General features: G+C 39.2%; 6 protein-coding genes across 8 annotated transcripts; 4 read left to right on the top strand and 2 right to left on the bottom strand.

The window, feature by feature from the left end:
- The first annotated feature begins 9,542 nt into the window (after positions 1-9,542).
- LOC145095145 (L10-interacting MYB domain-containing protein-like) lies at positions 9,543-10,109 on the top strand. Its single transcript, XM_079033074.1, has 2 exons — positions 9,543-9,848; positions 9,990-10,109. Exons 1-2 carry the CDS (start codon positions 9,543-9,545, stop codon positions 10,107-10,109), a joined length of 426 nt encoding a protein of 141 aa, XP_078889200.1.
- Positions 10,110-23,293: 13,184 nt separating this feature from the next.
- Positions 23,294-26,849, top strand: LOC145091938 (putative E3 ubiquitin-protein ligase RF298). Its single transcript, XM_079029776.1, has 3 exons — positions 23,294-23,446; positions 23,971-25,996; positions 26,065-26,849. The coding sequence occupies exons 2-3, from the start codon at positions 23,978-23,980 to the stop codon at positions 26,629-26,631; spliced, it is 2,586 nt and encodes an 861-aa protein (XP_078885902.1). The 5' UTR covers positions 23,294-23,446; positions 23,971-23,977; the 3' UTR covers positions 26,632-26,849.
- A 10,048-nt stretch (positions 26,850-36,897) lies between these two features.
- Positions 36,898-40,449, bottom strand: LOC145091937 (putative E3 ubiquitin-protein ligase RF298). The gene is made up of 3 exons (XM_079029775.1): positions 40,303-40,449; positions 37,753-39,778; positions 36,898-37,684 (listed from the first exon to the last, which is right to left on the bottom strand). The coding sequence occupies exons 2-3, from the start codon at positions 39,769-39,771 to the stop codon at positions 37,118-37,120; spliced, it is 2,586 nt and encodes an 861-aa protein (XP_078885901.1). The 5' UTR covers positions 39,772-39,778; positions 40,303-40,449; the 3' UTR covers positions 36,898-37,117.
- A 1,701-nt stretch (positions 40,450-42,150) lies between these two features.
- LOC145091935 (putative serine/threonine-protein phosphatase 2A regulatory subunit B'' subunit TON2) lies at positions 42,151-45,265 on the bottom strand. 3 transcript variants are annotated; one of them, XM_079029773.1, is made up of 13 exons: positions 45,230-45,265; positions 44,799-45,032; positions 44,546-44,637; positions 44,346-44,408; positions 44,138-44,236; positions 43,893-44,051; positions 43,720-43,791; positions 43,476-43,608; positions 43,266-43,330; positions 43,100-43,169; positions 42,911-43,012; positions 42,621-42,813; positions 42,151-42,547 (listed from the first exon to the last, which is right to left on the bottom strand). In XM_079029773.1, exons 2-13 carry the CDS (start codon positions 44,923-44,925, stop codon positions 42,292-42,294), a joined length of 1,431 nt encoding a protein of 476 aa, XP_078885899.1. In that variant the 5' UTR covers positions 44,926-45,032; positions 45,230-45,265; the 3' UTR covers positions 42,151-42,291. The 3 variants fall into 3 exon arrangements, with proteins under 3 accessions (XP_078885899.1, XP_078885898.1, XP_078885900.1); XM_079029772.1 differs by lacking the exon at positions 45,230-45,265 and having other exon boundaries at positions 44,799-45,214; XM_079029774.1 differs by lacking the exons at positions 44,546-44,637; positions 45,230-45,265 and having other exon boundaries at positions 44,799-45,214.
- Positions 45,266-57,726: 12,461 nt separating this feature from the next.
- LOC145094346 (flowering-promoting factor 1-like protein 3) lies at positions 57,727-58,509 on the top strand. Its single transcript, XM_079032584.1, has one exon. It carries the CDS (start codon positions 57,842-57,844, stop codon positions 58,181-58,183), a length of 342 nt encoding a protein of 113 aa, XP_078888710.1. The 5' UTR covers positions 57,727-57,841; the 3' UTR covers positions 58,184-58,509.
- A 1,995-nt stretch (positions 58,510-60,504) lies between these two features.
- On the top strand, positions 60,505-61,230 carry LOC145091934 (flowering-promoting factor 1-like protein 3). Its single transcript, XM_079029771.1, has one exon. The coding sequence runs from the start codon at positions 60,575-60,577 to the stop codon at positions 60,893-60,895; it is 321 nt and encodes a 106-aa protein (XP_078885897.1). The 5' UTR covers positions 60,505-60,574; the 3' UTR covers positions 60,896-61,230.
- Positions 61,231-72,089: the final 10,859 nt, after the last annotated feature.

Here is a 72,089-nt window from a genome sequence, read left to right as displayed (position 1 = left end):
ATCAAAAGATTTTTTTTTCTTTCTCTAAATTAAAATGAGGGCATTATTGTCAATATTTGAATTTTCCATGGATGGATAAAAAGGCATGGGTAGTAAAATCAGCTCCCTGTTAGAATAAGCAATAACCCCACATTCGAGTAGCAGAAGTCCGAAGATTACGTGAAGTTTAATAAAGGTACATGAAGCATTAAGTGAGCGCAACTTAAAGCACAACTTGTGGGTAAACATGGTTTCGAAGTATAAGTTTACAAACAACAGTTTACATGGATGCTTCTCATTCGATCGATACTTTTCTCAATCTATAAACAAAATATTATATTTCAAGTAAGACTTGGGTAGCAAGGTTTACAAACGCATGAAAGCTTCTCGGGACTCGATTACATACGGAGTATGAGGAGAAAAACTTACCGGGTCAATGATTTTTTTATAGTATCAGAACATGAGATGTGATATGTTTGAAAGAGTGAGCTGCCGAGAAATAGGATCACCTCGCCGGAGATTAGACACTATTAGACCAAAGTGTTGTATGATACATTTAATTGTTTATATTTATTATTTGTGGTGTACCCTTGTAATTATTTATCTATAAATACAGCATAACCCCATGATCGTGGTCATGGAGAGTCATCTTTAATCTCATTACTTTCATGGTATCAAGAGCCTCTCTCCCTTCACCTCCCACCCCCTAAAATTCCGATTCTCCTTCTTCTTCCTCCTGTTTCAGTTTCCTGCCACCCTTCTCCTCTTTCCATTGGAAATCTGCCACCACCCCACTGCCCCTCCCATGGCGTCTTCTTCCACTGAAACCACCCTACCCATGAACACAATTCTTCACCTCATTACCATTCGCCTCTCTCCCTCAAACTATCTGCTGTGGGTCAACCAAATGACCCCTCTCCTTACCTATCAGAATCTTTTTGCTCATATAGACGGCTCCTCTCAAGCCCCGCCATCCCACCTTGTGGTTGATGGCAAGCCTACTCTCAATCCGGCTCATGCGGAATGGCTAGCTGCGGATCAACGGGCTGTTATTTTGCTTCAAGCCTCTCTCACCGAGGAGGCCTTCTCAGAAATTGTTGGCCTCACCACCGCTCGTTCCATTTGGTTGGCACTTGAGGCTTCCTTTGGGAATTCCTCCATGGAACGTGTGCATAACCTTCGTGACACTCTTCGCCTCCTTACCAAGGGTTCCGCCTCGGTTTCAGATTTTGGTAGGCCTTTCAAGACCATTTGTGATCAACTAGCCGCTATAGGCCACCCCGTTGACGACGAGGACAAAAATCATCATTTTTTGCGAGGACTTGGGGGATCATTTGAGGCCTTCTCCACTGCCATACGTGCCTCCGGGATGCCTCACTCCTTTCGTGACCTCCTTGCAAAGGCCGAGGGCCATGACATGTTCATTTCTTCGCTCCACGGTGGCTCCACCCCACCCATCGCATTTTCTGCTGCTGCTGCCCCCGGCGCCTCCGCGGCTGCCACTGCCTCTCGTGGTCGTGGTCGTGGTGGTCGGGGTAGTGGTCGTGGCGGGCATGGTCGTGGCCGTCGTCCCCCTCATTGCCAACTTTGTCGGAATAATGGTCACTATGCCAGTCAATGTCCTCAACTCCCGTCTTTTGCATCTTCTCCTCCCGCAAATGATTCGGATTTGGTGAAGGCATTTTTAGCCAAATGTAATGTTTCCACTTCTGGCCCGGATTGGTATGTGGACTCTGGTGCTTCCGATCACATGGTTTCGTCCTCCGCCTCGGTTAATCAACCCGTGCCTTTTGGTGGTGATGGCTCGGTCCATTTTGGGAATGGTAATACCCTTCCTATCTCTTCTATTGGATCCTCTTATCTTAATAATGGGATTCGTTTGCAGGATGTTTTGGTGGTTCCGCAACTCACCAAAAATTTATTATCGATTAGCAAATTGACATATGATAATAATGTGGATGTTCTTTTTTCAAAATTTTACTGTGATATTCAGGACCGGGAAACGAAACGGGTGCTAGCCCGAGGAAGGCGTGACCATGGATTATACGTTCTCTCCACCAAACCTCCTGCACGTGCTTATTTTGCTAGTCGGGGGTCCAAGGCGTCGTTTGAGTTATGGCACTCTCGTTTGGGCCATGTGTCGTTTGACACCATTTTGTTATTAAATAAACTCGGACGTATTTTTGTTACATCTATTTTACCAAAGCCGGTTTTATGCTCTCCGTGCCAATTAGCGAAATCGCATCGTTTGCCATTTAATAATAATAACACACGTGCTATTGGAGTTTTGAATTTGGTCCATTGCGATCTTTGGGGCCCATCTCCAGTTACCTCGGTTGATGGTTATCGCTATTATGTTACCTTTGTGGACGATTTTTCTCGTTTTACGTGGTTTTACCCACTTAAAACAAAGGCCGAATTTTGCATGGTGCTTGAGACTTTTATTGTATTTGTGGAGACACAATTTTCGTCCAAAATAAAAATATTTCAAAGTGATGGTGGTATGGAATTTTTAAATAATCGGGTTAAGGACATTTTTCGCGCCCGTGGTATTTTTCACCAAGTCTCATGTCCCTACACCCCTCAACAAAACGGGCGGGTTGAGCGCAAACATCGTCACATAGTCGAAACCGGCCTTGCCATGATGTTCCATGGTCACATTCCGGCCTCTTATTGGGTGCATTCTTTTAGCTCGGCGGTATATATTATTAATCGTTTGCCCACCAAAGTGTTGGCCACCAAATCACCATTTGAAGTCTTGTTCAATCGAGTTCCGACTTATGACACTTTTCACCCGTTGGGGTGTCGGGTTTATCCATATTTGCGCGACTATTCGCCCCACAAACTTTCACCCCGGAGCATCCCGTGCATATTTCTTGGTTATCACTCGCAATATAAAGGGTTTCAATGCCTTGATCCGGTGTCCTCTCGCATATTTATCACGCGCCATGCTCGGTTTGATGAGGTTAATTTCCCGCTTGGTGGCCTCACCGTTGCGACACCGCTTGCTTCTCTTCGCTTGCAAGAGTTTTTGTCGGATGTTCCGGTTGTTTCCGCACCTGCTCCGGCTCCGATCACTCCCCCCGCATCTGCTGGGGTTGCTCCCTCCGGCCCGTGTCCGGCGTGTCCTGAGCCTGGTCCGCCTAGCATCGACCCAGCTGACCCGGTTGGCCCGGCCGCTGATCCGGCAGCTCCATCTCCTACCCCCGCGCCCCATTCTTCTGATTCGGACTCCTCGAGTAGCTCTTCGTCTTCGTCTTCTGATGACGAAGGGGCTGCTGACCCGAACACTCCGCCCCCTCCACCTACGTCACCCACGGCTCCATCGCACCTTATGATAACACGGGCCAAAGCGGGTATCTTTAAGCCTCGATACCGGGTTGATCTTGCACATTTTGGGTCCCATGGCTTACTCTCTGCGGTTCTCTCTACACCCAAGCCGGCAAATTATTCTATTGCTATTAAGGATCCCAAATGGCATTCGGCTATGAAGTCCGAAATGCTTGCTTTACAACAAAATCATACATGGTCCTTGGTTCCCCGTCCTAAGTCTTCCAATATCGTTGGTTGTCGTTGGCTATTTCGCACCAAATATCGGGCGGATGGATCCATTGAGCGCTACAAAGCACGCCTTGTGGCACAGGGGTTTAGTCAAGTTCCGGGTCTTGACTACTCTCATACCTTTAGTCCGGTGGTTAAAGCTGCAACTGTTCGAATTGTACTCACTCTTGCTATTATTAACGGTTGGTCTTTGCGGCAACTTGATGTCAATAACGCCTTTTTACATGGCACGCTTGGTGACACTGTCTTTATGCAATAACCGCCTGGGTTTGTTGATACTCGGTATCCGGATCATGTTTGCAAGCTTAATAAGGCTATTTATGGCTTGAAACAGGCCCCTCGTGCCTGGTTTCATCGTCTTAGCGCGTTTTTGGTCGCCCATGGTTTCTCTTGTAGTCGGGCTGATCCTTCCCTTTTTATATTTCGCAAGGGTAGTTGCCTCCTTTATTTGTTGGTATATGTGGATGATTTGATTCTCACCGGCTCTGACACCTCTGTTATCTCCTCTTTTGTCGCTCAGCTTCATGCCGAATTTCGCATCAAAGATCTTGGTCGTTTGAGCTACTTCCTTGGTCTTGAGGCGTCCCATCTTCCCTCCGGCCTGTTTTTGAGTCAGGCTAAGTATGCTCATGACATTGTTTCACGTGCTGGTCTGCTCGATGCCAAACCTATGCCCACCCCGTTGGCTTCGTCTGTTTCCATGGTTCGGGATGGTGTTTTATTTGATGATCCCACTCACTATCGTTCTCTGGTTGGGGCACTTCAGTACCTCACTATTACCAGGCCATATATTTCTTATGTTGTTAACCAAGTCAACCAATACCTTGCTGCCCCTACCGTTGATCATTTTCAGGTAGTGAAGCGGCTCATTCGTTATGTCAAAGGCACCATTACTTATGGTCTCACCTTCTCCCGGCCTTCTCGCACAACCATTGTTGGCTACTCTGATGCTGACTGGGCTCGTTGCCTCGATACTCGCCGCTCCACGTATGGGTACTCGATATTCCTGGGGGGTAATCTCGTGTCTTGGAGTGCTAAGAAGCAACCTACGGTTTCCCGCTCCAGTTGCGAGTCTGAATATCGAGCCATGGCCAACACTGCTGCTGAACTTATGTGGGTCACTCATCTGCTTCGGGAGCTTCGTGCTCTGCCGCCCGGTTCACCAACTCTCTTGTGTGATAATCAGAGTGCATTATTTCTTACTCAAAACCCGGTGGCTCATAAACGCGCTAAACATATTGATCTTGATTATCATTTTGTTCGTGAGCTTGTGGCTTCCGGCAAGCTTGTCACCATGTTTGTTCCTACCAAGCTTCAGGTGGCAGACATATTCACAAAGAGTCTCTCTCGACACCAGTTTGAACAGTTTCGTCATATGCTTCGTCTCGGTCCACCACCTTAAGCTTGAGGGGAAGTATTAGACCAAAGTGTTGTATGATACATTTAATTGTTTATATTTATTATTTGTGGTGTACCCTTGTAATTATTTATCTATAAATACAGCATAACCCCATGATCGTGGTCATGGAGAGTCATCTTTAATCTCATTATTTTCAGACACTCGCCGGAAATCACTCAGCCTCACTTCACTCACGTTGTTTCACTCTTGATCTCTGCCCAGCACCCTCTCGTTGCAAGAACAAACAACAAATAAAAGCGTCAACAACCTTAAGTAGGGGTAAAGAGTGGGAAGTAACCGTAGGGTAAGGAGGACGGAAACAATGGGAAGAAACGGATGAAGGGGCACGAGAACGACACATTGTAGGTTACTAACGTATTCCTTCCACATTTACCATCTTGGTCCCTGACATTTTATGCCTTATAACTTTTTACCCCTGTTCATTCTTTCATTTGAACTTTAGTTTCCAAAACTACCTTGCACCCTTGACTTGTTAATACTTCAATTTGTTAAATCAATTCTCATATTACTTAAATACATTTTTTTTACATTTTAATTATTAATTATATCACATTATTAACTAAATATTTTTAATCATTTAATTACTTCATAAACTGCGATAATCATTTAAATATTGATTAAATCGTTATAATAATTTAAACATCAATTAAATCTTTTAAATCTTTATTAATTTCCGTTTTTGTTCATATTATTATATATAAAATATATAATCTCAACGCGAAACACACATTCAACTTAATCCAATAACGAGAGACTAAGAGGGTGTTTGTTTTATCTCTGCAGGTTTGCGTGGCCTCTTCTGTCTGCGAGGCACAGACCACGCGCAAACATAATGGTTTGCAGTCTGTTTGTTTTTCTGAAGTGCGCAGACATAAAACGTCTGCGCGAGGTCTTCACCACACAAATATGGGATAGCCTCTTCTAACGTCTGCAAGCCTTTGACCTAAAAAAAACGCGTTTTTTTTGTTTCCGCCTCCAGTCGTCGTCCAAACTCCCAGAAAAAAACCCTCGATCGATCGAATCCATCTTGCAGCGACCAGCACCGTCGCAACCCTCCTCTCCGATCAAAACCATCGATCGCTGCCTTCCTCTCCGATCCGGCGTCCTCCGATTTTGCAACCATCACGGTCGATTGCAGCAGCGAGCGAACAACAAGGTCACAACGACAACTTCAACTAGCGACCAATCTGGTTTGCCGTCACCTCTTTCTTTGATTGATTCACATCTTTGTTCAATTTCAATTTCAATTCATCTTGATTGATTCACATCTTGTTTGACCGATCAAAACCATCGATCGCTGCCATCCTCTCTCTCTCTGTTGATTTCAATTTCAATTCATCTTGTTTGATTCACATCTTTGTTCAATTTCTTGTTTGATTCACATCCTTGTTCAATTTCTTGTTTGATTCACATCCTTGTTTCACAGAAAATTGAAAGCCAAATTCCCAGCAAATAGAAAATCTTACCTGTAAACAAATTGTATTTATATTTTTCTTTGATTGGAAGCCAATATACATAACTATGAATCAAAAGATAACATTTTCTCTTGTTGATTGTGATTGTTTATGTGTATATGATTTTTGATTGTGTATATGTATATGATAGTGTATATGTATATGATTGTTGATTGTGATTGTTTATGTGTATATGATTTTTGATTGTGTATATGTATATGATAGTGTATATGTATATGATTGTTGATTGTGATTGTTTATGTGTATATGAGTTTTGATTGTGTATATGTATATATATATATATATATGATTATTGAATGTGTATATTTATATGATAGTGTATATGTATTGTAACACCCAAGTTTTTAAGGCCAAGAAAGGAAAGAAAACCTTAATGTTAAGGGACGACTCGGCGAGTCCAAGGAGGAACTCGGCGAGTCCAAGGAGGAACTCGGCGAGTCCGAGCGGGATCCGGGCCGAGGAGTAAGTTACCGACTCGGCGAGTCGGCCAAGGTGACTCGGTGAGTCTGGTCTGTGCAAGGAAAACCCTAATTCCGGGAGTTGTATCCTATATAAAGGGTGTTATGTCCCTCCCTCAGCCCCCATATCATTCCAGAGGACCTGTAAACTCTATAATTCGTGTGAGCTTCCATTATTGAGAGAAATAGCTTTGGAGGAAGGAAACTTTGGAGAGAAGCTTGAAAATCAAGAAGGTTGCTTCAAGGGAGAGGTGTGTGCTCGAGATCTACTTCAGTTTGTGTTCATCTTGGAGGTATTAAGCTGCCATTTTCCCTTTTTTGCATCTAGATCTATTTTGTCATGAGATTTGGGGGTTTTATGGTTGTTGAGACCCAAACCGGGTTAGGGGCTTAGATATGTTGTTGCCACTTCAGATCTATTGTTAGGTTGGTCCATTATGTCATAAAGCATCAGGAGATGAGTAGTTGGTGAAGCCCTTGTGTCCTTAAACCAAACCCTAATGTGTTTTGAGCCTAGATCTCTTTAGTTATACGTAAAGTTTGCAACTTTACGTAGGGATTGAGTTTTGGAGGTATGGATCTATGGATTGGGGTCCCTGCATGACTCAAAAGCCCTCTGCATGTTTGGAGATCTGAATGGACTCGGCGAGTCCTTTGAGTGGACTCGGCGAGTACCATGAAGATGAGGAGGAACTCGACGAGTGGGATGAACAGCTCGTCGAGTCGGATGAAGATGGGCATGAACTCGACGAGTTGGATGAAGATTTTCTTGTGCTCGGCGAGTCTGTTCTTAGACTCGGCGAGTCAGGCCGCGGAGTCCCAAACCCTTCGAGTTAAGACTCGAGTCAACGAGTCAAGCAAGGACTCAGTGAGTTGGACAGGACAGGAACCGGGAATCAGTAGACTCGGCGAGTAGAGTCGCGAGTTGAAGGACTCTGGACTTATGAACTCGGCGAGTCAGTAGGTTGACTCGACAAGTAGGGTTGACTTGGAAGGTTGACTTTGACCAGGACTTTGACTTTAACCTGAGTTGACTTGGTTGTCTTTTGGGGGATCAGTTAGACTCAGTGTTACTTTGATATTGGTAGCCCGGGGAGCTAGTGGAGCAGGAGTTCAGAGAGTTGTCGGTCAGCGACCAGAGGATTATCAGCAGAGTTCAACAGTGCGAGGTGAGTCTCCTCACTGTTTGTATGGGTCTAAGGCACCAATTCCGGCCCATTTAGAATATGCATGAAAGACCAGGGGGTGGCTCCTAGCACACAGTATGTTATTATGTATGATAGGAAGACCCGGGGGTTAGCCCTAGGCAATATGCATGCAAGACCAGGGGGTGACTCCTGGCGCACAGAATGTTATTATGTATGACAGGAAGACACGGGGGTTAGCCCTAGGCAATATGTAAGAAAGAATAGGAGGTGGCTCCTGGCGCATTGTATGCTATTATATATGAAAGACCAGGAGATGGCTTCTGGCACACTGTATGTTGTTTAGCTGAGTAGAGTAGTATGTACGGTTGTCTTTGTGATACTTGCATAAAAGACCAGGGGTGGCTCTTGGCACATGTCTGTAAGACCAGGGGATGGCCCTTGGCACATGTTTGTAAGACCCAGGGAGCGGCCCAGGCTTGACCAGGAAGACCACGCGCGGCCCGTGGCATAATGGCAAGACTATGTTTGGCACATAGCACCTTACTTGATTATGGATAAGTCGGTTATGTATGGTTCTTGGTTGTGAATGGTTTGTATGGTATGTGGTATCTGGGGAACTCACTAAGCTTCGTGCTTACGGCTTTCAGTTTTGGTTTCAGGTACTTCCGGTGGAGGATGATGGAGCTCGGGATGATCGCATGGCACACACCATAGATTAGTCACCCTGGGAATGTTTTACTCTGATAATGAATATGTGTTTTGAAAACTAATACTCTGTTTATGTTTTGAAATGATGATTTTACTTTAAGTCATACTTTATTAAAAGAAATTTTTAGTCTTGAATTTTGGGACGTTACATGTATATGATTGTTGATTGTGTATATGTATATGATTGTTGATTGTGATTGTTTATGTGTATATGTGTTTTGGTTGTGTGTGTGTGTATATATATATATATATATGATTATTGATTGTGTATATTTATATGATAGTGTATTTGTATATGATTGTTGATTGTGTATATGTATATGATAGTGTATATGTATATGATTGTTGATTGTGATTGTTTATGTGTATATGAGTTTTGGTTGTGTATATATATATATATATATATATATATATATATATATATATATGATTATTGATTGTGTATATTTATATGATAGTGTATATGTATATGATTGTTGATTGTGTATGTATATGATAGAAAGCATCAAAAAGAGTCATAAGTTTTGTTTATTTGATAGAAGTAAAGTTTTTGTCGTTAAAGTGAAGTTTATTTGATTTATAAAGTTTTTTAGAAAACTTTGAATTAAAACACTCTAATTGAGGTTATTTATAACTGAATAAAAAGTTTCACATTATTGTGATTGAAAATAAAACAAAATTACAAATTTGTCGTAAAACAAATTTGTCGTGAAAATAAAAACTTTTTCTTGAAATAATGCTGTGAAATAATGATGTTACTTGTTGACTGTTTATTGTTATTTGGTTATTAGAGATGGGAGAAAAACAACAATGGACCAATGAGCATTTAAAATGCTTATTGGATACTTGTATTGAAGAAGTAGAGTGTGTTGGTAGAAAAGGATTGAGTTTGCAGAAAGGTTCATGGATAAGGCTTGGAAGAGTTCTTAAGGAGAAAGTTGGGGTTGAGTTGACTCAAAAACAAATGAAAAACGCATATGACAATCTGAAAGCCAAATACACTAGATGTGTATATTTAAAAAACAAAACCGGTAATATATACAATTCTCAAACAAACACTTTTAATTTAACAGCCGAGGAGTGGGATGATTTTAAGAAGGTACATATACATTAATATACAATAATATATATATATATATATATATATATATATATATATATATATGTATGTATATATATAACATTTACGTTTGAAGTTGCCAAATATTCTTATACTATTTCTTGTTACATTTGGGTTTAGGGGCATCCGAATGCTGCTTGTTTGAGAACAATTCCACTGCCTTTTCCAGATCTTTGTGCACGTCTTTTTGATGGAAATAGTGCTACTGGTAATTTTAGGAGTTACTCAACCCAATCATGATCAGTAGCTGGCGCATCCTCCTGTCGTGTTCCACCACTTCAGATCACCGCCACCCCTTTTGATGCAATGGATGATGATGGTGTTGACACTTCTCATCATGAGCCACCACCTTCTGCTGCTTCACCTTCTGCAGCTTCACCTTCTGCTGCTTCACCTTCTGCTGGTTCACCATATACTGCTACACCATCCGGTAACCCCAACAAAAGGGCTAAACCCTCAACTCCTGTAGCTCCTAGTGCCTCACCGTCTGCTTCTTCACCTGATGGAACTTCTATTACTGCTGACGATTTAGCATTTGAAATGAAGAAAGCTCTACAAAGTTTGACTAAAGGGTATAAAATTCCTCAGTGTTTAGAGAAGTTAGAGGTCCTTCAGTTAGGCCCTACAGATCCTTTACGCTTTGTCGCATATCATTTGGAGGAACCATGAACATGAGAGAGATGTGGATGCATTTGCCCGATGTTCCCGAGATATTACGAGGGTGGCTTGAGATGACGGGTACCAGTTTAGGAGTTTTGAAGGATGGGAAGATTGTTCGATGATTTTCTAGTGTTGAAAGTATTTGTTATGTCTTTTTGCCCTTGTTGGAACTACTTTGTTAAATGTTTTTGCCTTTGTTGGAACTATTTTGTTAGGTCTTTTTGCCCTTGTTGGAACTACTTTGTTAAATGTTTTTTCCTTTGTTGGAACTATTTTGTTAGGTCTTTTTGCCCTTGTTGGAACTATTTTTTGTTATTTTGTTACTTGGAGTATGGTTTATGTAATGTTATTTTGGTGCTTGAAATATGATTAATGGAATGTTTATTTGATACTTGAAATATGGTTTATGTAATGTTATTTTGGCTTGAAATATGATAAATGGAATGTTTATTTGATACTTGAAATATGGTTTATGTAATGTTTTTTAAAGTTCTACTTTGTTGATTTTAGGTTCATATGGATCACGATCAAAAGTTACTTCTCGTAATTCTAATGTACCTATACATCCGTTATTTTTGGAAGAGGGGTGTGAAACGATTGTGGGATAATGATTCAGAAATGACGGGACACGAATACACATTGGAGTTATTACACCGTAATCGTTTACAATGTGTTGAAGTATTACGCATGTCCCGTGAATCTTTTGTACGACTATGTGCTCATTTTAGAGCAAATTACTCATTAAAGGACAGCAAACATGTATCAGTTGAGGAAAAGATGGCTATGTTTTTGATGATGATCGGACATAATCAACGTTACATGATTATCAAGCGGAGATTTCAACAATCGAAGCAAACAATTCATAAATTTTTTTATGAAGTGTTGGAAAAAATGATGCTTTTCGCACAAGATGTTATAGTACCAACATCTTTTAATCCGAATCCAAACATTCCAGGACATAATAGGAGGCTACGAAGGGTTTTCAAAGGAGCAGTTGGTGCACTTGATGGCACTTTGATACATGTTGTTGTCCCTGCTAAGAAACAAGACTTATATAGAAGTATGGGAAAGGGAGATTGCTACCAAAACGTATCGGCAATTTGTGACTTGAATATGATTTTTACATTTGTTGTGACCGGGTGGGAAGGGGTAGCGCATGACTCTAGAATATTATCAGAAGCAGTAGCCGATCCACAAGCATCATTCCCGTTTCCACCACCAGGTAAATTTTTTTTTTTTAAATATTTTTATCTTAATTTGAAAATTGATTAGTGTTTTGCATTTTTTTCAGACAAATATTATCTTTGTGATGTCGCGTATGCACACACTCGAGGATTTATGGCCCCTTATCGTAATGTGAGGTATTGGCTTGAAGATTTTCGTCAAAGACGTGCATTGACCAATAAAGAAAAATTTAACCATGGACATGCAAAACTTCAGAATGTCATTGAGCGTGCTTTTGGTGTTTTGAAAGCACGCTTCCCTATATTGAAGAGGATGACACCATTCCCGTTTGTGACACAAAGAAACATTGCCATGGCATGCTTCGCGCTTCATAATTATATAAGGAAAGAAGGATTGAGTGATGAGTATTTCGCACGATACGATGAACCCAATGTCCCGTTTCGAAATAGCAATGTGGCCATTGATGATGATGAAGACGGGATTCCAACACATGGTACTGCAGCAGACCGTGAATATATGACTCAGTTACGGGATGAAATTGCTGATCAGTTGATGCACAATATAGATTGAATTGTTTTAAATGAAATTGTTATTGTAAAACAATTTTTTTATTGTATGACTAATTTAGTTGCATGAATTTTATTTTCAATGTTATAAGACTATTATTATTAAAATTTTGGTGTTGAAAAATCATTTTAAGTTTGTAAAATAATTTTATTTAAAATTCAGTTTATTTCAGCAGCCTGCAGACGTTAAAAAACAAACAATCTTCTTATTGCAGACTGCAGACGTTTGGTCCACCTCTTCTGCTGCAAAGGCTTGCAGATGTGGTCCGCAGACTGCAGACATTTTGGCTTCAGAAAAACAAACAACACCTAATTTCACTAATGGAAAGAATTTTTGGTCGTTACAGATATGACTTCTAGAGCTTGTGAACAAGATATGGAATTGGAGCACATTGGTAAGAGGGAACCAGATCAGTTGCTTATATTGAAGGGTCTCGGGAGGAGACCCAAGATTTAGGATTAGCTTTTGAGAGGCCAGCAGGACCATATTCGGTGCAGCACGTGCGGGAAACTACACGATGGAGTTTTCCATTCCAAGGGTGTGAGTAAGTGTAACTATGAGTTATTCTATGTTGGAGTCTGAATTATATTTTCAAGTGATGTCATATGCAATTGCATACCGAGAAGCATTAGTGAATAGTGATAGAGCAATTCCCCAGATTACGGGATTGGGAAAGTACAACGTCATCTTGGTTTATTCCAAGACTAAGGAACATCACAAGAAGCACCGGGGGTGGGAGGTGCTAGAGACTTTGAGGAGGGAGAGAATTTTCGCAAGGTTCTCCAACTGTGAGTTCTGGTTGCACGGGGTGCAATTTCTTGGGCACCCTGTCAACCAGAAGGGTGTACTAGTCGATCCGGCCAAGATAGAGGCTGTGATGCAGTGGGAGATTCTGAGGTCTCCAATTGATATTCGGAACTTCTTGGGTCTAGCGGGTTATTACCAGAGATTTATTCGGGTTCTTGGAGGTGGTGTGATCTTTTGGGCTGGCTAGTATTGAAACACTAGAAATGGTAAACGTGGTTTTTAGCAGATTGGGCATAGAATGGTAAGAAGGATTGAGAATCCTTCCAGTATTGTGTGTTGTAGGACGTTAGTTGAATCAAAGTGGGGGAGAATCATCCAAGGATTCAGAAGTAGGAGTAGTTTTGAAACTGGGATAAGTTTCGCATCCTTGTTAGGAAGACAGCCCAAGCGGTTGTATGGTTTGAGAATAGTGTGAGTTGGAAGTTCGGAAAAACTTGCCAATAAGGAGATCGTGTTCCCGTAATGTTTGCCAGCAAGCCTTAGAGAATCAGGTTAGGGATTCCAGTCAGGACATGAGTTCAGTTGAGAGAAGGTCAAGCATGTGTTCGATCAAGTATAGATAGAGTGTTGTAAGTCTGCGGGTGTAGCCGTAGCATTCACTAACAGCCAGATAGTGTCAGAGTGTTGTAAGTCTGCAGGTGTAGCCGTAGCATTCACTAGCAGCCAGATAGTGATAGAGTGTTGTAAGTCTACAGGTGTAGCCGTAGCATTCACTAGCAGCTGGATAGTGTTAGAGTGTTGTAAGTCTGCGGGTGTAGCCGTAGCATTCACTAGCAGACAGACAGTGATAGAGTGTTGTAAGTCTGCGGGTGTAGCCGTAGCATTCACTAGGTTGGTAGATAGCGTGGGTGCGTTGTTAAGACGCGGAAAGAACAATAGTACCCACCAGTTCGGGTGTAGCAGTGAGGAAATGGAAATCCACAGATTGGATTTCGGAATTTCCCAGACGGATTAGACCTGGTTAAGCCAGTGATAAGATTGTAGAAGCGCCACTACAGAGATGAGAGCAAGGAAGCAGTGGACTGCTTAAGGTCATTTATGATATGAGGCTACCAATGGTCTTGTAGCAATCATTTTTAGCCTTGGGTTTGGTGACGTCAGGATTCGACGTATGGACTCGATCTGTTAGATCAGAAATTTATTAGAGCCTCATTGGCATGGTAACTAGTGGCAACTAGTTCTAGAGAAGGAATTTGTTCAGAAGTTGTGTGAGGCGACTAAGTGGTAGTCCTATGGCTCCGTAACCGGGCTGGAACCCGGTACTTCATATGATTGGCGAATCGGTCGAGACCAGGAAGACCTAGATAGATTTTGGGAAGCATCCATGTGGCAGCATACTTCTTCAGGCAGTTCAGTGTTCGGGCAGTTACAGCTTTTGCGCAATGTTAGTAATTATGCCCTAAGTTGCAAGTACAGACAGGATAGCTGGTTTATTGGGAAGTGACAAGTCACTCACAGCGGAAATAGCCAAGCATTGGCCAAGTATAAGTGATCTACAAGGATAATTAGGTTTGTGAACCTGTCTTGTAGTGGGAATTTTCGAGCTAGCAAAATTTGAGTAGTCAGTTGAGAGATAAGCAGGCTGGTTTCATCGATAATAATTTGGTATGAGTGGTCTGTCAGGGAATTAGACCATCTCAATGCAACAAATATCAGACGGAATAGATGTGATCTTGTCACGAGGAATTCATTTATCTGTGGATTTTAGAACCCTACGAGGGTTGGTTACAGTTACCCTAAAAAGGCTAGGGTGTGCCTAGGATGGTGACCATGTTACTAGAGTGGTCTGAAGTGAAAGGAATGGTAAGGAATGATTTCGAGGACGAAATCTAATTTAAGTGGGAGAGAGTTGTAACGCCCCTTTTATTTAAATAAATTAATAAATATAGTTCCCAGAATAAATTGTGAAGAATTTTAGAAGTCGGGGGTAAAAGTGCAAGTTCCAGATTAGTTTTGTAATTGTTTAAGAAGGTAGGGACTAAATGGTAAATTATGGGTCTTCTTTTGAAAACAACTTAGAGGTTAAGGGGGCTAATTGGTAATTTCAGAGTTTATTTGTAAAGAAATTCAGAAGATGGGTTTAAAAATGTAAAATTGGGACTTAGATTGAAAGGAATAAGTTAAGGAGGGGCTGGAATGGTATATTATGAGAAGATTTGAAGTAACCGGGTATATAACCCGTCATCACTCCCCGAAACCCTAAAACCCTATGAGATTTCATCAGCCGCCACTTCCTTTCTCTACCCCTCTCAACCGCCGCTATCAGCTCCGACCATTAGCGTCACCGAGGAACGGAAGCCACCCAGCCGCAGTTGCGTGTCGAGGATGCTACCGCCGTCCTTCGCCATCGAAGAGCCATAATGTCGATACCGGAGATGCCGAAGATTGAAGGTACGAAGATCCAGTTATTGGGTGTCGGGACAGAAGAGGATGAAGAAAGAACCACGATGTTGCCGCCGTCGTTTCCCGGTCGAAGAATCGCGCGCATCCCTCGCCTCTATCCTTGCCGCCTAGCGACCGTCGCTGCTGAAGACAAGGACGGAGCACCTCCTGCCGTTGCTTCTGTTCCTCACGGATCCACCACCCCCCTTTCGTCCATTCGCCGGTGACTCGTTCCAAACTGTGGTCGCTGTCTGTCGCTGCTCAGATTGGTGGCTAAGGGTGATGCCAACCACTGGACCGCCGCTGTCGTTTCTGCCTTTTTCAGCCGCCACCAGCCACAGTGGGAGATGGTTGTGGGTGTAGTTTTGGGTGTGTATTCATGTGTTATCACTATCCCGACAGTTATGAGATTGTATGTGTTGTATGTAGTTTTGTTTAGTCGGAAAGCCGGGAATACCCACCGCCACCACGAGCCACCGTCGGCCACCACTAGGGTGGTTGTGTGTGTGTGTTAGAATAGTTAGTGTATGTGTTTATTTGTGGATTAAAAGCTTGTAATTGTAATTAGCAAAAGATGTAATGAAAAGAACCATAACCACCACCGTGAGCCGCCATTGACCACCACTACCCGAGGCGGTAGTGGGTGGTGCCCTACAAGCAAACCCTAATGGGCTTAAATATTAATTTTGGGCCTATTGGGCCATGTTTGAGTGGAAATCCTAATTAGGGTTTAGAAAACCCTAATTGTGAGTAATTGGGCCTTAGACTTATTGGACCCATCTTTGGGCCATTGGGATTGGAGCGTGTATTAAGCCCAAATCACTCCATATCACTTATCTAGTAGAGTAAAGGACTTAATGGATTAAGTCCTTAACAGGTTAAGTAAGAAACACTTAACCCTAATCACCATTTTATGTGAAACCCTAATTTCACTTGGGCTTTGTGTTGGGCCATCCAAGAATGATCAAATGGACTAGAGTAATTAGTTGGGCTTTAGGGTAAGGCCCATATGAAGTATTGGGCCCAATTTGGAAAATTGGGCCATAGTTTGGGCCTAGATGGTTGTATGATATTGGGCCCCTAGAATGAGACATGTTGGACTGGACTGAACAATTGGGCCTTAAGGGAAGTCCATGTAGAGGTTTGGGCCCAATTTGGAAAATTTGGGCCAAAGGTTGGGCTTTGAGCCATAGTTGACCTTAGGCCTATGGATTGGGCCTTGGGCTTGGGTAAGCCAAGTTAGGGGTAATGTAGTAATTATCCAAAGTATGTATTTATAGTTATGTGTTAGAACCCAATTATTAATTGGGTGTTATTTTGGTGTTGACAGTTCGGGAATCTGTCATCTAGCAGCTGGGGTTGAGTCTGCGGGACTTCAGCAGTGTGGGATTGTGTCTACAGGACTTCAGCAATGTGAGGTGAGTTTCCTTCCAGTAGGAATGGGTCTACGGCCACAATGTCGGCCCATTTAGTTAGCAGTTCTGGACTACAGTCCGATGCAGTAGTTCAGTATGCTTGGTGTCTTTGTGATACAGGCATGGTATGAGTTATGTGTTCTAGACTATGGTTCGATGCAGTATGCAGTATATGTGTTCATATTATATGTTATGATTATGTTATGCTATGTTCGGTTAGCTCTGGACCTTGGTTTGATGCAGTAGTTAGAGTGCTTGATGTCTTTGTGACTCAAGCATGTTTTGTGTTATGTGTTCCGGACTCTGTTCCGATGTAGTATGCAGTATATGTATTCATGCTAGTTTATATGTTTACGATATGTTATGTTCAGTCAGTTCCGGACTTCGGTCCGATGCAGGGGACGGGGTCCAAGTCAGTTCCAGACTTCGGTCCGATGCAGTTAGTTCCGGACTTCGATCCGATGCAGGGGACGGGGTCCCAGTCAGTTCCGGACTTCGATCCGATGCAGTTAGTTCCGGACTTCGGTCCGATGCAGGGGACGAGGTCCCAGTCAGTGCCGGACTTCGGTCCGATACAGTTTCCGAACTTCGGTCCGATGCAGTGGGCAAGGCCTAATATGTGTGTATATGTTATTGTATGGTATTGGGTAGTTTGGGGGAGCTCACTAAGCTTTGTGATTACAGTTTCAGTTTTGGTTTCAGGTAATCGGTTTTCAAAAGAGGAGCTCGGGAAGATTGCAGTGCACACAGCATTTGTACAGCCTGGGATGTTTATACTCTGATATACTTGACAGTTGGTATAATATTTTGAGATACATTGCTTATGATTTTTATATGAGGTTTATTGACTATGGGTTTTATTATTAAATTAAACGAAATTTTCAGACTGTGTTTTTGGGATGTTTCAACTCTTCTCACATTGAGTAAGAGTTGACTGCTTGGTTACTTTCGTATAGCAGAGGTACATTTCTCTTTGGAACCATCTCCAATATTTCTCCATCACATTTGTTTCCACACTTGTAACTCTTGAGACTCATAAATTACCACTGAGGTTTACGGTTGCACAATTTATGTGTTTATGATCTTAAATTCGTTATCACCACGAATTGAGTGAAACCCAAAATCCAACATATATTTACGAATTGACGGTGAACAATTTCAATGTTCTAGATTAATCACCATGGAATTGACGAAACTCCACTTTTGTGGTTCATACCTTGAAATCTCTTTTTATTTTTGTGAGATCTTAATGAAATGTTCTAGACATAGGACGTTTCTTCCCATACGATCCAATGTTTTTATTTTTCTTGAGATTTCTAAATTATCCAACCACTCAATATTTTTATAACGCCTGATTCCTGGTATGCATTTATAATTTTAAATTATTCATTTTCACAGAGCAACTCGACTAGTTGGAATCCCCAAACTCGTCGAGTAGAGATTGTTAGAACCACGTGATTTATGTGACCTACTCGACAAGTTGAGAGGCCTCAACTCAAAGAGTAGATCGGCCGGGATGAAACCCTAATTTCCAGGGTTTTGTACCCTATTTAAGGACTTGATCCTTTCCCTCGGCCTCTCAACAACCTCCCTGAAACCCTAAATCTTATTGTGAGCTCTTTGGTGAGAAACTTGAAGTTTTGAGTGGATCTGTGTGTGTTTTTGTGCTTGGTAAAGGAGTTGGAAGAACTAGAAGTCATCAAGCTTGAGGAGAAGCATTAGATCTAGGATTTCGTCCATCTTTGGCAGCTTTCTGAGGTAAAAATTCCTTAACTTGGTGATTTCTAGCTTACATCTCTTTTAGTTTTTCTTTATGGGTATTTTGACCCCCTTGTGGGAAACATGATACCCTTCTTAGATCATATTCTAAGGATTCCCATCTTCCAATGATGGCCCTTAGAATCATAAAGAGGGTCTTAAAACCGTTCTTGTCCAAGAAAAGACCATGTTTATGGAAGTAGGTTGCTATATCTCGAGTTTGGGTCCATTTGAGGCATGCAAAGCCATCAAGTTGTCAACTTTACAGAAATAGGTTATGGAAACAATATGGATTTGTATTCTGGAACCTTAGATATGAGGAAAGGGCTGAATAGACTAGAAATGAAAGGGACTCGGCGAGTTCATAGAGGAACTCGACGAGTTTGGTCGAACATTCCCGATTATGTTCATGTAACTCAGGGAGTTGATGGTAAACTCGACGATTTGTACTAGGAAGTCTCGTTTCGGTTGAGAAGGAGGAACTTGGCAAGTTAGAGGAAAATTCGACGAGTTAGATCACGAGTTCACGATTCTGTGATTCATGAGAACTCGACGAGGTGAAGGGTAAACTCGACGAGTTGAGTCAACTCGGAGTGTTAACTTTGACTTTGGCTGGACATTGACTTTGACCTGGACCTTGACCAAGGTTGACCCGTGAAGGGGTTTTGGGTATGGAATGATATCTAAAGGATTATTGGATTATGACTAAGTATTATATTGGTAATGACAGGTCGGAGAATCATTGGGGCAATCGTTAGAGATTTGTTACCGTGAGTTTCGACATTCAGCTTTGTGAGGAGAGTTTCCTCCTGTAGGAACGGGTTGAAGGCACCAATGCCGACCCGTTTATGTATGCTAGTTTATTCTGGGCTAAGGTCCGATGTCGGGCAGTGCCCGATGTAGGTTTATATGTTTCTGGACTTCGGTCCAATGCCGGGGAAAGCCCGAGGAATGTTTGTATGCTTGATGTCTTTGTGATTCTTCCATGTGCTTGTTTTATATGTTCCGGACTTCGGTCCAATGCCAGGGTAAGCCCGAGGAATGCTTATATGTTTCCGGATTTCGGTCCGATGTCGGGCGGGGCCCGAGGAATGTTTATATGTATTTGTTGATATGTTTATATGTATACCGAGTTTTGGTCCGATGCCAAGCGGGGGCTCGATGCCGGACTTCGGTCCGATGCCGGTCGGGGCCCGATGTAGCAGGTGAGGCCCATGTTATGTTATTATGTGATTATGTGATTATGTGTATGGTATGTGGTAGTTTGTGGAGACTCACTACACTTCGTGCTTACAGTTTTCAGTTTTGGTTTCAGGTACTTCCGGTAGTAAGGGGAAGAGCTCGGGATAACTGCAGTACACACACCATGATTTTAGCCTAAGATGTTTTTACTCTGATATGTTTGACAAATGTTTATGATGTTCTGAGAAAAAATGACTTATGATTTTTATGTGATGTTTGATAACTATGGTTTTATTAATAATTAAAAACGAAATTTTGGACCGTGTTTCTCGAATGTTTCAATTTTTCCAAAGCATAATTGTTCCTATGGCTACACTGGTTAGCAAGTACTTCATACGAACGTTCAGACTTATATTGAGTTTCGGGCTTAGTTGAAGAGGAAGCTACCCCTTTTTCCTTATTAAAAAGAAGCCTTTCACTATTTATCCACAAACGGATAATCATAATTCAATGAGACACCACACAAGCACGTCAAAGTCTCTCTTGACCGTGAAGGAAGAGATCGTTGCCCGGGATCCATTTGCCTTGTGTCTTTAATGACATCACTAAAATCCCTTAGAAAACTTGTTTTATTTCTTTATCTTTGGAACACTCTTGCACGAAGATCCTTGTGATTTTCAAAAATCTGGTTCGTTGTCCTAATGGTTACTTTCAGGCTCGGAGCACAGTAATTGGTGATCAATTGCGAAAGTAAGCAAGTGTGAAATTTAGCAACTGAAACGATGTTATTAAAAGGATAAGATTTGAATTTAGGCACGTGAAGTTTGAAATTGACACCTGATGTCACGCCACCTGATGTCACAACTGTCACTCACGTCTTTTTAGGCGACTTTTTAGTGATTTGTTATAACCTACTGCCAGATTTCTCTCACTTATCAAATGGTATAAAAAGATTTCGACGCTTCATTATTCTTTACCACTTTCTAAAGCACTCGAAATTCTCCCAGCGATTTCTCTCTCTCTTGTTCATCTTCGTCTTCACCAAGCAACAATGTCAGCCTCATCTGAAACCCCTTCAATCACTAAACAAATGGCACAATCAACATTGCTTAACATCAAGGCTAACCAGAATCTCATCCTGGACCTTGAGCCATCCAAGTACGACGCCTTTCTTCAACCACTCATTGAATGCCTGCGCTATTCTTCATTGGTTATCGCTCTGAAAAAGACTGAGAACGTACCCTTGGTTCATCTGTCCATGGCATATTCGACAGCAAGCTACCATTCAGGGGAAGAGAAGATTACCTTTGAAATCGATAACCAGAAAACCCACACTACTAAGTCCAGGTTCTGTAGCCTGCTAGGGTTTCCTCAAGGTCGTAACTTAGTTGATCCAGAATCCATCTCCAACTCTACAATTCTGGAGATGTTCTACAATATGGGATATCGTGAATACCTTGCCGCTATCTCCAAATTCAAGAAGCCTAACCTACCGCCAGTGTGGAATGGGTTGTTTACACTTATTTTCAAAAGCCTTTTTGAAAGGGTAACTGGATCTGACTGTGCCAGTAAGATGTTCATGAAAATCATGTATGGTGTTTACTCCGGAGTTAATCTTGACAACAGGACAGTGCTTTGGGCTCAACTTGTCCAGAGTACACTTTCTTTAACACTGCATAATGAGATCTCTTGTCCACATTTTTGGACAATCGCTGTTCAGAGGGCTATCGACCGCCTCCGAATTCCGGTGATATAGGATTCAAGTATGGCTAACATTCCGGTTTTCCACACCACAAACATTATTTTGTCAGATACTTCACGATTTACCTTCATATGATCTATCCCAGAGACGATGCTTCATAACGTCACAACTGCGAGTGAAATTATTCGAGCCTATCGTAGTCTACCGGCTTCTGGTCCACGTCCAATGACCTCTTAAGTGCGAAAGGTTCTTGAGGAAGCTGATAAGCCAAATAAGGGAGGTAAAAGAAAACCAAAAGTAGGACCCTCCGAACCTGCCCAAACTCCCAAGAAAAAGGTGAAGCAAGCTGCTTGCAAACCTAAGACTCCTACTCCAAGCGATGAGGAGGATTCAATATCCAACACAGTCTCATACATTCGCAGTCCAGAGCGAATCGAGCACAAACATGATGATACTACAACGACTTCACAACCTATCGTCTCACAACCCACTCCTACAACTAAGAACCCTGAGGTAACCTTCACTATGCCAACTTCAGTTCTTATTTCCGATGATTTCTTTCAAGATTTTACTCTACCATCACTCACTGCTACAACAACACCAATCACCATCGCTCCTTGCCCACCTGTATCTGTTGAGTTTACATGTCTAAATTATGTATGTGTATGTCTTGTTTATCAATTAGGTTTTATGGTGGTTCTAACTTCCAAACTTCCAGTAATGAACGTTAACATGTTTTTTTGCTTAGGCATTTCTTTGGGCTTTAAGCCAGTTGGACGACATAAGTAATGTGGTCCATTAGACCTTCCAGAAAAAGCTAAGAACATTTAACCCAAGGCCCAAGTAACATATTCTTTTGGTTTACTATTTACGCGACTAATGTTTAGCCTAAGTAGCATACAACTAAAACACTTCAAGAACATAAAGTAAACCATTTGCAAGAACACGGGCAACGAAATTATGTAAAAACATATGAACTCTGGTTTTAGATTTTACCATAGGTGATTCTATTTCAAACTTTTCGTAATTGTCTTCCTCAATTTTGTGATAGAAATATCTTTATAAAAAAAACTATATAAGGACACCAACGGATATTATGTATTCATATCATATGTTGAGGACGATAATTATCACAATATTAGTCCGATACGAGCGTGCGACCTTGTCTTCCTTGTCTTCAGAGGTATTATTGAATGTTTTTATTTTCGTTACGTAACTCCACATGATGCACATTTATTCGAAATAAAGTATGTATTCACATAACAAAATTAATGCATTGAATTTTAATATGGTAATTATATTTAAATATTTTCTACATTGTCAACTCAATATTGTGATTGGAAAGATCTTTAAAAATAAATTTGACGAATATTCTTTTATAAAAACAACATCATATTTTGCGAATTGATATCATTTTTGCACCACATGATGTAACTTTTGTGAAAATTAAACAATTACAAAATATAATGTTATTTCGGAGTGGAGCCCTTATAAAACTGCAAGTTCGTAATATGGTTTTTAATAAAAGAAGTGATATTTTATTATAAGTTCTTTTTTTTAATTGTTATGATATCCTTCCTTTTTGGTATTTTTTGTGAATATTCTTTAAATATTACTTTAAGAAATACTGCCGTTTTTAACTTTTAAGCTTCAACTTTAATCTTAAAAAAAAAGTTTTGTGTTATAAATTACTTTGATCAAACTTAATATACTTCCTTTTTTTTTATATTTTTGTGAATATTCTCTAAATATTAATAGAAGAAATAGTAAATGTTATTAGAGAAAGAAACAAAGTTTTTTCAGGTAAAACACATATGCGAAATTTTCCAAGTATAACAAGAGGGGAGAGAGACAGATTGAAACTTTGATTTGCTCGAACCTCGATTAGCTGAAATCGGTATAATCTCGATCGTGAGAAGGTATCTGATTAGCAATCTAATCTTATGAATTTGCTTCTAAATTTGTTAATCTGTGTATTTTTTTTTTCTCACACTCGTTGGGGATCTCCTACCGACTTCGATTTCTCTTTGATGATGATGTTGATAATTCATTATTTGATCTTTCTCTTCATTTATACACATGGATGAATCGAATTAATCGTTGCAATAGAGGAAAGTGTAATCGACGATTCGAAATCTCCTTTTTCCTTTTGTTGTGTTGCAGAACCTAAATTCGTTTCCTCGTTAATTCCGATTCCTGATAGCGTCTCGTACGAGTTAGAGCTCATTTTTTGTTTTCAGAAATTTTGATGATCTGTTTAGCTGCTTTTATGTATGTCAGTAATCTGATGAGTGTTTATAGCTCACGCGTAATGACTCTTTCTTTTTTGTTTTTGAAGTCTTTGTCAAGACCAATCGAGTGATTATCTTAGTTAGATACAAGAGACACACTAGTACATACATTTTGCCAGATGTAAAATTGACTGATTATTTTTGTTGTGCAGCTGCAAAATGGCCTCGGTTGTTGCAAAACCATGTAGTAATAGTAGTAGCAGTAGTTCCAGTCATGTATCAGCTGTTGCAATGGTGCAAGAAAATGGGAGTAGGAATAAGAGAAAGTTTAGAGCTGATCCACCACCTGTAACAGACCCAAGCAAAACAAGTTCTCCTTCGCACAGTGAATGCCTGGGTTATGAGTTCTCTGCTGAAAACTTCAATGGTTGTGACATGTGTAGCTTCAGCCATGAGAACACAGATCCTGTTGAACTCGATCTAGGGCTCTCTTGTTCAGTGTCAGTAGGAGGAACATGTGAGGGCGGGCGTAATCATAACATTAACAGAGCAGAAATAGAAGCAAGCGATGAATTCCATGATGCTGATTGGAGTGATCTGACGGAATCTCAGCTGGAAGAGCTTGTCTTAGCAAACCTGGACACGATTTTCAAGAGTGCCATTAATAAAATAGTTTCTTTCGGTTACACGAAAGAAGTTGCTACTAATGCTGTTTTGAGGTCTGGTCTTTGTTATGGGTGTAAAGATGCTGTGTCAAATATCGTGAACAACACTTTGGTTTTCCTTAGGAATGGGCAAGAAGTTGATTCATCAAGAGAGCATCAGTTTGAAGATCTACAACAGATGGAGAAGTACATATTGGCTGAACTTGTGTGTGTTGTTCGTGAAGTCAGGCCTTTCTTCAGTACAGGGGATGCAATGTGGTGCTTGTTGGTATCTGACATGAATGTCTCTCATGCTTGCACAATGGACAGCGAGTCTTTAAGTAGTAGTAGTAGTAGTAATATGGTTGGTGATGTGTCTGATCCCAATTCCACAGAAACACAGCCAAGAAAGGAAGTTAATAGCAGTGAAAGTCAGAACCCAAATCATTCTTCCCTTTGTCCCCATAAATCGGCTTCAGAACCTCAACCACCTGTAATGACCTCTTGTGGACATAATAATTCTAGCTTTAGCAGCCCACCAGTTAAACCAAAGACTCCCTTTGTTTTAAATAGATTTGCATCAGAGAAAGAGAACCATGTGAGTAAATGTAAATCCCAAAACCATGAAGAAAAGTTTGTGAGTGGTAGAAAGATTACTGGAATCAGTAAAAGAGAATCAATACTGAGACAAAAGTCTGTTCATTTGGAGAAAAGCTATCGTACATATGGCTCTAAAGGGTCTTCAAGAACAGGAAAACTCACGAATTTTGGTGGGTTGCTATTGGATAAAAAACTAAAATCCGTATCAGAATCTACAGGTATCAATCTCAAAAACCTGTCTTTGAAAATAAACAAGGGAGTGGCACCTCAACCTCAACGTTCAGATTTCAACACAGAGACTTGTGGTAATAGCAATCCTCCTACGTTACCAAAAACCCATAATAACCCTCCTGCATCTGCATCTGAAACTGAATTATCTCTTTCAAACCCACCAAAACAAAATGATGTTCATGTTTCTTCTAATCCTAGTTTTTCAGCCATCCCATATGACAAATGGATCTCACATGCTAAAAAAGATGAAACAATTATGAAACTGGTTCCAAGGGTACATGAGCTTCAGAACCAGTTACAGGAGTGGACAGAATGGGCGAATCAGAAGGTTATGCAAGCTGCACGCAGACTTGGTAAAGACAAAGCTGAGCTGAAAACACTTAAATTGGAGAAAGAAGAAGTGGAAAGGTTAAAAAAGGAAAAACAAACATTAGAGGAAAACACAATGAAGAAGCTTTCTGAAATGGAGAATGCTTTGTGTAAGGCGAGTGGGCAGGTGGAACGAGCTAATTCTGCTGTTCGTAGGCTGAAAGTTGAGAATTCCAATTTGAGACATGAGATGGAGGCTGCGAATTTAAGGGCTGCTGAGTCAGCTGCCAGCTGTGAAGAGGTGTCAAAAAGAGAGAAAAAGACGCTTATGCAGTTTCAGTCATGGGAGAAGCTAAAAAGCTTGATTCAGGAGGAGCTTATAGCCGAGAAACGCAAGTTCACACAGTTACAACAGGATCTTCAAGTAGCTAAACAACAGCAAGATCAACTTGAGGTATTTTGTTTTTATCATTTTTCATGTAACTTACTATCAAGTATGAATTTGGTCTTTTTTAATTGCAGAGCCGATGGAAACAGGAAGAGAAAGCAAAAGAAGAGTTGGTGAGAGAGGCGAATTCGTATAGAATAGGTAGGCTAGAGGCGGAATCTTCAGCCAAATTAAGAAACGAGTTAACAAGATTAAAAGCAGATAAAAATCTACAAAGATACAAACAAGATATCGAAAAGCTTCAAAAGGAAATCTCCATGTTGAATCTAAAATCCGATTCTGTAAAAATAGCTGCTTTAAGGGGTGGTGTTGATGGAAGCTACGCAAGTAAATTAACCGAAATCAAAACCTCAAATTCCCAACAAGAATCCCAGACACAGACACTTTACACCTCCAAAATAATGAATAATAATAACCCCCATGGTATTGGTAATTGTAATGGTGGTGGAGTAGGGGTAAAACGGGAAAGGGAATGTGTTATGTGTTTGTCTGAGGAAATGTCGGTTGTGTTTCTGCCATGTGCGCATCAAGTTGTGTGTACGACTTGCAATCAACTTCATGAGAAACAAGGAATGAAAGAGTGTCCTTCGTGTAGAGGAGCTATACACAGGCGTATTTGTGTACGCTATGCTCGTTCTTGATGAACACAAACTCGGGCTTTTTTTTTTTATATATATACTTTTTTTGCGAAATAATTGAGTGCGGAATGTTTTTTTTTTTTTTTTTTTTTTTCATATTTTGTTTCGCGTGTTGATGAAAGTTTGGACATTTGAGGTTGTTATAATGATTGCTTAAAGTTAAAACCAATTGTCTTGTGTTGGGGTTTGATGTAATAAAGACATGTAGGTTACTAAGGTCAGACTTTTGGGTTTTTTTTGGTGGTGTTATGTTTTTTAGTTGAGTTGTATCTAAAATTTTGGAAGTGTGAGATTGATCTTCGGATCCGGATCCGTATACAGGCGAGTCACCCTCCAGGTCCAGTCATCCTCGGGATGGAATACCCTGGGTGGAATGCCACATAATAGGTCCAGTCAACAATCGGGTTGGAATACCCCATGCCCAGTCAACTATCGGATTGGAATACCTCAGGATTAGTCATCCTCGGGATGGAATACTTTCGGGCCCAATCAACCATCGGGTTGGAATGCCCACGGTCTGTTGGCCCACACACATAGCAGTAAAGCCTCAACCACCAACCAAAATACGTGCACATATAACAAATAAACATATAATAGGTCATTAGACAATCAGGCAGGTCTACATATCACTAAGCATAATATCATCCTATATACCAGGATACGATTCTAACAGATCACTTCAACACGATAACATATAACACGATAATATATCATCACATAATATAATATCTAATCCAATGGGCCGGCTTTGGCGCTTTAGACCCATAAGTACAGTGAGGAAAACTTACCTCACAGTCTGGACAAAAGCTGATGAGGTCTTGACTCTGAATCTCAGCTCTAACCGCCACATATCCAACCAAATGACCAATTCTCAATCACAATCTCAAAATACCTAAAATACCCTGAAGTCAAACTTGGTCAAAGTCAAAGTCAAACCGATCAAAATCCATAAGTCAACCGAGTCAACTCGGCCGAGTCGACACAGTACGTGTACACGGGGCGTACTCCGAAGGTACGTTGGGCCTACTCAAGCCTTGACCACAGTCGGGACATTTGACCTCCTACGCGCTGCGTACCCAGATTACGTAGGGCGTACACCTAAACTCCATCAAGAGCTTATTGCCTTAAGGTCTTAAGTCCCATTTCCAGATCCAAGGCTAAATCATCCTCAAGAGTCATTAAGTTTCCAACTTTATGACATTGCATGTCCATTAAGTGCTTAACTCAAGGTCTTAATAGATTAAGACCTTCTAGAGAGTGCATAGAGCAAAACCAACCATTAAGACCCCATTTTTATGACTCAAGACCCTTCCTAAGGTCTGAAAGGACAACTTAATGGGTCAAGAACATGTCATGTCCAAGAATCATCATTTTGGGACCAAAAGTGACTTAAAAGAGTGGAATGTCTAGACCTATAAGATTTAGTGCCAAAGTTGCAAGCTTTATACCTCCTGTAGATTGCAATCAAGGTAGAAATCCCAGATCCAAAATGCTTCAACTCCAAGATCTTCTCACCACCTTCTTATTTCTTCAAAACCACCTCAAACTCTCTTAAAGGCTCCAAAATTGCTCTATTGCTCTTAGGCGCGCCCTAGTACGCTTAACGTACACACATAGCCTAGTCCCAAAACTCCATTAACAACTTATTTCATTAAGCCCTTACGTCCAAAACTCAGATCCAAGCCCAAAATGATGTCCTAAGTCATAAAGTTTCCAACTTTATGACTTTGCATGGCTATAAACTACTTAATGTCCAAAAACCTAAGTTCTTAACCCAATAAGACACCACAACTCTTGTATAGAATGGAGAGAAGGGCCAAGATCACATTTTTATGGTTCATAATAACTCCATAATGGATAAAGTTTCCAACTTTATCCATTAGAATGGTCCCAACAAACAAGATCTAGTCTTTAGGTCTTAAAGGGACCCAAAAGTGCATCTTTTCAATTTAATCCATTAAGTCCAAGTCTCCAATCCTTCAGATCTGAATCAAAATGATGTTTAGATGGATAAAGTTTCTAATTTTATCAATAGCAAGGTCACAAACTTTCAAGATCTAAATTTATGCACTTAAAGTGACTAAAAGCTCATAACACTCAAAACTGGCCAGATCTAACAATTTCATCATCAAGATTCAAACTTTATACCTCTAAAAGAAAGATCAAAGTGCACAAAGTCTGGATCTACAAGCTCCAATGCAACAAACACTTCTTCAATGAGTTCCTTTTTCTCCAAGGTGCACCAAGAACACTGAAAAGCACTTAAAAACACATTCTTTTTTATCACAAGGCTCAATCTAGGGTTAAGGTTTCAAGAGAGGGTGTTGGAGAGGTGGAGGCTGAGAATGGAATGCGTTTGGGGAAGTTAAGGAGCTTAAATAGGGCTCAAACCACGAAAATAGAGTTTGAGCACTAATCGTGTACGCCCAACTTACTAAAATTATGCCCAACGTACTAGGGATGCCCTAGTACGCCCAACGTACACGTTTGAGTACCCCCAGCGTACGCGACTTAGCCCAAAACCGTCCTAACTTCAAACGATCATAACTTCTTCGTTCTAACTTCGTTTACGATGTTCTTTAAATCCACGAAAAGGTGTTGAAGAGCTCTACAATATTATCTAAATATCTTGGACTAAATACTTATTGAACAAAAATCCATATTTCATGCAAGAACCCGGCCAATGACTTTTCCCTTTCTACCCTTCGATCCAAAACATAAATTCCAAGGTAAAATCTCTTAATTATCATTATCTCCTTCCATAAGGGCTAAACCTTTCCTCCTAAAGGCCCAAAACCTTAGACAATCGACTTTTAGTTCATGTCTCAGGAGTGGCAGGAAACAGGATGTTACATGAATGATCCCCCTAACCCGGTCCTCATTCAATGTTGGCCTATCTTGGCCACCCGCTCTTGATCCTGATCCGGATCCTTCCTAAAGTCATCTCGTAATTACCATACTGAAAATAAACTAGGGAGATATCAGATAAAACATATATAAAACCATGGGGACCAATTCCCAAAACCATACGGGTTGTGACTTCCCTACTACCTTCCACACCTACCCATATTTGATGTAATAAAGATATGTAGGTTACTAAGGTCAGGATTTTCGGTTTTTTTGTGGTGTTATGTTTTTTAGTTGAGTTGTATCTAAAATTTCGGATGTGTGAGATTGATCTTCGGATCCATATACAACTTTCTGATATGAATATGAAGATTCATTATATGATTTTTCAGATCTTTGATTATGAACATCTTGGGTGGGTAGGTGTGTGTGTGAGCGCATACTTGATAATGGTCAAAATGACTTATCGGGTTAAGCCAAAAAATGGCTATATATTAAGGTGTTAAGGTTGTGTTTCGTTTTGAAAAAATCTCAATTGAAAATTTTAAAAATGTGTTTGGCTTGATAACATATATATATATATATATATATATATATATATATATATATATATATATATATATATATATATATATAAAATCACAAAGAATTTTGATGAATAATAATTATTGTTTTCCATATTTTTTTCATTTCTATAATATTTGAAGGAATTGAAATTTAAATTCCAATAAAAAATATGTTTATTTGACAATATCAAAGAAATTAGAATTCTTTAAGATTCATTTAATTATTTGTCCAAATGAATTAGTCAGTTTTAGCTAAGATAAAGCTTTAAAATTGCATTATGTGTATATAAAGGCAAAAATATCTTCCTGCCATCTCTTTGTTTTACCAATTATTCATCAAATCAAAATATATTAACATCATCAATCCTACATCCACTCGTCTTACACATATCTACCAATTCACCCATCTCACAACCATACATTCATGCTTATATAGCCACCCCACCCATAACCTAACACCTACACCCAACACATCAACGCTCCACCCTACCCACCGCCACATAATACCCCACCTACCCCTCCACACCTATACACATACTCACACGTCCATACCCACATCAACACCAATGCCAACGTGAACGCCAACAAACACACGACGACACCAATGTCCTCCCCACGACATCCTATACCCATACCTACCCATTCCATCCCCCACATGCACATCCCTAACCCACCCCACCCTAACAATCATACCCACAAACAAACCTATGCCCCATTATACCCTAGCCTACCTTACCTAATCTTGCACCTACACCTACACAACAACACCAGCAAGCCTATGCCAACGATGTCAATTCGGAATCTCACTCTACCCCTGCACCCACACCCACATGTACTTGCCCACACTCACACTAACAAACTCACTTAAGTTTGAGTCCGTAAGAGTTTCATAAATGAAAGTTTTATCATTTTAAAAATAATAAGTTACAAAAAATTAATAACAAAATATATGTTGGTCATATTACTTTTTGTCCTATTCGTTAGTCAAAACCTCAAACCAAACAGAAAATAGATTTCATAGTATCTCAACCAAACGTCTAACAAATTCCAATTCGATTGGATTCTAATTCCTTTGATATATTCTATTCCTCCCAAAAACATTATGTGAACCAAACATCCCAATTTCTTTGACATATTCATTCCATTCAATTATTGTTTGATTCGCCAAAAACAACAAAATATGACTAAACTGAAATTTGAGATTTCATTTGTCAAAAAGAAATTTGGTTTTAAGTATATAATTATAAAATTAATGTTATTATTGTAGATTATATTCATTTTAGGTATCATATAATTGTATATTTGTATATGCCCATATCATGCAAAATGTTCATTAATTTACTCATTACAAAATTTATGGTTAATATAACATCTTTCGTCCTTCATGCAACATCAACATTCTCCCGGATAGCAAAACCTTGGTAGGCAATTTACAAGCTCGATCTTCTCGTTTTCATCATTACTATTAGTATTATTAACATAACTCCATTTCTTACTTTCAATTTCTGATGAACACTCATCACAGTAATCTACATTACCTGATTCACAAAGAACATGTCATTTACTAAAAAAACAATTAATAATTTTCAATTATATATGTGTGTCTCTTTAGAGAAACTTATCACCGTAATCTCCATTACCTGATTAAAAAAGAACATGTAGTTTACTAAAAAACAATTAAGAATTTTCAATTATATATGTGTGTGTCTCGTTAGAGAAAAATACGAACACTTATTAATCACAGTGGTTGAAATTAGGATCAAAAGAAGAAAGAGAGTAAGAGATGTATTGTTGAGGCCATCATCGAAACACAAAATGATTTTTTTGCGAATTTGTGAGATGAGACTGGCATTTAAATGTGTATAATTTTTATCGTTTTTGTTTAAAATGTTAATTAATTATACGTTTTTTTATTTTTCTCTTGTTTATTATCGAAACTATTTATAAAATTTTATTAAATTAATAAGATGTAATATATATATATATATATATATATATATATATATATATATATAATCAGGTAATGGAGATTACGGTGATAAGTTTCTCTAAAGAGACACACACATATATAATTGAAAATTATTAATTGTTTTTTTAGTAAATGACATGTTCTTTGTGAATCAGGTAATGTAGATTACTGTGATGAGTGTTCATCAGAAATTAAAGGTAAGAAATGGAGTTATGTTAATAATACTAATAGTAATGATGAAAATGAGAAGATCGAGCTTGTAAATTGCCTACCAAGGTTTTGCTATCCGGGAGAATGTTGATGTTGCATGAAGGACGGAAGATGTTATATTGACCATAAATTTTGTAATGAGTAAACTAATGAACATTTTGCATGATATGGGCATATACAAATATACAATTATATGATACCTAAAATGAATATAATCTAGAATAATAACATTAATTTTATAATTATATACTTAAAACCAAATTTCTTTTTGACAAATGAAATCTCAAATTTCAGTTTAGTCATATTTTGTTGTAATTGACGAATCAAACAATAATTGAAAGGAATGAATATGTCAAAGAAATTGGGATGTTTGGTTCACATAATCTTTTTGGGAGGAATAGAATATATCAAAGGAATTAGAATCCAATCGAATTGGAATTTGTTAGACGTTTGGTTGAGATACTATGAAATCTATTTTCTGTTTGGTTTGAGGTTTTGACTAACGAATAGGAAAAAAAGTAATATGACCAACATATATTTTGTTATTAATTTTTTGTAACTTATTATTATTTTTAAAATTATAAAACTTTCATTTATGAAACTCTTACGGACTCAAACTTAAGTGAGTTTGTTGGTGTGGGTGTGGGCAAGTACATGTGGGTGTGGGTGCAGGGGTAGAGTGAGATTCCGAATTGACATCGTTGGCATAGGCTTGTTGGTGTGGTTGTGTGGGTGTAGGTGCGAGATTAGGTAAGGTAGGCTAGGGTATAATGGGGCATAGGTTTGTTTGTGGATATGATTGTTAGGGTGGGGTGGGTTAGGGATGTGCATGTGGGGGATGGAGTGGGTAGGTATGGGTATAGGGTGTCGTGGGGGAGGACATTGGTGTCGTTGTGTGTTTGTTGGAGTTCACGTTGGCATTGGTGTTGATGTGGGTATGGACGTGTGAGTATGTGTATAGGTGTGGAGGGGTAGGTGGGGTATTATGTGGCGGTGGGTGGGGTGGAGCGTTGATGTGTTGGGTGTAGGTGTTAGGTTATGGGTGGGGTGGCTATATAAGCATGAATGTATGGTTGTGAGATGGGTGAATTGGTAGATATGTGTAAGACGGGTGGATGTAGGATTGATGTTGTTAATATATTTTGATTTGATGAATAATTGGTAAAACAAAGAGATGGCAGGAAGATATTTTTGCCTTTATATACACATAATGCAATTTTAAAGCTTTATCTTAACTAAAACTGACTAATTCATTTGGACAAATAATTAAATGAATCTTAAAGAATTCTAATTTCTTTGATATTGTCAAATAAACATATTTTTTATTGGAATTTAAATTTCAATTCCTTCAAATATTATAGAAATGAAAAAAATATGGAAAACAATAATTATTATTCATCAAAATTCTTTGTGATTTTATATATATATATATATATATATATATATATATATATATATATATATATATATATATATATATATGTTATCAAGCCAAACACATTTTTAAAATTTTCAATTGAGATTTTTTCAAAACGAAACACAACCTTAACACCTTAATATATAGCCATTTTTTGGCTTAACCCGATAAGTCATTTTGACCATTATCAAGTATGCGCTCACACACACACCTACCCACCCAAGATGTTCATAATCAAAGATCTGAAAAATCATATAATGAATCTTCATATTCATATCAGAAAGTTGTATATGGATCCGAAGATCAATCTCACACATCCGAAATTTTAGATACAACTCAACTAAAAAACATAACACCACAAAAAAACCGAAAATCCTGACCTTAGTAACCTACATATCTTTATTACATCAAATATGGGTAGGTGTGGAAGGTAGTAGGGAAGTCACAACCCGTATGGTTTTGGGAATTGGTCCCCATGGTTTTATATATGTTTTATCTGATATCTCCCTAGTTTATTTTCAGTATGGTAATTACGAGATGACTTTAGGAAGGATCCGGATCAGGATCAAGAGCGGGTGGCCAAGATAGGCCAACATTGAATGAGGACCGGGTTAGGGGGATCATTCATGTAACATCCTGTTTCCTGCCACTTCTGAGACATGAACTAAAAGTCGATTGTCTAAGGTTTTGGGCCTTTAGGAGGAAAGGTTTAGCCCTTATGGAAGGAGATAATGATAATTAAGAGATTTTACCTTGGAATTTATGTTTTGGATCGAAGGGTAGAAAGGGAAAAGTCATTGGCCGGGTTCTTGCATGAAATATGGATTTTTGTTCAATAAGTATTTAGTCCAAGATATTTAGATAATATTGTAGAGCTCTTCAACACCTTTTCGTGGATTTAAAGAACATCGTAAACGAAGTTAGAACGAAGAAGTTATGATCGTTTGAAGTTAGGACGGTTTTGGGCTAAGTCGCGTACGCTGGGGGTACTCAAACGTGTACGTTGGGCGTACTAGGGCATCCCTAGTACGTTGGGCATAATTTTAGTAAGTTGGGCGTACACGATTAGTGCTCAAACTCTATTTTCGTGGTTTGAGCCCTATTTAAGCTCCTTAACTTCCCCAAACGCATTCCATTCTCAGCCTCCACCTCTCCAACACCCTCTCTTGAAACCTTAACCCTAGATTGAGCCTTGTGATAAAAAAGAATGTGTTTTTAAGTGCTTTTCAGTGTTCTTGGTGCACCTTGGAGAAAAAGGAACTCATTGAAGAAGTGTTTGTTGCATTGGAGCTTGTAGATCCAGACTTTGTGCACTTTGATCTTTCTTTTAGAGGTATAAAGTTTGAATCTTGATGATGAAATTGTTAGATCTGGCCAGTTTTGAGTGTTATGAGCTTTTAGTCACTTTAAGTGCATAAATTTAGATCTTGAAAGTTTGTGACCTTGCTATTGATAAAATTAGAAACTTTATCCATCTAAACATCATTTTGATTCAGATCTGAAGGATTGGAGACTTGGACTTAATGGATTAAATTGAAAAGATGCACTTTTGGGTCCCTTTAAGACCTAAAGACTAGATCTTGTTTGTTGGGACCATTCTAATGGATAAAGTTGGAAACTTTATCCATTATGGAGTTATTATGAACCATAAAAATGTGATCTTGGCCCTTCTCTCCATTCTATACAAGAGTTGTGGTGTCTTATTGGGTTAAGAACTTAGGTTTTTGGACATTAAGTAGTTTATAGCCATGCAAAGTCATAAAGTTGGAAACTTTATGACTTAGGACATCATTTTGGGCTTGGATCTGAGTTTTGGACGTAAGGGCTTAATGAAATAAGTTGTTAATGGAGTTTTGGGACTAGGCTATGTGTGTACGTTAAGCGTACTAGGGCGTGCCTAAGAGCAATAGAGCAATTTTGGAGCCTTTAAGAGAGTTTGAGGTGGTTTTGAAGAAATAAGAAGGTGGTGAGAAGATCTTGGAGTTGAAGCATTTTGGATCTGGGATTTCTACCTTGATTGCAATCTACAGGAGGTATAAAGCTTGCAACTTTGGCACTAAATCTTATAGGTCTAGACATTCCACTCTTTTAAGTCACTTTTGGTCCCAAAATGATGATTCTTGGACATGACATGTTCTTGACCCATTAAGTTGTCCTTTCAGACCTTAGGAAGGGTCTTGAGTCATAAAAATGGGGTCTTAATGGTTGGTTTTGCTCTATGCACTCTCTAGAAGGTCTTAATCTATTAAGACCTTGAGTTAAGCACTTAATGGACATGCAATGTCATAAAGTTGGAAACTTAATGACTCTTGAGGATGATTTAGCCTTGGATCTGGAAATGGGACTTAAGACCTTAAGGCAATAAGCTCTTGATGGAGTTTAGGTGTACGCCCTGCGTAATCTGGGTACGCAGCGCGTAGGAGGTCAAATGTCCCGACTGTGGTCAAGGCTTGAGTAGGCCCAACGTACCTTCGGAGTACGCCCCGTGTACACGTACTGTGTCGACTCGGCCGAGTTGACTCGGTTGACTTATGGATTTTGATCGGTTTGACTTTGACTTTGACCAAGTTTGACTTCAGGGTATTTTAGGTATTTTGAGATTGTGATTGAGAATTGGTCATTTGGTTGGATATGTGGCGGTTAGAGCTGAGATTCAGAGTCAAGACCTCATCAGCTTTTGTCCAGACTGTGAGGTAAGTTTTCCTCACTGTACTTATGGGTCTAAAGCGCCAAAGCCGGCCCATTGGATTAGATATTATATTATGTGATGATATATTATCGTGTTATATGTTATCGTGTTGAAGTGATCTGTTAGAATCGTATCCTGGTATATAGGATGATATTATGCTTAGTGATATGTAGACCTGCCTGATTGTCTAATGACCTATTATATGTTTATTTGTTATATGTGCACGTATTTTGGTTGGTGGTTGAGGCTTTACTGCTATGTGTGTGGGCCAACAGACCGTGGGCATTCCAACCCGATGGTTGATTGGGCCCGAAAGTATTCCATCCCGAGGATGACTAATCCTGAGGTATTCCAATCCGATAGTTGACTGGGCATGGGGTATTCCAACCCGATTGTTGACTGGACCTATTATGTGGCATTCCACCCAGGGTATTCCATCCCGAGGATGACTGGACCTGGAGGGTGACTCGCCTGTATACGGATCCGGATCCGAAGATCAATCTCACACTTCCAAAATTTTAGATACAACTCAACTAAAAAACATAACACCACCAAAAAAAACCCAAAAGTCTGACCTTAGTAACCTACATGTCTTTATTACATCAAACCCCAACACAAGACAATTGGTTTTAACTTTAAGCAATCATTATAACAACCTCAAATGTCCAAACTTTCATCAACACGCGAAACAAAATATGAAAAAAAAAAAAAAAAAAAAAAAAACATTCCGCACTCAATTATTTCGCAAAAAAAGTATATATATAAAAAAAAAAAGCCCGAGTTTGTGTTCATCAAGAACGAGCATAGCGTACACAAATACGCCTGTGTATAGCTCCTCTACACGAAGGACACTCTTTCATTCCTTGTTTCTCATGAAGTTGATTGCAAGTCGTACACACAACTTGATGCGCACATGGCAGAAACACAACCGACATTTCCTCAGACAAACACATAACACATTCCCTTTCCCGTTTTACCCCTACTCCACCACCATTACAATTACCAATACCATGGGGGTTATTATTATTCATTATTTTGGAGGTGTAAAGTGTCTGTGTCTGGGATTCTTGTTGGGAATTTGAGGTTTTGATTTCGGTTAATTTACTTGCGTAGCTTCCATCAACACCACCCCTTAAAGCAGCTATTTTTACAGAATCGGATTTTAGATTCAACATGGAGATTTCCTTTTGAAGCTTTTCGATATCTTGTTTGTATCTTTGTAGATTTTTATCTGCTTTTAATCTTGTTAACTCGTTTCTTAATTTGGCTGAAGATTCCGCCTCTAGCCTACCTATTCTATACGAATTCGCCTCTCTCACCAACTCTTCTTTTGCTTTCTCTTCCTGTTTCCATCGGCTCTGCAATTAAAAAAGACCAAATTCATACTTGATAGTAAGTTACATGAAAAATGATAAAAACAAAATACCTCAAGTTGATCTTGCTGTTGTTTAGCTACTTGAAGATCCTGTTGTAACTGTGTGAACTTGCGTTTCTCGGCTATAAGCTCCTCCTGAATCAAGCTTTTTAGCTTCTCCCATGACTGAAACTGCATAAGCGTCTTTTTCTCTCTTTTTGACACCTCTTCACAGCTGGCAGCTGACTCAGCAGCCCTTAAATTCGCAGCCTCCATCTCATGTCTCAAATTGGAATTCTCAACTTTCAGCCTACGAACAGCAGAATTAGCTCGTTCCACCTGCCCACTCGCCTTACACAAAGCATTCTCCATTTCAGAAAGCTTCTTCATTGTGTTTTCCTCTAATGTTTGTTTTTCCTTTTTTAACCTTTCCACTTCTTCTTTCTCCAATTTAAGTGTTTTCAGCTCAGCTTTGTCTTTACCAAGTCTGCGTGCAGCTTGCATAACCTTCTGATTCGCCCATTCTGTCCACTCCTGTAACTGGTTCTGAAGCTCATGTACCCTTGGAACCAGTTTCATAATTGTTTCATCTTTTTTAGCATGTGAGATCCATTTGTCATATGGGATGGCTGAAAAACTAGGATTAGAAGAAACATGAACATCATTTTGTTTTGGTGGGTTTGAAAGAGATAATTCAGTTTCAGATGCAGATGCAGGAGGGTTATTATGGGTTTTTGGTAACGTAGGAGGATTGCTATTACCACAAGTCTCTGTGTTGAAATCTGAACGTTGAGGTTGAGGTGCCACTCCCTTGTTTATTTTCAAAGACAGGTTTTTGAGATTGATACCTGTAGATTCTGATACGGATTTTAGTTTTTTATCCAATAGCAACCCACCAAAATTCGTGAGTTTTCCTGTTCTTGAAGACCCTTTAGAGCCATATGTACGATAGCTTTTCTCCAAATGAACAGACTTTTGTCTCAGTATTGATTCTCTTTTACTGATTCCAGTAATCTTTCTACCACTCACAAACTTTTCTTCATGGTTTTGGGATTTACATTTACTCACATGGTTCTCTTTCTCTGATGCAAATCTATTTAAAACAAAGGGAGTCTTTGGTTTAACTGGTGGGCTGCTAAAGCTAGAATTATTATGTCCACAAGAGGTCATTACAGGTGGTTGAGGTTCTGAAGCCGATTTATGGGGACAAAGGGAAGAATGATTTGGGTTCTGACTTTCACTGCTATTAACTTCCTTTCTTGGCTGTGTTTCTGTGGAATTGGGATCAGACACATCACCAACCATATTACTACTACTACTACTACTTAAAGACTCGCTGTCCATTGTGCAAGCATGAGAGACATTCATGTCAGATACCAACAAGCACCACATTGCATCCCCTGTACTGAAGAAAGGCCTGACTTCACGAACAACACACACAAGTTCAGCCAATATGTACTTCTCCATCTGTTGTAGATCTTCAAACTGATGCTCTCTTGATGAATCAACTTCTTGCCCATTCCTAAGGAAAACCAAAGTGTTGTTCACGATATTTGACACAGCATCTTTACACCCATAACAAAGACCAGACCTCAAAACAGCATTAGTAGCAACTTCTTTCGTGTAACCGAAAGAAACTATTTTATTAATGGCACTCTTGAAAATCGTGTCCAGGTTTGCTAAGACAAGCTCTTCCAGCTGAGATTCCGTCAGATCACTCCAATCAGCATCATGGAATTCATCGCTTGCTTCTATTTCTGCTCTGTTAATGTTATGATTACGCCCGCCCTCACATGTTCCTCCTACTGACACTGAACAAGAGAGCCCTAGATCGAGTTCAACAGGATCTGTGTTCTCATGGCTGAAGCTACACATGTCACAACCATTGAAGTTTTCAGCAGAGAACTCATAACCCAGGCATTCACTGTGCGAAGGAGAACTTGTTTTGCTTGGGTCTGTTACAGGTGGTGGATCAGCTCTAAACTTTCTCTTATTCCTACTCCCATTTTCTTGCACCATTGCAACAGCTGATACATGACTGGAACTACTGCTACTACTATTACTACATGGTTTTGCAACAACCGAGGCCATTTTGCAGCTGCACAACAAAAATAATCAGTCAATTTTACATCTGGCAAAATGTATGTACTAGTGTGTCTCTTGTATCTAACTAAGATAATCACTCGATTGGTCTTGACAAAGACTTCAAAAACAAAAAAGAAAGAGTCATTACGCGTGAGCTATAAACACTCATCAGATTACTGACATACATAAAAGCAGCTAAACAGATCATCAAAATTTCTGAAAACAAAAAATGAGCTCTAACTCGTACGAGACGCTATCAGGAATCGGAATTAACGAGGAAACGAATTTAGGTTCTGCAACACAACAAAAGGAAAAAGGAGATTTCGAATCGTCGATTACACTTTCCTCTATTGCAACGATTAATTCGATTCATCCATGTGTATAAATGAAGAGAAAGATCAAATAATGAATTATCAACATCATCATCAAAGAGAAATCGAAGTCGGTAGGAGATCCCCAACGAGTGTGAGAAAAAAAAAATACACAGATTAACAAATTTAGAAGCAAATTCATAAGATTAGATTGCTAATCAGATACCTTCTCACGATCGAGATTATACCGATTTCAGCTAATCGAGGTTCGAGCAAATCAAAGTTTCAATCTGTCTCTCTCCCCTCTTGTTATACTTGGAAAATTTCGCATATGTGTTTTACCTGAAAAAACTTTGTTTCTTTCTCTAATAACATTTACTATTTCTTCTATTATTAATATTTAGAGAATATAAAAAAAAAAAAAAAAAAAATCCGTCAAAATAGTTTATAATACAAATAAAAATATTTAAGATTAAAGTTGAGTCTTTAAAAATAAAAAAGTGACAATATAAGATGAAAGGAGTATTTCTTAAAGTAATATTTAAATAATATTTATAAAAATACCGAAAAAACAATATTTAAGAATATTCACAAAAATACCAAAAAGGAAGGATATCATGACAAATTAAAAAAAACTTATCATAAAATATCACTTCTTTTATTAAAAACCATATTACGAACTTGCAATTTTATAACGACTCCACTCTGAAATAACATTATATTTTGCAATTGTTTAATTTTTACAAAAGTTATATCATGTGTTGCATAAATGATATCAATTTCCAAAATATGATGTTGTTTTTATAAAAAAAAATCTTTAAATTTATTTTTAAAGATCTTTCTAATCACAATATTGAGATGACAATGTAGAAAATTTTAAAATATAATTACCATACTAAAAATCAATGCATTAGTTTTGTTATGTGAATACATGCTTTACTTCGAATAAATGTGCATCATGTGGAGTTACATAACAAAAATAAAAACATTCAATAATACCTCTGAAGACAAGGTTGCATGTTCATATCAAATTAATGTAGTGATAATTATCGTCCTCAACATATGATATGATACATAATATCAGTTAGTGTCCTTATATATATATATATATATATATATATATATATATATATATATATATATATATATATATAAAGATCTTTCTATCACAAAGGTAAGGGTTTTACCTGTAAAGATCTTCGTTTATTTTTGTATAAAAACTACGAAAGATACTTAATATCTAATAATTCTAGTTTATGGTTTGTATCAAATAAAATAAAAAATATTTTGAAAATTGAAAGTAATTACCCAACATTCTGTTATCATCTTTTAACGCCGTTTATAAATGGTTTGGTTGATTTTCTAACCTAATATTGGGTTCAAAATCAATGTCTCCATTACCGATGTTGTCAAACAAGTTCGATATAAAAGAACTATTTACTAGGTCATCCTTGTGGTTGCGATTTGTTTGTTTATCAAAAATATATTTCTTTTTATATTTATTAAGCTATAATTTGTTTATTTGTCTATTAATATATTATTTTTATAATATTAAAAAGGTATTTAAAGATTGTTTGATAATTTCTGACCGAGTCAGACGTGATTGAGTCTGAAGGTCTGATTGCATTTGCCTCTGAAAATAATGTTGTTTAATTACACATCAAACTAGCTCTGCTGACTATTGAAAATGATTATTTTATCCTTTTATTTTGTTTTGAGTTGAATAAAATATATATGTTTGATAAAATATTTGAATAAATATTCCATAGCATCCCAAAATATAATATTTCAAATAGATCATTGGATTTTAAATAATTTTGGCTTGCTTTTTCCTTTTCTATAATCTTTGTAATCGCTACAAAAATCATTGGAAATTACATTAAATCTCCAAAGTGAGTGGATCAGTCTTCAATCTCCTTCAAGCAAAATTACATAACATAGAATATTAAAAATCCATTAACCATGTGTTGGCTAGATTTATGTCATTAAAAATCCACTCACTTTATCTAAAAGCTTTATTAAGTTTAACATGATTATTATGTTTATTTTTTTTTATTTTACAAATAAGTAAACATTAGTTAAACTAAATGATTTATAAATTAAAACTAAATATATATATATATATATATATATATATATAACATTCAGAACACTAAGAATAAAAGAGTTGCAACATTTAAATGTTAATAAGTTGGATATTTTATTTGGGTCAAAACTAGGTGCGACCAGCAGCATCGGGTTCACATGGTTCTAAATCCTCTTGAAGAAGGTTTTCCCTATTGTCATGAGCCCAGAACCCTCGTACATCTATAAGCATACTAGCAATAGAACCACCTTGTTTGCATGCTATCAAATCAGAAAGTGTGATTCTTAGTGGATCAACCGGTTTCACCATATCCCATATTTCATCTCGAATATCTTCAGTGCATAATTCATAATTTCCCACCTGAATCCATTTCTCACGCACATCCCTAATTCCCCCAAAAGGGTTTAATACAAAAAATAGCAAACATACACAAACAAATGAAAAGGGTATAATGTTACCGAAATAGAATATGAATATCAGCTGCTGTGAGGAATCCCCTTCCATGAAGATCCAGACACTTGAATAAATAAGTTAAGCCCTCGGGAGTATCTTTGTTATCAAGGGCAAGAACAAAATCAAGGAAACTCTCAAAATCCATCTCCCAAGGATTCCCAATAACAGTTTTACCATGGTGGACATGCTCATCAAATGCTACAAAATAAATAAATAAGATGTAAGAATCTGTTCAAAGTACATTTGCTACTTCTTGCATTTAACCCTTTGAAAAATTATTCGCTTTTTTCACTACCTCTCTCGATAAAAATATCTGTCAACGTCCCATCTGCATATCCTTGAAGTTCCTCTTTGCTTAACGTGCTGTTTCCATCTTTATCAAGGTCAAGAAACGCATCTGCAAATATAAAAAAATTTGAGTTTTGAAATAAGACATTAAATAAAAAAGTTACATGTGTTGAAATCAGATATTAAATAAACTCACCACATATTCGTTGTGCAGATGCTAGTGAAAACCAGTTCTCGGTGTTTTCAGCATCACCTTCTTCACTTTCCTATTACAATTAACAGTGGATAAAGTTATCTGTTTTGAGAGTCTAAACTAAATATCGTATTCATTTATTAAAAAGTGAAAAAGATTGAATCAAAACCTGGTGCAATTCCATTAGTTCTTGAAGACAGTTACTGAGCAAAATCTTCTTTATGCAAGCCTTCCCTGTGAATAAAATAATTCTTCAAAGATGAGCACTGAAAGGCCCTAGAGTCAAATTTAAATGTACAGAAAAATATAAGATTTACATAATGAAAACTGAAAGATATTAAAAAAAAGAGAGAGAGAGAGAGAAATAAGAGTGACAAACCTCGCCTACTGGGATCACAAAAGAAGAAGAACTTATGTGCAGCTATGTGGCAATACATTTGAACAAATTCTGTAGGCATGTCACAAAGCTGAGCCAAATTAGGAATAAGACCTCTAATATAGGCCTCCATTTCCTGTCATAAAGATATACAATGCTCATAAAATTTAAAATAAAACTAAAGTTTTAAGAAACATGATTAATTTCTAGTAAATCAATAATGAAAAAACAATAAAAGGGTACACACATAAGGTTGAAGGAAACCATCAGAATCCTCATCAAGCTCACTCATATCAATTCTGGCTTGTGTAAGAGAGACCTGTACATTGTAAATAATATTACTTTTTTTTTATTACTGGAGATTTATATAAATTTATGTGTAAAAAGTTACAGCCTACAAATTATTTTATAAAATCTCACCGTGCGCATTACGTACAGATAAAAAGGAAGAATGGGAATCCTTCCTGATTCATCTTTTCCAAATTTCATGAAATTTGAAGGGCTGAAGAAACGATAACACTTTGACCCAATTTGTTCAGTACATAGAGAAGCAATTTGGCAAAAGTCTTCATAATTTACCTATATATAGATTAGTTTGAGAAATAAATAGTTACATCTCACAATATAAGCAAAATAAATGTGATCATTTTTTTTAAACAAAATACCTTTTCAGAACCAGTGGTTTCATCAATCACACAGTTTTCTCTTAAGATAAGCCACATAGCATCTAGGTCATCAGAGTTTAACAAAATATCAGATTGCTTCTGCATCAACATACAGAAAACAATTAAAAGTAAACAAAAAAAAAACAAAACTAATGATAAAAAAATCAATATCAACACATTATATTATTGTTTAAGAATATATACATACCTTTAAAAAACGATACTTTGCCAACCTCTGAACTGTATGGCTAATGGAGCCATCCTCAGGTTTCTGAACAGATAAGAATCCAAAAGTTTATAAAAAACTGGCTAAAGATTCTCTTCTCATGCATGCAATAGCAATCAAGAATGGACAAAATTTTCAATATTTTTACAAGAAAGCAAACAATCAAGATTCAAGATCAAAACCCTCTTATAGAAACTTGGGATTATGCCAGCTTTTGCACTTTTTCGCTGCTTCTCTTTAAAAATATGAAGCAAGATTTTTCTTGTTTGAAGCTCTGCAAGAAAATGAAAGATTTACACGTGTATCTATATCTGCAACATTGTTGAATTATGGATTCAATTCGAATCACACAAACACCAAATTCACAGATTAGATTTGTGCATTTTATGATGAAAAGAATTGGGGTAATTTTATAAGAATTTTTACAATACGTACCCAGCATGGCTTCAGATTCAAGATCGACATCTGATCTGATATACCGGCGAAGGTTACGAACCCACAACATCGAAGACACCACCGATGATTCATCGGCGCCTTCGTACTCGTCCAAAACACTCATCATTTGAGATTAGTGTGGGAAATATGATCTTAGAGACGATTTGGGGGCCGGGGCAAAAAATAAAAATTGGGCCCTTCGCGAGTACCTCCTGTTCTGTAACCTGTTGGCATCTGCTGTGTAAAGAAATTGAAATACAGCAGAAATCAAATACACAGCAGAAATTTGAAATTCATAATGAGACAGTTAGGATAAGAAAACCAAATGCAACAGAAATCAATATAATAAACCAAGTCAGAACATCAGATTAAAACAAAATCGATTTTAACAACAAAATAATGCAACAGAAATCCGAATAATCGGAATATACATCGCATGCTTGACGCCTCGCTCGCTAGACGCTCCGCTTCCTCAAAAAATTTTTTTGGCGCCTGATAACATTATAATTGGGCCTCATATTAGTGGAACAGGCTAAAACATAATGGGCTAACTCCATACAGCTACTATAAAATAAGAGCCTTTGACATTTGGGGGCCCGAGGCTCTCGTCAAACTTGCCCGGACCCATTGGCAAGCCCTGAGAGAGATAGAAATAATAACTCCATACAGCAACTATAAGACGCTCGGGGACAAAAAGTGACTGGAAAATAAATCATTCGCAATTCTTTTATTTCCTGAACAACGAATCGGTAAGAACTAAGAAGTGAAGCGGTTGATTCATAATCTTGACCGAAGATTTTGTCGAAAATATATAAGTGAGTTAATGTTATTGATTCAAGACATATATTATTTTTTTAAGAAGAAAATCAGTTTTTGCATCCATGACTTTGTTGTCTCGTCGAAGGATTTTGCAGTTGTAAAACTCGCTACTCACCGGTGGTCAAGCCCCACATTTGTTGGTGGATGATTAAATTTGAATATATTATTAAAGGGTGAATTGCATTTAGAGAAAATTATAAAAACTTAATAATAATATTTAGAAAAAATTTACAAAAATAGCTAGAACCTTTAGTTACTTAGTTATTTTTAGAAAGGAAAATGAGTTTTTCAAAAACAGCCATTCAAATCAGGCGGCTAAAGTCACCTGCTATTTGGCCTATGTGAGTTGGGATTTATTTTCCCTTAGTGGGCTATGAAATCCCTCATGCCCACCCAATATTGAGTAATTTTGAAAAGCCCATTTTTCTATTAAAAAAAAACCCTATAGAACTGTAGATGGCTAAAAGCCTGCGATTTTAGATTATTGTTTTTTTTAAGAATGTACAAGTTACTAATGAATGATGTACACATCAGTGACTTTTACATTCACAGTTAGGATTGAAACACCTATGATATAACCTTTATTACATGCAACTCCTCTAAAAAAGTCGAACACCTCCATATTTTAACCAAAAATAATACATAAACTTATCCTAACTGTATAAAACATGTTTAAAGATGAATAAAACACAAAATTTTTACATAACTTATAAAGCTTTTGGGAGAATATTGTTCTCGAGCCATTAGATTGAGTACTGAGGGTTTTCTTTAACTTGAAAGTTTGAAAATAAGAGTTATTTTTAAATTTTAGGGTTTATATATTTTGGGGATATGGGTGGAAAACGGGCCAATTTCATAACCCATTATGAGGAATTCACATATAATATTCGTAAATCATAGGTGACCTTAATCACTTGTGATTTTGACGGATAAAATTAACAATCTCTTAATTTTTGGTTAGAAATGGCTAAGTTATTAAGGATTTTGACACTAATTTTATCCTATTTGTAGTAGTCTAGGGTTTGTGTTTTTTTTTTATTAGATTTAAGCAAATTGATTTCGGGTTTATGGATTTAAGAAACTAATTTTGTGTAAATTCATATTAGAATCATGGTTTGTGTTTTTACTAATTAAATTGTTTTCATAAGAGTTTTCAACTAGTTTTTGTGCTTTTTTCTGGATCGTTTGCATCTAGGTTGTGTCTCCTTTTGATTGTTTTTTCTATTGGTTGTGGTCGATGACAACGGTGTTGTGGTCGTCATTAGGGTTTGAGCATGAAATTGGTTTGTTTTAATTTCATTGGCAGTAGTTATTGATTCTTTTATTGGCGGTAAGGTGTTTTTTTTTTCTCATCTCATTAATAAGCATTTTGTGAAACTAAATAGACTTTTGAACCGGAAGACTAAGCGAATTCTCCTTACTATTGTTTGACTACAACCACTTCTACACCTTCATTTAGCAAATCCGATCTTTATTCGTTCTGTTGGAATAGTGTCTAAGGCTGTAACTATATTAGGCAAGTATTTGATCCGGTTGTGCATGGTCCTTTTGGGTTGCCTTCACCATAGCAACTTGATAGGATGATTTAATAAGAGAGAGTAAATATTATTAATATATTATGAGAATAATATAATGAATAATATATTGTTATTTGATTAATATAAGTCATAGAATTAATTAGAATTAATTTGGTGACTTAAAGAGATTAATTAAATAAAGGGGTATAAACTGTCAATTGTTTGATAGTTAAACTTTAGACTGTAAATCCTTATTGATATAGGATTAGATAACTTCTAGGGCTATGATAAGCCAAAATCGTCCAAAGGGTTATCAAGGAAAGGATATGGATTAACTTAAAGTCTAAGTTATCCAATTAGGGTTTAGGTTGTAACCCTTAAGGAGTCTACAAGTATAAATAGACCCCATGGCATAGGGAATTGGTAACCTAACCTAAAGTAAGGAACCTCTGGTCAAAATTCCTTCCCTCTCCTCTCTCCTAAATCATCTTCTTGCTGTTGGTGTTTGTAAGCCATTAGAGGAGTGACATTTGTGACTCTAGAAGCTTTAAGACCTCAAGATCAACAAGGAACTCAAAGGTATGATTCTAGATCTGTTTCAATGTTGTTATTTAACCTAATTAGTCATTAGAAGACTTGGATTCAATGCATGTTTATTAGAAAGCCTAGATCCAAGCTTTAGGGTTTTGCATGCGCACATAGAAAAGTTCTTATGGCTAAAACCCATCAGTGGTATCAGAGCCTAGCTTGGTTTTCTTTAAATTGTTGCTTGATTAACTGAAACAAACCTGCAAAATTCGATTTTTAGGTTTCTGAGTCACTGACTCGGTGAGTCCCAAGGTGGACTCGGCGAGTAGGCCTGACTCGGCGAGTCCCCTTGTGCACTCGGCGAGTCCAGGCGTCAGGAATGGCCAGATTCGGGATTTCTTTGTAATTATCTTATCTAAACTTTCCATAAACTAATTAGATCAATGTTAATTCGTTTTTCTGATAAATATAACTGCAATCTTGATCTAATTAAAGATATTTATCTTATAATAAAATATTTAATTTCCTTATATGATAATTAATTAATTATTTTGATTATTTTGGTAATTATCTTAAAAGAAATCTTGAATAAATCAAATATAGATAATTAGGATATTAATTGTTAATTGGAATTATTTGTTATTTGATCCTCCATGTTTTAAATGTTTAAAACTTGCCCTCAAGTTTTGAAATTTATATTTGTGATTAAAAGTTTAATTTAGACAACTTTAATTTCAAACCCTAGATTTTAAAAGTTTTAAAATACAACCCTATACTAATATGATATTACTAGAATAATATATATATGTATAACTAAATGCTAGTCTTACCGTTAGTAGGCCTCATTCACGAAGCTGATCTATAAGGTGGGTATAAGGTTGCGGCCTATAAAATGGCGCTTAATGGGTGTACACTCACACCCACCGCTTGCTTGATTGGTGGAGGGTCGTTAGCCGAACGGGTAGGATAGGGCAACCTCATCCTCTCATTAAAAGTATAATAAGAAATATAAAGTAACTACACATATTTTTAAAATTTCCCAATCCTAATTACTTTAGGAAAAGTGAATTGATGCAATCCCATGAAATTACACTTTGCACCTTGCTAAGATGTTAGTGGAGCGTGTGTGGTTTACCGGCACACTAATTGGTTCTAAGCGAAGGTGGCAAAGGGTGATTCATTGTTTATCATAGTTCGATGGAGCGTGTGTGGTTTACCGGCACATCGAATAGGTGATCGTTACAATGAAGGCACCATGTGAATTTGCATGGTAATTCACACCCGCTTTGTGATCCTCGGCATCCCAGTCACAAACAAAAGGGGCATATCGAGATTTAAACATGCCATTGAATAGTTTCAATGAATCTCATCCGAACCTAGGAATTCTCAAAAACACTTAGGGCTAATAGTTTAAGTTTTTGTGATAGAGAATTAGTGAATCGTCATTCACTTACCTTCAATTTATTTGCATATTAGATTACGGCATCCCTTTTCTAATATGTAAATGTTATTGTTGGATCCTAGCCCTAATTTTTCTTATTGGGTGATAATTAGGGATTCTTATTCTAATCTATCTTTGTCCTTTTCTAATTGTAGATGTCAAACGCAAACAACGCTGCTGCTAGTTCTTTCACGTTGATGAGCCTTTGCCAAAAGGTCACCTTCGATGGAACGAACTTTAGCGAATGGATAAGATACATTCGCACGATTGCTCGCTATGAGGACAAGGAGTATGTCCTTGATGAGAAGCTCGAGAAAATCAACACCGAAATCGCTACTCCAGCCGAAATCACCGCCTTTGAAACTCATGAGCGAGATGCAACGAAGGTACATTGCATCATGATTGCCACCATGAACTCCGAATTCCAAAAGTCCTACGAGGACATGTACCCGTACGAGATGCACCAAGACTTATTGGAGAGGTACCACCAAAACGCGAGACAAGAGCGGTATGAGATTTTCACTAACATGATTTCCGCGAAGATGGGTCATGGAGAATCTCTTACCGTGCACTTGCAAAAGATGCAAAGGTATGTCGACCGCCTTCGCAAGTTAAATGTTGACTTCGGGGAAGACTTGGCGATCGACATGGTGCTTCACTCTTTGCCTCCGATGTACAACCAATTTAGGATGACCTACCACATGAACAAAGAAGAGGTCACCCTAAGCAAACTCCAAGGTCTCTTGAGAGTCGCTGAGAGCAACTTTAAGGACAAGTCTGTTGCACCTACTCCCAATCCGCCCGCTGCTCCTGTCTTGGCTATTGGTCAAGGGAAGGGAAAGAAGAGGAAAGCTTCATCGAAGAACTATCGCAAGGCGAAAGCCCGAGATGGTGCCTCTTCTAGTGGGACCAAAGTTGATCCCGCTAAGCCCTGCTCTAACCCGAAGGAGGCAGAGTGCCACCACTGCCACAAGATAGGACATTGGAAGAGAAGCTGCCCAGAGTACCTGCAAGCAATCAAAGAAGGAAAGATCAAGCCATCTTTCGCAGGTATATACACAATTAAATCTAACGATTCTAATCATGCTATTTCTTGGGTCCTTGATACCGGTTGTGGTTATCACATTTGTTCTAATGTGCAGGGACTAAGAAGAAGTAGGGATGTGGAGCAAGGAAGGATCAATCTAATCATGGGGAACAGAAGATCGTCGCCTGTAACCAAGATTGGAGTGTATTCTTTAGTGCTTAGGAATAGTTTGGTTTTAGATTTGAACAATTGTTGCTATTCGCCAGAAATGGCAAGAAACATCATTTCATTTCATGGTTTATATAGACAAGGATTTAGATTTTCTTTTAATAATGAGAATGGTTCTATTTTGGCTTATATAAATGGTGTCTTTTACTTTGAAGCTATACCATGTAATGGAATATATGAAACTGTTATGATTGTTGATAACTTAGGAAATGATGTTTTGAATATTGATTCTTCCACTAGTATGGATAAAGCATCCTTGTGGCATTGTCGTCTTGGACATGTCAACAAGAAACGCATAGCCCAACTCCAAAAGGATGGAGTGTTGGAGTCATTCGACCTTAGGGAAGATGACACATGCGAGTCTTGTTTGCTTGGAAAGATGACTAAGTCACCCTTCACGAGTACATGTGAAAGGGGCGAAGGTCTATTGGACCTAATACATACCGATGTATGTGGACCATTTAGATCAACCACGAAGGATGGGAACCGCTTTTATGTGACTTTTACCGATGACTATGGTAGATATGGGTATATCTACTTAATCAAGCAAAAGTTAGAAACATTTGAAAAGTTCAAAGAGTTCAAGAATGAAGTGGAGAATCAATTGGGCAGGAAAATCAAGATGCTTCGATCCGATCGAGGAGGAGAGTACCTAAGTCTTGAATTCCACGATTATCTCAAGGAGTGTGGAATAGTTTCGCAATTGACGCCTCCTAGGACACCACAGTTGAATGGTGTGGCAGAAAGGCGTAATCGAACCTTATTGGATATGGTTCGCTCTATGATGAGTCGTGCTTCACTACCAATCTCTTTTTGGGGGTATGCCTTAGAGACTGCCGCCCATATCCTTAACCGAGTCCCTACCAAGAAGGTTGCCAAAACACTTCACGAGATGTGGACAGGGAAAGCTCCCTCGTTGGCACATATCAAGGTTTGGGGTTGCGAGGCTTTCGTAAGACGAGATACTCACGACAAGCTTGAACCTCGAAGTGAGCGATGTATTTTCATCGGCTACCCGCAGACATCCTTTGGATATCTCTTCTATAGACCGAAGGACAATGTTGTCTTCGTTGCGAGGAGAGGAGTTTTCCGAGAGCGAGAACTCATAAGCCAAGGAGACAGTGGGAGGCAAATCGAGCTTGAAGAGATTCAAGAGTCGATAGATGAAGGAACCTCTACCGCTGGCACTCAACCCGAGGAGGAAACTCCGGTTGAACCGATTGACGAATCCTTACCTCTTAGACGTTCCGATAGAGTTAGAGTTCTACCCCAGTTTTATGGTTTTCATATTACTACCGAAGGGGACACGTATATTAGTGATGGTACACTAATAAATCTTGATGAACCTAATAGCTATAAGGAAGCCATGGCAGGCCCGGAGTCTGCAAAATGGAAAGAGGCAATGGATAGCGAGATCCAATCCATGTATGATAACCAAGTTTGGAATTTGGTTGATTACGTGCCCGGACGTAAGACCGTTGGGTGCAAATGGATCTTCAAGAAGAAGACCGACGTAGATGGGAACGTACACACATATAAAGCGCGATTGGTCGCGAAGGGCTTTACTCAAACTCCCGGAGTTGACTATGATGAGACCTTCTCACCAGTTGCGAAGATTAAATCTATTAGAGTGATGCTAGCTATTGCCGCATTTCATGATTATGAGATTTGGCAAATGGATGTCAAGACCGCTTTCCTTAACGGAAAGTTGGCTGAGGATGTTTACATGGCTCAGCCAGAGGGGTTTGTGGATCCGAAGCATCCGAATAGAGTGTGTAAGCTTGAGAAGTCCATTTATGGACTTAAGCAAGCATCTCGCAGATGGAATCTTTGCTTCGATGAGAAAGTCAAAGAGTTTGGATTTGTACGAAGCGAAGACGAGTCTTGTGTATATGTCAAAGCCAGTGGGAGTATAGTAAGCTTCCTCGTTCTATATGTCGATGACATATTACTCATAGGAAACGACATCCCGACTCTGCAGGAGGTAAAGTCCTGGCTCGGGAAGTGCTTCGCTATGAAGGACCTCGGAGAGGCTTCTTACATTTTGGGAATAAGGATAGTAAGAGAAAGAAGTAAGAGACTAATTGGACTTAGTCAGAACACTTACTTAGAGAAGGTACTAAAACGTTTTAGTATGGAAAACTCAAAGAAGGGAGAACTACCGATACAAAGTAATGCCAAATTGAGTAAGACTCAAAGTCCGAGTACCGAAGCTAAGATAGCAGAAATGAGCCGAGTACCATACGCTTCCGCAGTTGGCTCAATCATGTACGCTATGACTTGTACTCGCCCTGATGTAGCCTTCGCTTTGAGCATGGTTAGCAGATATCAAGGGAATCCTGGCAAAGCACATTGGATTGCGGTGAAGAATATCCTTAAGTACCTTCGGAGGACGAAGGAATGGTTCTTAGTCCTCGGAGGGAGTGATGACTTGAAGGTGCGAGGGTATAGTGACGCCAGTTTTCAGACCGACAGGGACAACTACCGTTCGCAGTCGGGCTGGGTCTTTACCGTAAATGGAGGAGCAGTGACATGGAAGAGTTCCAAGCAGGAAACCGTAGCTGATTCAACGTGCGAATCAGAGTACATTGCAGCGAGCGAAGCGTCGAAGGAGGCAATATGGCTAAAGAACTTCATCGGTGATCTTGGAGTTGTACCTGCCATAAATGAGCCAATGGAGATTTTCTGTGATAACGAAGGCGCGATTGCCTTGACCAAGGAACCGAGGGATCATGGTAGATCAAGACATATCGACAGAAAGTATCACTTCATTAGACATCGTAGTGAAGAGGATATCATCAGAAGATAACCCAACAGATCCGCTTACGAAGGGACTGAGTAGGGTTAAGCACTTGCAGCATGCTAGGAGTATTGGGCTGAAGGATGATATTAGCATAGATTAGATAGTATTAGAAACATGTAATAGATAAATGTAATTAACATTTGATGATTAAATAAAGGAGTTTTATTTATGAGTAAGGTTACTATCTTATGTTAATTCTTTAGCTATTGTTTCACTTTGCATGTTTTGACTTCCAGAATAATTGAGTTTATTAGGAATAATCGAATTGTTCAAATTGTCCACAATTGTTCATATGTTGGGAGTAGATATGAATGAAGATTGTCATGAATTGGTGTGTAGAATGTCTAAATGGTGTTAGACATAGCAAAGGGTTGCTGCAACGTTCATGAGTGCTTATGAACTAGTTTTGAGCATTGGAATAAACCCGCGCTTGCTGGAATCACCTTATGGAATAAGATATAAAAGGGTGATCGCAAGACGATAATATCATATAGTCTTAAAACCTAGATATATGGTTTGTTATTTGTTAATTGGTTGTACATTGATAATGCGAAAACGCATCAGTAACTCGGTGTTATAAAACGCATTGTTGTGTATAGTTGGTTAATGAATAAGTAAATGCATATAAGTCGAAGTTTATCTGTAACTTTTATCTAAGAAGGTAAAAGCGATATCTCGGCCGCTCGATGATTTGATTTGACTTATGTGCCGGGCCCGGTCAGAACTGAATTGATGTGTTCGATTAAGTTCTATGTCAAAATAAATCAGAGATCGAGAAACCTAAATGCTTGACTAACCATTCCATAGGATTGTCAGCATGATATCTAACAGAGGACTGTACGTTCCCTTATCTAAAGGACAAGATTGATTAGATCAGAGTTGACAGCGTCTTTGAGAGCTATGATTGCAAACCGAATTGTACTTGTATAGTTACTAGACTTATCCAAGTGGGAGACTGTTGGAATAGTGTCTAAGGCTGTAACTATATTAGGCAAGTATTTGATCCGGTTGTGCATGGTCCTTTTGGGTTGCCTTCACCATAGCAACTTGATAGGATGATTTAATAAGAGAGAGTAAATATTATTAATATATTATGAGAATAATATAATGAATAATATATTGTTATTTGATTAATATAAGTCATAGAATTAATTAGAATTAATTTGGTGACTTAAAGAGATTAATTAAATAAAGGGGTATAAACTGTCAATTGTTTGATAGTTAAACTTTAGACTGTAAATCCTTATTGATATAGGATTGGACGACTTCTAGGGCTATGATAAGCCAAAATCGTCCAAAGGGTTATCAAGGAAAGGATATGGATTAACTTAAAGTCTAAGTTATCCAATTAGGGTTTAAGTTGTAACCCTTAAGGAGTCTACAAGTATAAATAGACCCCATGGCATAGGAAATTGGTAACCTAACCTAAAGTAAGGAACCTCTGGTCGAAATTCCTTCCCTCTCCTCTCTCCTAAATCATCTTCTTGCTGTTGGTGTTTGTAAGCCATTAGAGGAGTGACATTTGTGACTCTAGAAGCTTCAAGACCTCAAGATCAACAAGGAACTCAAAGGTATGATTCTAGATCTGTTTCAATGTTGTTATTTAACCTAATTAGTCATTAGAAGACTTGGATTCAATGCATGTTTATTAGAAAGCCTAGATCCAAGCTTTAGGGTTTTGCATGCGCACATAGGAAAGTTCTTATGGCTAAAACCCATCACGTTCTTCTTCTATTTCATTATTAGAATTTAATTATTTCATGATGCCATAGCAACTGGGGATCAAAAAGCACCAAATTTGATGATATATTAAGGGAAAGACGAAGTAAGAGCATGTTATTGAAGACGTTGCAAGATATGTCGGGGAGGCCTCCGTTGATTGTGTACGAACAAAATACGAGTCCAAAGGCAAGGTAAGATTAAAAAAGGGTTTAGCTAATGGAGATATTAACTCTTCCAGGAACCAGTAACGCAATTTTTTTTTTTTTTTTTTTTTTTTTTTTTTTTTTTTTTGTGGTGATGGTGGTGGGACCTTATATATAAATTAATAAGTAATAAAAACAAAAAAAGGAAATCTAAAGATAAAAAAAGAAGTTAATAAAATTAATAAACTAACAAATAAAAAATAAAAAAGAAATCAAAAGAACCATATTGTCTTTTTATGTTCGTGAGGTACGAAAAACGCAACAAAATTATATAATTAGAACGGTCCAAGTATAAAAAATATTAGTCTCAAACGCGTAATCTTGACCAAACCACATTGACGATTTCAATAATTTACTTTTATATAAAAAAAATAAAAGAACAGTTTAGCCCATAACAAGGACTAAGGTAAGACAATAATATTTCCATTGATTATCCTTCTTAAATGATGAAAATGAATTATTTATCTATTCATCAATGTTTTAAAACTCAATTTTTTTGGTTTATCCCGTGTGGTGAATGGACTCTGGGTCAACTGAGTCAACCGGTTCAATTATCGGATCAACTGGTCAAATGATATGGTTTTTTTTTTTTTTTTTTTTTTTATATTTTTTCAGATTAACTTTTAATGTTAAACTGAATTGTGTAACAATTATGGGTGTACGGTTCAACCAATTTCAGATAAAAACCAAATTTGATTCATTAAAAACAAAAACCTGGTGTTAGACTCTTATTTGACTCATTTTTTCATCGGTTTATGATCCAAATGATTTTACCAGCCATATGGACGTGGGTTTTAAAACATTGCTTTTTAGTATAAATTAGAGTAAAATAATTTTGGTGGCAAACTTTCTCACCTACATACTAAATGCATGTCAATGTTTTTTTAAGTATTCTAAAAACATTTTAACGAGGATGAAGACATGGGGTTGGTATGATGTTAGTTAAACTTTTAGAATCCGTTGGATTTATGCCCACAAGAAACTTAACTGAGTTTTTTTAACTACCGTTATAACTATATAGATTCCATATTAACAAAATACATGCATCTCGATCATAAAAGGAAGTATTCCATTTCTTGAGCAAACAAAAATTTCAAAAAGGGAGTTTATTTTTCCACGGTACATTTTCATTAATCCATTGAAAATTTAATGCATGGACAGTTATACCCCTCAGCTAACTATCATCTTCATAGAATGCAGATTTGTGTATTAAATGAGGATCTTGTTCATTATTTCTCATTCTGCTTATGTTGTTTTGCATCTAAAATCAACTTTCACATATTCTATTTGTATTGTTTTTATAGATTTTGAAATACTTTGATCTGTAATTTTCAGTGTTCGCATCAGATTTGATTTTTCATTGGAAACCACCCAGACGAAGAACCCAGATAATTATACGCCTGATTTTGTGTATAATAATTATTACTCTCCAGACTAATAAGAACACAAATGATGAACACACACACATACACACACACCTGCAAATCGATATTCAACACACATAAACACCTGGAAATCCATATTGAACACACCCACACATAACAATGCCTTTGGATTTTGGGGAGTTCAAGAAGAAGTAGTAAAAGCGCTGGTGGTACTGGTCTCCAAATCGAAACAAGAAACCAAAAAGTGTCGTGATGGTCTCCGCCAAAACGAAACTAGAATTCATATCATATTTCAATCATTCTGGTGTCACACATTAGAATACATAATACAATTATGAAAGCCAAGAGTCTAATTTTTTAATGCACCTTTGAATCCTTACATGGCTGATATTCCGTTTTTATACCAAATTCAAGTCATTATTCTGCTTGCCTAGGTCTTTATTTCCGATCCAGTGATATCGTATCCAAACATGAGTTATGAGTACTTCATTTTCGCCTACTTCACTAATTACTGTTTGAATCGAAGATGAAGACGCATCCGCTAAAGAAGTATCCCTGGAAATTATTGAGTTTATTGAATAGGAGATGCAACCGTAACTCATTCACTCGTTTGGAAACAATTTATTTTCTCTTTCTTCTATATCATAAATTATAACTAAATAGCTAGGTTTTGAGGGGTAGATCCATGCATTAAACTTTCAGTGGATGAATAAAAAAATAATGCGGAAAAATCAGCTCCCTTTCAAAAAATCAAGAAACGTCAATGTGCATGCCATAGAACTTTGTACTAGTATTGTCGTTACTTGTTAAATATACTGTCTTGGGACGATAAACTTTAATTTTAACAAAGACCTCTGAAGTCTGAACACTATGGTCTTACACAAGTAGAGCTGTGGGCAGTAATATCAATCAATGTACATGTGGTCACAAAGGATGGCCTACCATACAATCCATACAGTTGCTTCAGAAGATTGATTGTTCCAGAAATCACTCGACCAATCTAATCTTAAGATTCCCTTGGTGTTTGTGGGGGTTTATAACGACTTCTAAAAAGATTTTGGATTCTCTCGGTCCAAAAATTTCCCTTCACCCACACATTAACACATGGGCAACTGATGCTCTGAAGACATAGGGTCTCTTCTTCGCCCATTTCATGGGTCCCAAATGCATTCTTAAGGATTATAGTGTACTATACATACATATAGAGAGATATGTATTATATTCCCCACCCTAGGCACTAGGCAGCTATAAGCCTTATATAAATCTCCACTCCATCTTGAAACATTCATGTTCTTGTTCTATAAGCCTTCATATATATATATATAAATATCAATCTTGAAACCCTACGTAGGTAATCAAGAATTAAAGATATGTCTGGTGTTTGGGTGTTTAAAAATGGCGTGCTTCGACTGGTGGAGAACCCTGGAAGTGATTCCTTTAAGGGTTCTGGTCAACGTAAGGTGTTGGTTCATGTCTCCACAAACCAAGTGGTAAGTTCGTATGAGGTGCTGGAAAGAATCTTGTTATCAGTCGGATGGGAGAGGTACTACGATGATCCTGATCTATTTCAGTTTCACAAAAGGTCATCTGTGCACCTAATTTCTCTCCCTAAAGATTTCAATAAGCTCAAGTCCATGCACATGTATGATATAGTCGTCAAGAATCGCAATGTGTTTGAAGTGAGAGACATATATAGTCACCGAGCTAACTAACCAGCAGCCATGCCAGGCTAGTTACCTCGTTTATTTGATATATGTTGTGTTCTTGGCGAATTACTTTCTTATCTCGAAGTTTAATATTGGTTTGTTTGTTTATTTCCTGTGATGGGTCGTATGAGTGAAAGTACCTCTGACTAACTAAGTCCAAGTTTGGCTTTGGGTCTCCTCAAATGATGGAGTACATGATCGATGTGGTTGGAGTTTATTTTTTCTATGTTTTAAGAAGCTAATTGCGTACAGTTCAATGGTTGCATGCATGATGGTCATGTATCAGTAAATCTCGTATGCTGTTTCCTGTTAATCTAAATCCAATTTCTCTATGTGTGTGTATGTCAGATTTATTTTATTTATTTATTTATTATTTTTTTTTTTGTGAAAATATATTGGGAATATGTTTGAATTTTTTTTTGGTTTTCACGAATATTTGATTTTCAATAAGACCATTCTTTAATTATGAAAGAAAATCACAAAAACTTTTATTATACTAACAATATGCACTATCATTAATAAGTAATAAACTTATTAAAACTAAGGGTTGCACCGTGTACAATGGATCCTGAAAGTGATTAAATGGGGAAAAATAGTAATATACTTTTGTTAACTTGTTTATTGTAGCATTTTATTTTTGTTTCTTCTTGTTATTTTGAAAAATCGATTAGTAAACATGAAGTGCAAGTTATTTTAAAAAAAAACACCCAAAATTCACTGAAGCTTGTATTTTCATTGATTTTGACAATTGAGCCAAATTAAACCAATATCATATAAATACAAAGCAATTGTCAATTTGTCATTGCTATAATTGGGTATAAAAAAATAAATGACTGTATAACTGAATGAAATGAAGTTATAAGCACTTATATATAGGTACAGACAAAGTTAAAATATGAATATACAAAGAAAGTCAAAATTGTAGCTTATATGTGTCACCAAGGATGTTGACCATCATTCCATCAAGTTAATTCTTGATGTTAAATTCCTGCAAAACCCCGTGTTAGGTGGTAATGGTGAGAACAGAATGGACATTCAACACACACAAATCAGACTCACCAAAACGAACTTTTTAAAAAAAAATGTAAAAAAGGATCTACTTTTCTCAATATTTATCAACCTCTACATCATTCTGCACATTAGTAACATAAATTATATATGTAAATATAAGTTTTCGAAGATTCTTCTTCTACTATGCTGTTGAGTACTACTTGTTCCTTAAATTCATCCAACTTATTTAAATATCAATACTACCTTTGGACGGGTGATCGATACATAGTTTCTTTAATATAAACTTCAAATTGCTGGAGATGATCGAAGAAATCTTGCAACATGGCTTGACTGATATAGTTGGTATTTGATCTTGGGAATTTGTGTCCGTTATCAGCGATGTTATTAGCAAGAGTAAAATGACTTTCTTGTGTATGTATAAAAGAGAGCATTTTGCGACACAATACATATCTAAGTTTTTGTTTGGGCAAATCATCAAACACTTGGCATACGGTATGCTTTTACAAACAAAGAGAGATGCTTTTACCTTGTTAATTAACAACAAAATTATTCAATGGTTACATTAAAAGAGGGAGCGCTTGTAGTACACATGAACTCTGGGATGCCAAGAGAAGTCAGGGGGGATATGGTAAGACTAAAAATCTTCACAGATTCAGAAAAAGAAATAAAAGTAAAACTCTTGGGGCTCTAGAAACACAAACACGATCGAAATAGACCAAAAGCTAGATTAATTAATTAAAGGGAAGATTTAAAGCCTCACCAATAATTTGGGAAGGGTTTGAAAATTTCTTTGAGTATTTGAGTTTAGAAAGCAAGAGGTGGCAAATGGGAGGAGAAGAGATGTTGCCCTGAGATGAACCGAAGAGGTGGTGGAAAAGATCGTTGGTAATTGTTATTAAAAAACTGTATAAAGTTAAATTTTAACATTAATTACGTTTCAACAAACAGTGTTTGGTCCTATAAAAATAAAAGTAGTGTGGCAGTTATATCAATCAACGTCTGGTCCAAAGGATATATATATATGTCCTACCATAAGATCCATACAGTTGTTTCAGAAGCCTGTATCGATCCAGAAACCACTGTTGTCTAATAAGGCCTTGGAAAAAGATTTTGGATTCCCCATCCGTTAAAAATTACCCTTCCCCACACATCAACACGTGGGCATGCGATGCCTTGAAGACAAAGGGTCTCTTCTTCATCCATTCATGGGTCCCACCGCACTATCTTAAAGATTGAGACGTATATATTCGATCTCCACCCTAGGGCAGCTAGAAAACCCTTATATAAACCTCCACTCACATCTTCAAACATTCATATTCTTGCTCACTAAGTATCCTACAAAACCTTAATCTTTAATTCCTACGTAGGAAACTAAAAGTTAAAGACATGTCTGGTGTTTGGGTCTTCAAAAATGGTGTGGTTCGACTGGAGAACCCTGGAAGTGATTCCTTTCAGGGATCTGGTCGACGTAAGGTGTTGGTTCATGTAGCCACGAACGAAGTGGTAAGTTCGTATGAGGTGCTGGAAAGAATGTTGTTGTCATTCGGATGGGAGAGGTACTACGATGATCCTGATCTCTTTCAGTTTCATAAAAGGTCAACTGTGCACCTAATTTCTCTCCCTAAAGATTTCAAAAAGCTCAAGCCCATGCATATGTACGATATAATCGTCAAGAATCGGAATGTGTTTGAAGTAAGAGATATATAACTAACCGGCCATGCGGAGCCCTGGCAGGCTATAGCTAGCTAGTTGGCTCGTTATTAGTTAGGATGATCATTATGTTGTGTTCTTGGTGTTTATTGGTTTGTTTGTTTCATTCTGTGATGGGTGTGAGTGAAAGTACCTCTGCTGACAAAGTAAGTCCAAGTTGGGTTTCGGGTCTCCCCAAGAATGTTGGAGTACATGATGCAGTTGAAGTTTGAATTTTTTTTAGGGTTTGAGAAACTAATTGCTTACAGTTCAAGGGTACCTTGCACGATGATAATGTGCCTGTAAATCTTGTATGGTATTTTCAGTAATCGAAATCAAGTTTCTGTGTGTAACTATGTGTGTGTGTGTGTCGCAGTTGCTGAGCAAGTCTATATTGATGCAACATTTTCTCATAGTAAGGAAAAACCATTATCTTTCTTCCATAAAAGATAAGTCTTGTTTAGTGGTCCAAGCTTATGCTCACATGATAAACAGTCAATTTTAATCCCGATATACCTAAGATTCTGAGTTTAAATTTCTTTAAACATGTGGGCAATATATGCTTACGAATATTAGCCGACATTTAGAACCTAATAGACAATATTATATATAAAAAAAAACAAAAATCCTAATAGACAAAGGTTATAATTGTCTTTGGAGAGGAGTTATTGATTCCTACGTTGCATATAGGACGGTATATTGGAATCGATCAGCCACTTACACAACTCATTCGGCCAAAACAATGTTGATATCAATAGCTTTTCCACACTTCTAAACATTAGACGGTTATTCGCTTGCACATGATTGATTTATATTATTTTGTACCTTAAACGAATATGTTGGTGATTTTAGTGTTATCAACATATTTTGGTGTACTTATTATTAATAATGAGATAGGCTGAATTTCATTTACTAGAGACTTTGGAGGTGCGGGGTATACACTCAGTGTAATAATTGTGTATGGAGACAGCGCCCTTGGGTGCATGGTTCTAAGGGGCTACAACCCTAGTGGGGTCCAAGGGACAGAGCCCCTGATGGTGACATCACAACGATTTCTCACCAATTATAAGGTCTAACCATGCATTTCCGGCCAATTATAAGTGATGACATCATAGTGATGTTAGAATCGGTTATATCTTATAACCATATATCCAACCACTTGTTTTGGCGCCAAAATTACATTTAACTACCACCAACTACTTTTTCTTTTGTATAAAAACATATTGCATGTTCCAGAAAACGGGTTAAAAAAAACTTACTCTAAAAAATCATACTTCTGGTTCTCTTTATCTCTAAAGAAAACAAAACAACAAGGTATATTTTCTATGTTTCGAATTTGGAAGTGGCCTGATTTCCAAATTGCATATCTCAAATCAGATTTCATGATACCCCATGCACAAGGGTTGAAATCACACATTTTTGTAAGTGATTGCAATCACGATCCCAGAATTATCCAAGTTAATTGATATATATATATATATATATATATATATATATATATATATATATATATATATATATATATATATATATATATATATATATATATATCGGCGGGTCCAAGGTGATCTCGGGACGCCCTTTAATTCTTTTTCGATAGTGTAAGAAAATTTTGTTTTATATAGTGTATATATACACATCCTTTCACTTATAAAAACAAACAAACAATTGGTCTGTTGATTAAGGTACTGGCTTATTGAAGGAAATGTCTCAGGATCGATTCTTGCTCCTTATATATCCTTTGTTTACCTTTGTTTGTTATTTTCCCAGCTATTCTATCCCACATTGCCAAACACATGTAAACTTAGCCATTTTCATTTGTTATATAAACATTTTATTTGATATCTACTTTGAGTCGCTGAAATGACCCAAAACTACTACCCAAAAATTTCGATTTTTATTATAACAAAACCATGTAACTGAGTATCACATAATAAAAACCATATGCTGCGTGTTCAAAATCCATAATAAAATACTGTGAGAAAGATGTATCACAACTGTATCCAAACATATCAAAACTGAGTCAACTCCCAGGACAAAACTAAAGCTGTGGTGTGTGCGATGCCATCATCTCGAGCTCTTCCCTTTGCTTGCGGAAGTACCTGAAACCAAAACTGAAACTGTAAGCACGAAGCTTAGTGAGCTCCCCCAAACTACCACATACCATGCAATAACATATAAAGCACATACTGGGGCCTTGCCCCCCTCCATCCGACCGAAGTCCGAAGCTGACTGACTGGGACCTTGTCCCCTACATCGGACCGAAGTCCGAAGCTGACTGACTGGGACCTTGTCCCCTACATTGGACCGAAGTCCGAAGCTGACTGACTGGGACCTTGTCCCCTACATCGGACCGAAGTCCGAAGCTAACTGACTGGGACCTTGTCCCCTACATCGGACCGAAGTCCGAAGCTAACCGACTGGGACCTTGTCCCCTACATCAGACCGAAGTCCGAAGCTAACTGACTGGGACCTTGTCCCCTACATCGGATCGAAATCCGAAGCTGACTGATCATAGCATCACATATCAATTAGCATAAGCACATAACTCCTGTCTGAGCCACGGAGGCGTCAAACATACTAACTACTGCATTGGACCGAAGCCCAAAAACTACTGCTAACTGAACGGGCCGGCATTGTGGCCTTAGACCCGTTCCTACTGGAAGGAAACTAACCTCGTGAACTGGCTGCTGTGTGTATGGCTCTGGAAGCTAACTGCTGCTGCTCCGGTATCTCCCCGGCTACAATTCTATAAGCACACTCAATCAAACACTAATCACTGCATTGGGGTAAAATGACTCTTTTACCCCTGGTCAAAGTCAACTCTCCTAGTCAAAGTCAACCTACAGTTGACCTGACTCGCCGAGTCCCTATTCTCACTTCTCAACCCTACTCGCTGCTACTCGTCGAGTATGGCATCAGCTCGACGAGTTCCCTTTCGAATCTAAAACTCAGGCAATCTGCATCCGACTCGCCGAGTCGTATGAACAACTCGACGAGTTGTTCTTCGAGTTAAGAAGATTGCCTTGGACTCGCCGAGTTGTATGAACAACTCGCCAAGTCCCTCCATTACTGAGTCTGACCTCCAACTCGCTGAGTCCACTCTACTACTCACTGGTCCCCACTCGGCATCACTCAAAAAGGGAAAATCGGGGACTCGCGACTCGACTCGCCGAGTCGTTCTTCCGACTCGCCGAGTCGCTTGCATGCAGCAACTCTAAACTCGATTCTGCTTGAATCCAGTGTATAAAACTTATAGATCTGGGCTCCCTTAACTCGATTAGCACGTAAAGATTCTATCTTTACGTGCCCATATGCATCCATGAAGATAAAATGGCTCAAAAAGCATAATAAAGGCTAGATCTAGGGTTCTCATGCAAAGTGTCTTCAAAAAGGCAATAGATCCGGGCTCTACAATTCCTAAATGAACAGATCTAAGGATATCTCGACCTATTAAGGCATCCATACAACTATAGGGTTTGGAAAATACATCAAACTAGCCCTAGAAGTGTTCTAATGGAGGTTTAGAGCATAAAACAGAAGGAATCCGAAGAATACCTCAATGAACTCTGATTTTGCCCTTGGATCTTTGCTCTACACCTCTTCTCCTTGTTCCTTTCTTCTTCTTCCTCTTCAAGCCTTCAAAATCCACACAAAAACACTTAAATCACTCAAAGGATGGATTAGGGTTTCTCACAGCTCTCTGAGGGTGAAGGAGGCGAGTTTGGGGCACATAAAATTGCTTAAATAGGGAGCAAACCGGGGATTTAGGGTTTCTTCCTGGCAGGCAGACTCGCCGAGTCCCGAATATGGACTCGCCAAGTCGCCGACTAACACGTGCACAAAATCCCGTCCCTACTCGGCGTGTCGGGCTATAGACTCGCCGAGTCCCTCTTGAAAACTTCTAATTAAATGCCATGGAAGCAACATACCAGAGACGGGTCGTTACAATTCTCCCCCACTTGTCTCAGACTTCGTCCTCGAAGTCTGCTACGGCTGAATCTGCAAATAACTCCGGGTAGTGCTCTCTCATTTCCTCCTCAGCCTCCCACGTCCACTCAGACCCCTTCCGGTGCTGCCACTGTACCTTCACTAACTGAATCTCCTTGTTCCTCAAGGTCTTTGTCTTTCGGTCCAGAATCGCGACCGGCCTCTCAATATAATTCAGGCTGCTATCAACTTGAATATCCTCTAGGAGAACAACTGCTGACTCATCCACCAAACACTTCCTCAACTGAGACACATGGAAAGTGTTGTGGATCTGGCTAAGCTCTACAGGAAGATCCAACCGATAAGCAACCCGACCCACCCGGGCCAAAACCCTGAAAGGACCAATAAACCTGGGGCCCAACTTGCCTCTCTTCCGGAACCTGATGACACCCTTCCAAGGTGAGACCTTCAGAAGGACCATATCACCCACCCGGAACTCCAAGTCTGAATGCCTCCTGTCGGCGTAACTCTTCTGCCGACTCTGTGCAGTCTGCAGTCTACTACGGACCTGCTGAATCAACTCGGTCGTCTTGAGCACCACCTCTGTGCTCCCAATGACTCGCTGACCGACCTCGCCCCAACAAATCGGGGTCCTACACTTCCTCCCATAAAGCATCTCAAAAGGAGGTCGATCAATGCTCGCATGATAACTGTTGTTATACGAAAATTCCTCTAACGGAAGATACGTATCCCAACTGCCACCGAAATCCAGAACACATGCCCTGAGCATGTCCTCGAGAGTCTGAATCGTCCTCTCGCTCTGCCCGTCCGTCTGAGGGTGGAAAGCGGTGCTGAAATGGAGACGAGTACCCATCTCGTCGTGGAACCGCTTCCAGAATCTGGATGTAAAACGGACATCTCGGTCTGACACCACCGATACCGACACTCCATGTCGTGCCACGATCTCACGCACATAGATATCGGCTAACTTTTCTGCCGATATACTCTCCTGAATCGGGATAAAATGAGCACTCTTCGTCAACCGATCCACTACTACCCATATCGAATCTACTCCTCGTGCGGTCCTGAGAAGCTTGGTGATAAAATCCATGGTGATGTCCTCCTATTTCCACATGGGAATGTCTAATGGCTGCATCTTGCCGTGAGGCCTCTGGTGCTCCGCCTTGACCTTCCTGCAGGTCAGGCATCTCTCAACATACCAAGCGACATCCCGCTTCATGCAGGGCCACCAATAATTGGGTCGAAGATCTCTATACATCTTCGTCGCCCCTGGGTGGATAGAAAATCGAGACTTATGAGCCTCGTCCATCAACACCTGCCGTACCCCACCCCAGTACGGTAGCCACACCCTCCCGTGAAGCATCAGCAATCCCCGACTGTCATAATCAAACGAAGCTACTCGGCCCACTATCCTCTCGCACTTTTGCCTCTCCTCCTGAGGCCCTCAACCTGAGCCTCCCTGATCTGTTCCAACAACGGAGTAATCACTGTCATCCTCAAACACAAATCTCTGATAGGGGCTGCCGACACTTTGCGTCTTAGGGCGTCGGCCACTACGTTGGCCTTCCCTGGATGGTAAAGGATCTCACAGTCATAATCCTTCAGCACATCCAACCATCTCCTCTGCCTCATGTTCAAACTCGGCTGATCCATAAGGTACCTCAAACTCTTGTGATCCGTGTAGATAGTACAACAGACCCCATAAAGATAATGTCTCCAAATCTTGAGGGCAAGCACAACCGCCCCCAACTCTAAATCATGGGTAGGATAATTAGCCTCGTGAGGCTTCAACTGTCTCGAGGTGTAAGCTATCACATGGCCTCGCTGCATCAACACTGCTCCCACACCTGTGATCGAGGCATCACAGTAGACTACGAAGTCCTCTAATCCCTCTGGCAAGGTAAGGATCGGAGCCTCGCACAATCTCTGTCTGAGGGTCTCGAATGCTGCCTGCTGCTCAGGCCCCCAACGAAATACCACCGACTTCTTGGTTAGTCGGGTGAGCGGCACTGCTATATTGGAGAAATCCTGAATGAATCTCCGGTAATACCCTGCCAACCCTAGGAAGCTTCGAATCTCGGATGGAGACTTCGGGACCTCCCACTGCATCACGGCCTCTATCTTGGCCGGATCTACCAAAATACCCTTCTGGTTGACGAGGTGACCAAGGAACTGCACCTCGCGCAACCAGAACTCACACTTGGAGAACTTTGCGAAAAGTCTCTCCCTCCTCAAAACTTCCAGCACCTCCCTCAGGTGCTCCTCGTGCTGCTCCTGCGTCTTGGAATACACCAAGATATCATCTATGAATACTATCATTGACCGATCCAACATCGGCCTGCACACGCGATTCATGAGATCCATGAACGCGGCTGGAGCATTGGTGAGCCCAAATGGCATCACCACAAACTCATAATGACCATACCTGGTCCTGAAAGCAGTCTTCTGCACATCCTCATTCCTAACCCGCATCTGATGATACCCGGAGTGTAGATCGATCTTGGAGAACCAAGACGCTCCCTGAAGCTGATCAAACAAATCATCTATCCTCGGAAGTGGGTAACGGTTCTTCACCGTTACCTTATTCAACTCCCGGTAATCTATGCACATACGATGCGACCCATCCTTCTTCCTCACAAACAGGATCGGCGCTCCCCAAGGCAAACTACTCGGCCGAATGAAACCCTTGTCTAGCAGCTCCTGCAGCTGCGTAGACAACTCCTGCATCTCAGGGGGAGCTAGACGATATGGTGCCTTGGCTATCGGAGCTGCACCAGGAATCAGGTCGATCCTAAACTCAACCTGCCTCTAAGGAGGTATTCCTGGTAAATCCTCGGGAAATACATCCGGGTAGTCTCGCACTACCGGAACATCATCTACTGCCACCTTACCCTTCTCCCGGGCATCTACAAAATAAGCTATATATCCAGTGCAACCCTGCTGGAAATAACGTCTCGCTCTCGCGGCAGAACAAAAGGTCGGTCCGCGCTGTGGCCTCTCGCCCTGAATCACTAACTCTCCCCCACTAGGAGTGCGAACCCTCACTAACTGCTGCTCACAATCAATCACCGCCCCATTGGGGCTCAGCCAATCCATGCCTACTATAACCTTATTCCCTCGTAGGGAAATAGGAACCAGGTCCACCGAAAACTGCTCGTCAAACAACTGAAGCGAACACCCTCTATATACCCTGGCGACCCGCACGGTCCTGTCATCTGCTATCTCCACCTCTAGTGGGCAATCCAGCTCCCCTGGAGCTCTACTAAATCTCTTGCTAAGCGTAAGTGATACGAATGATCGGGTAGCCCCCGAATTGAATAATACCATGGCAGAAATGCTGTTCACAGAGAACGACCCTATACAAAACATATAATCATAAGCAACAATCAATCAGTAAAAATAGAGATGAAGGGAAGTTACATACCCGTCACTACATCAGGAGTCGCTCGCGCCTCCTCTGCTGTCATCTGAAACGCCCTACTCTTCGCCACTGGCGCCTCGGCTCAGCCCTGCCGGCCATCTGTAATCCTCAAAGTAGCAGGGGTAGGCGCAGCCACCTTCCCTGCTGCAGCTAAACTCGGACACTGGGACTTTTTATGTCCCCTCTGATTGCACTGAAAGCAAATAAGATCTGATGCTGCAACGACAGAAACAGGAGCCGTACAATCCCTGCTCATATGCCCAGTCCGACCGCACTTGAAGCAGCCGGAACTCCCTGCCTTGCACACCCCATCGTGCATCTTCCCACACCTGCCACATCGACCGTGGCTCGGCTGAATCCTGGATCTGTGATCTGAAACCTTGGGCTTTTTGCCAGAACCTCCTGAACCCGAAACCGCCTCCGGTTTCCTCTTCTTCTCCATCTCTAGATCAATTTCCCTCTCTCGAGCTCTAGCAATCATGTCATCTAGCGTTTTACAGCTAGACCGGCTCACAAACTGGCGGATATCGCTCCGCAACATCTCATGATAACGGGCCTTCTTCATCTCCTCATCGGCCGCATACTGAGGAACAAGAAGAGCCCTCTCCCTAAACTTGGCGGTGATCTCCGCCATTGTCTTTGTAGTCTGGGTGAGGTCCTGAAACTCTCTGGATAACTGTTGCACCTCAATAACCAGTGCAAACTACGCCCTGAACCTGGTAGAGAAATCAGCCCAGGTCATGGCATCCAATGCTGCATCATCTCCAATGGTATGTCCGACCTCCTCCCACCAATCTCGTGCCCTGTCCTTCAGAAGACAGGATGCCAATCTAACCTTGGCCCCCTCGGGACACCTGCTCGTGCGGAATGCGTTGGCCACATCCACCAACCATCTAGTACTCGCTATGGGGTCCCGCGCCCCATGATAGTCTGGAGCTCCACATGCCTTGAACTCCCTGAACGTAAGTGTGCGCGACCCCATCATGGCCGCCACCTCGGCACGGAAGGTGCCCAACCTCTCATCCATCAGCTCTAGGATACCCTCCTTGATCGAATCGAAGATCACAGGAGTCTGCTCTAAAATGATACGAGTAATCTCTGAAGAAAGAAACTCTCTGGTCTGCTCATCCATGCGCTCATCCCCCGAGCCTGATCCTGATCCCTCCCCGGCACCTCCACTGCCGGCTGCTGGTCTCGAACGCAAAACCACCATTCTGAAACACATCATAACGACATCAGAAAACTGAATATCTCAAGGGATCATTGATACTACTACTAGCTTCCTGGTCTTGTCTCGGCCTTCCTTGATTCGAGTACGGATCCTCTGCTTTCAGTAGTACGGGCCCATACTACCTTCCACATCTATCCGTACTTTCCTCAAGAACTGCCTTGACTCCACCAAGTCACTTCTACTACTGCTGATCTCTGCTACTCTCATCCTAGGCTTGCCCTAGGGAAATCTCTGACTCCACTCAAACCAGTCCTCAGCTGCTGAAGACCTCCTTGTAATGCTAATTAGCCATTACCTGAATACCATCACAAGTGATGAGGCCCAGATAATCCTTCGAGTAAAAGGCTCGTCCCTACAACGGTTAGACTCAAACAAGAGCTGCGCAATAGGGCCAACTCCAATACTCTGAGATTATTCAACCCTGATCACATGTGACGTGGCGTATTCATCTAACGGCTAACTCTCATCACCAAGAGTTCTACAAAGCACGAAGCAAGCAACATTCGGACACCAGAAACTACTCAAGAAAATCTACTCTCAGAACGAGAAGCTAAACTAGCATACAATGCTAAGCTTGCACTACCAGGCATAACCTAAACAAGCTATCCTGTTGCTGTCTACTCGATACTAGCATGCAATTCTCATAAAGCTGAAACACATATAGCAGGCACATAAGGCATCCTCCTAGATCCTTAGTCCTATACTAGTATGCTGTTCTACTGGAACTGGAACAATTAATCATAATAATAAAACTTGTATGGGTAATTTGGGAGTACTTACTTGAGCTCGGCTGATCACATGCACCACACCCTTATCTTGTTTTTAAAAAAATTCTTTTCTTTCTAAGTGCCTTTCAAAATTCAAAACATTTTCCTTTTTGAAAATCTTTTTATCTTTTCCTTAGTTTGAGTTCAGATACACCCGAAAGTATATCCGAATCCCTCAAACCAAGGCTCTGATACCAACTTGAAACGACCCAAAACTACTACCCAAAGATTTCGATTTTTATTATAACAAAACCATATAATTGAGTATCACATAATAAAAACCATATGTTGCGTGTTCAAAATGCATAATAAAATATTGTGAGAAAGATGTATCACAACTGTATCCAAACATATCAAAACTGAATCAACTCCTAGGACAAAACTAAAGCTGTGGTGTGTGCGATGCCATCATCCCGAGCTCTTCCCTTTGCTTGCGGAAGTACCTGAAACCAAAACTGAAACTGTAAGCATGAAGCTTAGTGAGCTCCCCTAAACTACCACATACCATGCAATAACATATAAAGCACATACTGGGGCCTTGCCCCCTCCATCGGACCGAAGTACGAAGCTGACTGACTGGGACCTTGTCCCCTACATCGGACCGAAGTCCGAAGCTGACTGACTGGGACCTTGTCCCCTACATTGGACCGAAGTCCGAAGCTGACTGACTAGGACCTTGTCCCCTACATCGGACCGAAGTCCGAAGCTGACTGACTGGGACCTTGTCCCCTACATCGGACCGAAGTCCGAAGCTAACTGACTGGGACCTTGTCCCCTACATCGCACCGAAATCCGAAGCTGACTGATCATAGCATCACATATCAATTAGCATAAGCACATAACTCCTGTCTGAGCCACGGAGGCGTCAAACATACTAACTACTACATTGGACCGAAGCCCAAAAACTACTGCTAACTGAACGGGCCGACATTGTGGCCTTAGACCCGTTCCTACTGGAAGGAAACTCACCTCATGAACTGGCTGCTGTGTGTATGGCTCTGGAAGCTAACTGCTGCTGCTCCGGTATCTCCCCGGCTACAATTCCATAAGCACACTCAATCAAACACTGATCACTGCATTGGGGTAAAATGACTCTTTTACCCCTGGTCAAAGTCAACTCTCCCGGTCAAAGTCAACCTACAGTTGACCTGACTCGCCGAGTTGGGCCGCCAACTCGCCGAGTCCCTATTCTCACTTCTCAACCCTACTCGCTGCTACTCGTCGAGTATGGCATCAGCTCGACGAGTTCCCTTTCGAATCTAAAACTCAGGCAATCTGCATCCGACTCGTCGAGTCGTATGAACAACTCGACGAGTTGTTCTTCGAGTTAAGAAGATTGCCTTGGACTCGCCGAGTTGTATGAACAACTCGCCGAGTCCCTCCATTACTGAGTCTGACCTCCAACTCGCTGAGTCCACTCTACTACTCACTGGTCCCCACTCGGCATCACTCAAAAAGGGAAAATGAGGACTCGCGACTCGACTCGCCGAGTCGTTCTTCCGACTCGCCGAGTCGCTTGCATGCAGCAACTCTAAACTCGATTCTGCTTGAATCTAGTGTATAAAACTTATAGATCTGGGCTCCCTTAACTCGATTAGCACGTAAAGATTCTATCTTTACGTGCCCATATGCATCCATGAAGATAAAATGGCTCAAAAAGCATAATAAAGGCTAGATCTAGGGTTCTCATGCAAAGTGTCTTAAAAAAGGCAATAGATCCGGGCTCTACAACTCCTAAATGAACAGATCTAAGGATATCTCGACCTATTAAGGCATCCATACAACTATAGGGTTTGGAAAATACATCAAACTAGCCCTAGAAGTGTTCTAATGGAGGTTTAG

Source organism: Lactuca serriola, chromosome 3 (genome assembly GCF_051521515.1).
Source record: "Lactuca serriola cultivar US96UC23 chromosome 3, Lser_US96UC23_V15, whole genome shotgun sequence".
NCBI classification, from domain to species: domain Eukaryota; kingdom Viridiplantae; phylum Streptophyta; class Magnoliopsida; order Asterales; family Asteraceae; genus Lactuca; species Lactuca serriola.
The sequence above is the reverse complement of the archived record's forward strand: the minus strand, read 5'-3'. Positions and strand labels throughout refer to the sequence as shown.

Bases quoted from the DNA above. Each gene is read 5' to 3' on its own strand.
- LOC145094346 (XM_079032584.1), top strand. From the start codon at position 57,842: ATGTCTGGTGTTTGGGTGTTTAAAAATGGCGTGCTTCGACTGGTGGAG.
- LOC145091938 (XM_079029776.1), top strand. From the start codon at position 23,978: ATGGCCTCGGTTGTTGCAAAACCATGTAGTAATAGTAGTAGCAGTAGT. The intron at 25,997-26,064 runs GTATTTTGTTTT...TTTTAATTGCAG, and splicing joins AACAGCAAGATCAACTTGAG to AGCCGATGGAAACAGGAAGA.
- LOC145091937 (XM_079029775.1), bottom strand. From the start codon at position 39,771: ATGGCCTCGGTTGTTGCAAAACCATGTAGTAATAGTAGTAGCAGTAGT. The intron at 37,685-37,752 runs GTATTTTGTTTT...TTTTAATTGCAG, and splicing joins AACAGCAAGATCAACTTGAG to AGCCGATGGAAACAGGAAGA.
- LOC145091935 (XM_079029773.1), bottom strand. From the start codon at position 44,925: ATGATGAGTGTTTTGGACGAGTACGAAGGCGCCGATGAATCATCGGTG. The intron at 44,638-44,798 runs GTACGTATTGTA...ATTTTCTTGCAG, and splicing joins TGAATCTGAAGCCATGCTGG to AGCTTCAAACAAGAAAAATC. The intron at 43,170-43,265 runs GTTTTGATTCAA...TAATTGTAATAG, and splicing joins AACTAATGGAATTGCACCAG to GAAAGTGAAGAAGGTGATGC.
- LOC145091934 (XM_079029771.1), top strand. From the start codon at position 60,575: ATGTCTGGTGTTTGGGTCTTCAAAAATGGTGTGGTTCGACTGGAGAAC.
- LOC145095145 (XM_079033074.1), top strand. From the start codon at position 9,543: ATGGGAGAAAAACAACAATGGACCAATGAGCATTTAAAATGCTTATTG. The intron at 9,849-9,989 runs GTACATATACAT...ATTTGGGTTTAG, and splicing joins AGTGGGATGATTTTAAGAAG to GGGCATCCGAATGCTGCTTG.